This window comes from Mchenga conophoros, linkage group LG9 (assembly GCF_057382185.1).
Source record: "Mchenga conophoros isolate Kocher_MC1m ecotype Shallow Benthic linkage group LG9, M_conophoros_male_GT1.1, whole genome shotgun sequence".
Taxonomy (NCBI): Eukaryota; Metazoa; Chordata; class Actinopteri; order Cichliformes; family Cichlidae; genus Mchenga; species Mchenga conophoros.
In genome coordinates, this window is record NC_140534.1 from 11,176,656 (window position 1) to 11,241,632 (window position 64,977).

Consider the following 64,977-nt stretch of genomic DNA (forward strand, 5'->3'; position numbering starts at 1 on the left):
ACAACCATTTCCTTTTTCAGTATTTTTGTGTGGTGCATTTTTCTCTGTTTTAACAAAAGAGGAACAAAGAACATTTAAGTCAACCTAAGACGATTTGTTTTAATTTTTACATGGTCTTACTGAGGTGATGCAAAGTGGAACATGCAAACTGTTTTTTTGGTAATGTGCTGGAAAAGCTTGATAATGGACCTTGAAAGTGCTTAAAGTGCTTAAATTTGACCCTGAACAATGAGTTTGAACCCTGCAGTTTACAGTTTCATTTTTCATTATCTCAGCTTTGCCTGTCTTTTATAAATCGTAGTAGACTGAGTGTGTCTGTGTTGACTGAAACCATCACTGTTTCTAATTCTCAACCCTTTCAGGCCCTTCAGCCTCTCAGACTGCTGACATGTTAGGAGACAAACCTCCAGCTGCATCCTCACCAAATGTCATCAAAGGTTCTACTGATGGAGATGAAACTGTAGAAGATCCTGACCTCGAGCCTTCCAACAACACCTCCACGCAACAAACCAGCCCGCTTCCCCCCAAAGACTCTGAGCCCGCTGAGGCTGAGACCGGCCTCAGCCCTGAGCAACAGCTCAGCAACGACTGTGTAGAGGGGGATTAAAGTTCACGTGCAGCAGTTTCTGCTGAAAAGCTTTGGCAGTGAGCAGATTTAAAGGTTTCCCAATGTTCGTGCCTGCTCATTCGAGTAATGTTGTGCATTTCTGGTGGTTTATATCTTGAGCACATGTTCCTACTGTGACGTCAGCTTTGGGTTAGCAAAGACATTTATAATCAATGGAAATAAATGTTTTTCTTATTTTTAAAAGTCCAAATCCTAAACGTATTTACCATGTGTTGGTATCTGTTACAGAAAAATATTTGAACTGATCCACAGTTCCTGCTCTGATGCATCTTCTTTCTCCAGTTTCACTATTGGCAGAATTTTGGTTGCAAACATGTTTCTATAAAAGGCCTCTGTGTGTGTGTAGTATGTGAGCTGTCAACTGACCATCACCCTCTTCCAAGCATTAAGTGCTCGTTCAATTATGAACAGTTCTTTCTTAAGCTACTGCAGGGACATGAAACGCAACACGATGAAGTGGCTCCATCTGCGCTAATGAAAACACCATTTTTAATTACAGGCCACTGCACACATATTGAAATAGTTATGTACAGTTCATATTTCTGTTGGTAGTTCTAGAAAACAATCTTAAAATCCACAAACCAAAAAACGCTTCTGATTATTTACCAGTTCAAACAATAAAAATGTCCTTGGTGTTGGTGTCTTCTATACAGGCTCTTGATATACAAACTATAAGATAAATACATCCTAGTTTTATACATCACTTCCAACACAACCAACCTCAGGTGTGTTCATTACTCTACGGGTTTATTTTAAAGTCTGCTAATGAGTGACATGAAGTTTTATCAGTCCGGTGACCTGTCCAGGGCGTATCCTGCCTCTCACCCTATGACAGCTGGGACAGATTCCAGGACGTGCAGAAGAAAATGGACGAGTGGACGTTTTATCATCTCCAGAACAATACTCGTGCTGGGTTTTGTATGAAGTGGTCACAGGTAGTACAATATGTGTGAACTCACCAAAAATGGTTCTATAACACAAGACATTTAATTTACACAAGACATTGATCCCACCAGTGAGATATTGAGATCACTGGTGCTGAGAGAAAAGCCTTTTGTTACCAGACTTCTTTAACCTGCTGCAGTTGACTAGTTTCCTGCAGGATTGAACCACATTTGCAGTGAGTACTAGGTCTTGTCAAAGTAACTGCTGACACTTCACTGGCATTAACACGTTCCCTATCCTCCTTACAACTAAGTTTAACTTGATGTGATTTTAAAAACTAACTTTTACAAAACGTATCCACTGATTCGGTTTGACTCTGGTTTCTAAAAAGATGGCGGGACATGTTTTTACTTAATATTGTGTTTGCTTTCCTGTGACTTCACACACTCGTGTGGTTTGTCCACACACAATCTGGAGCTACAAGAATGACCTGGATGACTCAGCACGAGTGATCTTCAATGATCACCGTTCTGTTAGCGCACAGCGTGCAGTTCTCACAAGTGTCTGCTTGGGGGTAAAGCTGGGCTACAGCGTTTCTATGCTGTTGTTGCCGGGAGGCGTGAAGCCCTTTCCAGATCCATCAGAGCCAACTCTCTGATTTCTTCCAGAATAGAGTACAGACTGGGAGTTTTGCTCTGACGAAACTCTCTTTCCTCTTTGGAGAGTTTGGGGCGCCGGGCTGTCTTCTCCTGAGCCAGCGCCTCTTCATTCTGACGCACCACCTCTTTGACCAGCTGACTGCGGCCCTGAGGGCTGGGCTGCTGGGACTTGGCACTGTGGTGAGGCTTGTTGCTGATGACCTCGAGGTTTAGACGGTCAGCGTGGCAAGTTGAAGAGTGGACAGAAATACGAACCTGAAGAGAGCAGAGAACGTAAGTCACAGTATTCCTCAGTTCGATCACTACACAGTAATGGCACCTACTGAAAATAGTCTAATGGAATGCTATGCAAAGACAGGCCCACTTAAGGTTTGTGACGTAATATATAACAGCAGTCCTCTCAGCACTGTGCGCAGCGTCACAGCTAAGTAGACAGTGGTGTAGAGTGGAGAAGTTTCCGACTGTGCCACAATTTTGTTCATAAATAGGATAAATTGGATACGTATGTTACACACACGTATCCAATGTAACAAACGTTCATCCATCCGTACACGAACTTTCTTTACTGTGCTTTCTAACATTCACACGACGTGGAGACTGGAGCAGAGGGGGAGAAAAACATTCATTAACACTGTGACCTCGGTCAAGTGTCACAGTGAGGTTGTTGTTTTGTTGATTTGTTTGTTGAATATCATCATCATCTCTTTGTTTGATATGATCATAGCTTGACAGCAGTCAATGCTGTGGTGGACAACTTGTGTTTGGGCTAATGTTTCTTTCTATCTTGTTTTGGCCACATGTGTCATCCATCATCATCCATCAGTAAGCTATGTTGTTAGCATTGCCTTTGCCCTTTGACATTTATGACCCCAGGATAAGTCCATGAAAGAAAGAAAAGATGTTGATAACAGTGGAAGCAGCAGTACTCTGTCACTTTTTCATGTCTTAAAGCCAAAGATGTGAGAATAACACACCGTTACTTCAGTTTCTTTTTGTTAGCTAACCTTAGGGTAATGTTTCCTGCTCTTTTTGCTTAAATCACATGCACTTATTCCTCACAATCATCGTGTGTAACATGCCTGAACTTAATATAACTTGACGCCAGTGATGGGCAGCAACGCATAATTAGATTACTTTTTTCAAGTAACGAGTAAAGTAAGGGATTACTGTTGCAAAAAAGGTAATTAGATTACTGTTACTGTCCCGTAAACACGCTGCTCTACTGTGTTACTAAACCGTGAGTTTGTTTGCAAGAGTGTCTCATGACAATGACATAAGTGCATGCGACGTTTGTGGTAACAAACGTGTGCAGAGCAACAATGGATCATTTATCGAGTGCGAGAGAGAGAGTGCGACCGTGCAGCGTTTAAAGGCGTTTATGTGAAAACAATTACCGCCCACTGTCATTTTTTATCTCCCTTTACAAAAAGGTTTGTGTAGAAACGCCACAAACTGGAAGCATTACATTTCTTGTCTTGGAGGAGAGCCTCCCCCCCCCCACACTTATGTTTTTGTTTTCATATAATATTTAAAAACAATAAACTGAATAACTTTAAATGATTTATTTTCAGGAATCATTTTCGTCTCATTCATCTTACTGACGTTTTGTTACCTTGAGATTAGCTAACAAAGCAGCAACCACACAACACTTTATCACAACAAGATCATAAAACGTCTCTTAATGTTGGACCACAAAAGATCCAGTAGTCGTATGAACCTGTGATTCATATACACTCATGCATATATATTTGGAATCGTCGCCTTTAGGCGCTGCATTGCTGGAAACCTTCTAAAATGATTGATTAGCGTTTTCTGTGACTTACGGTGATGTGGTCAAACAATTTGAAGGTGGAGGTGCCACAGCTGGAGGTGGTGGTAATGCGGTCCGGGTATTTTCGCACAGTGCCACCCTGCCAATCACAGCTGCCGTCCTGTCCCGCTACCACCACCAGGCCCTCTTTGTTCTTCAGATACACAGGCCCCCTCACACCATACCTGTGAACAACATGGCTGTGGTCAGAGGCAGCCTTACTTACTCAGTGATATTACTCAACCTGCTTTGCGCCCTGTGATTTTAATCATTACATGGATTCTACAGCCTTCTCAAAATGACCACAGGTTACATTTTAATAAACTGTTAATATTGCATATCCCTGTAACACCACAAGCATGGAGAACACTGATGTTATTAAATTACACTTTCCTTGCAATAAACAAGCAGCAACCTCCAGAGGTTAGCTAAGCTAACGTAGAAGTGCCACAAACACAAGGCTGGCTCCAAAGCACCGTCCCTCCCCACAGACTCAACTTCAGCAATGCAATTAACTTATTTAAAGCCTGGTAGAGAAAAGATTCGGGGTTTTAGCCGATTTTCCCTGCTCACAATAAATGTTTAAGGAATTAGTTTAGTAAATTTATACAATTTAAAACTCATTTTGAGGTTTTTTAAGAGAAAATAAAACTAGCGTGTATACTGTTAAATATACATTGATTAGCGTGCAATTACATCTTCCAACAAATTCATTCATTGTCATAAACTTTGAATTCGTCTATTAAAAATACACGAGTGGTTGGCCGTCTGTGAGCTGCTGTACAGCTCCATTAAACAAAGGAAAAGAAGAAGACTGCAGAACAAAACACAGGACTGAAGGTTCTTACTCTGGGATAAACACCAAGACACCGTTGTCTCGAATGGAGTAGACAGCAGCGTCAGCCACACAGCACGGGTCTGTCTGAGGGTCTCGTTCTCTGAAAAACAGACACTGAAACAGTGCTGTGGATCGCATTTGGGCTGCCTGTGCTGCCTGCAAATGAAACACAGACGTCAGCACAGCTTCTGTTAATAGAGTAAGAGGTGAATCATTGAAAAACACAAACAATAAAACACCCCTGACCCTGTTCTTGCTGTTGACATGGTGAGCCATTTCCTCCACTTCTTTGTTACTGGCTGGTGCTTTACCAGATACAACGCCCCTCTGCATGTGCAGGGCTGCGGTAAGAAGGCGGTGCACGACAATGTCTGCGTACCGACGGATGGGTGAGGTAAAGTGTGTGTAGCGATCCAGAGCCAGACCTACGACAACGAAGCAAATATCAGCACGTTAGCCTTCTTTCTAGTTCTCAGTCGAATAATTCTTCACAAACAACAGACGTTGGACAAGTGTGTGCAGACGTGTGATGGATGGACTGACCCACAGTCACACTGAAACTCTAGTGCAGCCAATAAAAGCTGTGCAGCGGTATCGTACCATAATGGTAGTATTGGTCTTGAGGATGAGCACCAGTGGAGAAGTACAGAGCCTGTGACATAGCAGTGGTGGCCATCATTCTGAACAACCTGTTCACCAAGGGGTCCTGTGGGTCCACAGCTCGGTCCAGTGAGGCAGCTAAAGCCTTGTTGGACCTGAAGGAACAGAGCCAGAAACCAGGGATGAGTGAGGCCTCTCATCTCAGCAGTCAGTGACACAAAGCTACTTGCATCACCATGTCTCTTGTCCTGGGACCGGTTCTGCTGTTGGTTTAACCCCCCCCCCCCCCCCCCCCCCCCCCACAATCCTCCAACCGCACATTCATATTTTGTTTTCAAACTCCATTGCAGTTCATTCCACGCCTCAGATCCTCAGACCTTTTGTAAACAGTTAAACAAATAAAAGTTAACTGTAATAGATTACAGGTTGTAATTAAATAAATCACTGCCTCTTTTAAAAAACAGAAAAACAAACCATCTTTAATTATTTGAGTTGTTTGTTTTGTTCCCGTGTGAGAATATTCAACACTGCTCTCTGTGCAAAACGGGTTTAAAAGCATAAACAGCTGTGGGATCCTGTTTGTCCGGGATTTGAACCGGGGAACAAACTGCGGCAGGATCAGCGTTGTGCCGAGGTCGGCATCGCCGACAGCATGTGTTCCCCCTGCGTGGCGAGCGTTCGCTGGGCACGGAGTGTGGATCCAGGTTACGCCGCCTCCATTACAAACAGTCAGACGTGGAAGTAGTGATGTTTTAGTTTTGTAAAAAAGTGAAACCTGAGTGTCGTTACATTACCATTCAGTTTAAGGGTTACAACAGAAAATGAAATATTTATTGTCCTCTCGTGGTATCAGACGGGATTATTTTAACAAACGAAGGACATTTTGCCTGATAATTATATTTATCCTGTAACTTTACTGTGTAAAGAGCTAAAACCTCCAAAGTTTCAGGAGTAGTTAGTCGTTATAAGAAGTGTTTGTGAACTGAAAATCAAGAATGTGGGATCCTGTTTGTCCGTGATTTGGACAGCCCAGCGTGTGCTCCCGACGCAGGGGAAACTAATTCTGTCGGGGAGACCGACCTTGCCACGACAGCTGTTGTGAAGCTGAAGCCAAAGGCAAGATATGCTTCATCATATGTTGTAGTCTTTGGTTTGGAAGCATATTTGGCTTCAACCTCAACCTGAGCTGAAGGAACATGTCTTCTTCTTGTCTGACTGCTCATGTGACACCTGAGTGTGTCCCCGTGTTATCAAACATTTCAGGTTCACACACTTGTGTGTCTGAACATGATGTGCGTTGGACTACAATATGCATTTCCTCAGTTTCTATACTGAACAGTCAAAAACATTACCTGGTGTCAATGGTGAAACCTTTGGCCTTTGCAGTGTCCACCAGCTGGTTGAATAGCTCCTGTTGTGGTGGTGGGTGACACCTTAGAAGGGCCTGGTTGGGGAAAGCTTCCTGGATCTTGCGGGCCACCCAGTGGTTGGCGTAAATCATGCACTCTGCCACGGTCTCATGGACCTCCAGGGGCTGACGAGGGACCAGGGCCGTAATGTTCCTCTCCTCATCCAGCTGGGCACCCACCTGAAAAGGGAAAATGCTTCTAACGTGACTTCAATGAAAAAGAATATGAAAATGCATCAGTGGGCCACATTTTACTACAGTTTACTTTAACTCAGTTGAACATGCACCATTCCACCGGAACAAATGCTGCACGGAGAACCAAATGTGAATGAATCTCAACCTGAAAACAGTCTACTGTCTTTCCTACGTTCAGCTCTCTATCATACCAGTAAGAACACATATCCCTAACAGGCACACAGCTCTGCTCATGGGCACAGAAACTCCACCGATCTGCTGTTCATGCTTTTTGTTTATAGTGGACAGCCAATCAGAGTTTAAGTTAGCTCAAAGGAAATGTGCCTTAAAGAGAGAACAAAACTTTTCTCAGACTAAGGATGAACTGAGGGGACCCAAAGCACTTCAGCAGGAACCAAAAGAAGCCAGAAAGTTTGGATTTGAACACAGTTTTGGCCGTTTTATATAATAGATCAAGATGAAACATCTGTTGTCCTTATCCTTCAGGACAACAGATGTTTCACCAGCGGTCAATAATCCAGCTTTGTCAAGATAAGAACTTGATTTTTGGGTGGCAGCTCAATCATTAAACACACTTTTAGAAATATATTGGTTTTTCCACTATCCCAGAAGCAACCCGAGAGAATCATTTTTACTTCATATCAATATTCTGTGTGCGTACAGCCATAACAGGAATGCAATAACTGAATAATAAATAAATCCAAGACATCCTATTAGAGAGCATCTTATAGAACAACAGGAATTGTCCATATGAGGTTTTAACAGATGGCCGACCAGCCGCTGTAGATAAATGGCTGTGATCTAATGTGAAAACTGTCAGTGGTTTCACAGTGGAGTGCTTGGTTTCTTTATTCCAATATTCTCACTGAAATGACTTTCTGATAAAATGTTTTCTGCTGAGGAACGTGTTCTGCTTAGACGCCTGATTTTAAAAATAACGTCTCTATTAGACCGTACTATAATTTATTATCGATGAAAAGAAATATATGGTATCCATCTGTAATTCTGTAAATAACACAGCAAAAAACCAAACTAAACATAAAGACCTGGAAGACTCCTGCGTCTAAATTCATTCAGTTATTGTACTGAGTCCTGAACATGTTAGAAATATGGTATCTAAGCAGATTCTTACTCTGGATGGCATTACCTTGGCCTCCAGTAACGCTGTGAGGAACCTTGGAGTCATGTTTGACCAGGACATGTCCTTCAATGCACATATTAAACAAATATGTAAGACTGCGTTCTTCCATTTGTGCAACATCTCTAAAGTTAGAAATATCCTGTCTCAGAGTGACGCTGAAAAACTAGTTCATGCATTTATTACTTCCAGGCTGGACGACTGTAATTCATTATTATCAGGATGTCCAAAAAACTCGCTGAAAAGCCTTCAGCTGATCCAAAATGCTGCAGCAAGAGTCCTGACAGGGACTAGAAAGAGAGAGCAGATTCCCTTCATTGGCTTCCTGTTAAATCCAGAATTCAAAATCCTGCTCCTCACATACAAGGTCTTAAATAATCAGGCCCCATCTTATCTTAATGACCTTGTAGTACCATATCACCCTATTAGAGCACTTCGCTCTCGCTCTGCAGGCCTACTTGTTGTTCCTAGAGTATTTAAAAGTAGAATGGGAGGCAGAGCCTTCAGTTTTCAGGCCCCTCTTCTGTGGAACCAGCTTCCAGTTTGGATTCAGGAGACAGACACTATCTCTACTTTTAAGATTAGGCTTCAAACTTTCCTTTTTGCTAAAGCATATAGTTAGGGCTGGACCAGGTGACCCTGAATCCTCCCTTAGTTATGCTGCAATAGACCGTGGCAGCTGGGGGATTCTCATGATGACGCCGAACATCATCATCACCTCTTTGTCATCATTATCACTGACTACATGTTTATAGACCAATCTCCATTTAATCATTAGTTATCATTAATCCCTGGCCCTTTTCCACAGGTGTCTTTTGACCTGATTTCCTCCCCTCGGCTGTATGAAGTGTTTCGGGGTGACTGATACTGAATTTTCTAACCATGATGTCATCTGACAAAATGACCAAACACAGAGGTTAAGTCAAACTTTCACTTAGACAGAAGCTTAGAAGGGAGAATCTTCTGCAGCTGAAATGTGCGAGAAAGATAGTGGTTCCAGTTTTTAATGTGCAGAATGGATTTCTCTCCACTGAAGCTATGTGCACGGTTTACTTTGTTTGATTCACTTCAGATTCATTGAATCATTTTGTGTCGTATGTTAGACGTCAGTAATGACGATGTGTTAGGGTTAGACACTCAGCTATAACATGCTTACGCTTTCAATTAAGAACATGAACCTTAAATGTTTGCAGTCTTTATTTATATAGTCTTACTGTTAAGTACACACATTACCAAAACACACAAAATACTCTATGAAGATACAAGAAACCAATCATACCTCCACTCCTTCCAGCTCCAGCGCTCCTCCTCTGTCCCTCTTTGCCCGAAGATGTCTGGCTACATGTGTGAGCATCTCAAGTGCCTCAGTGAGTTGAGCTAGCTTAGAACCCTTTTCCTGAGGACCCAGGTTGGCCAGTTCCGCTACCTCAACCTGTTCTCCGTTGAGGAGCGCCTGAGCCAGCTCGTAGTGGAGCTGATAGGAGGAGCGGATGAGTGTACGACCATACCAGACCTCTTGGACTTCAAGGGATTCTGCGTCAAGCTCCCAAAGCACGCTCATTGCATACCTGAATTTGAAAGTGTCAGTTACACAACTAGCATGCATTTTAAGCATATGAAAATGAAACGTGTGATGGGAAGTCTACTAACCTGTCAGCACCTCCCAGCAGTGAGCAAAGGTCTGCGCTGAGAATAGCAGGCAGCATGTCGTACCTGCGGTCTGCCAGGTAGTAGGTTGTAGCCCTTAAGAAGTGACATAATAAATATAAAAAGGCAATGAGATCAAAGCAGCAGCTTTATCATCTTCTTTCTAATCAAAAGTGAGACATAATTTGAAAATAAGTACTAAATATTCAGAGTTTGTTCCACCTTTGTCATTTTCATCCTTCTGTTTATTAATAAGTCAGGAAGGATGAAATAAATAAGCAAAATGTTTTTCTTATGATTTAATAAATATTCCCCATTTTCTGAAATAGAATTTAAGGCTTCAAACCACAATCATGAGATTTTAATTTACTTCTTTAAAGTGTGGAGGCGAGCTGGACAGGTGGGTGATCTGCACGCTGCTTTGTGGACAGCTATGAAATGTAAAATGGAATTTTAGAGTAAGTCAGAGAGAAAGCAGAGGACCAAAACTACATTAAAAATCACAACATAAAAAATATATAGTAAGATTTCAGTATTATTTTATAAGTGCACGTTGTTAACAGTCTACACGGAGTTTCTCTCCTCACTCGGCTCTCAATCATCTTCTGTACATGCTGCTGCTGCTGCTGCTGCTGCCTTTAAAAAACGACATGCACTTCATGGACCTTCTTACTAATTTATCTGCAGACTACACTTTATCAGATACATTTTATTAGCACTGGGTTAGACACTTCTGCCTTCTGAACACTCCTTTCTTCACTTCCAAGACTCAACAAGGTGCTGAAAGAATTCCGTAGAGATTTTGGATTATAGCGAGATTACACCGAGATGACAGCAGAATGCATTTGCTGCAGATTTGTCGGCCGTTCAGCTGTGACACAAATTTTTTTGGGCTGCTTCCCTGTCACATGGTGTCATCGCTGCATGTTCCCAGGAAGGAAAATTTGTGGAGATCAAGTGCAAGCATTACTTTTGCAGCCCCGACCTTCACTTCATTTACTGCAGATATTTTAAACTCAGTTTTATTCATTTGTACAATACAGCACAAAATAAATAAATAAATCAGAACATGTGCATATATCTGGACATAAACACAGATGAATATCTTCTTGTTCTATTACTGTGGTTCAACTGTCTTGTATCATCATCCTCTTTATTAATAAGATGCACTGAAAGCCAATTATAGACAAACCATTAACATCAGGTACTCAAGGTCACATGCCATCATGTGACCTCCGGTGTTTTCCTGACACCCGTAACTGTACAAAGGGGATCTGAAAACAAATGATGTGTGACACACTGTTCTTTACTTCTACCACTCAGTAGAATAAAACTAATTTAGTTGGAAGCGGACTCATTTTTCCTTTTTTTGCTGCATGACCTTCTGGTTGAATGTTGTGTACAAGTATGGCTGCCATGTCCCGTAGTAATATATGTTTATGAAGGCCACAGTGAAAATCACTCAGGCTTTCCCACAGCGGAAACATTCCCCTGTCCTGTTAATGGCATCGTACTCAAAATGAGCACAAGTTCTTCGTAACAACATGGACCACTGTGTTCTGTGTGTAGCAGTTCTCTACTGTGAGAACCCCAACCACCTTTTAGCACGACCAGCATTCGTCCATTCGCACACATATTCATACAGCGCGTTAGTCTATACCTTTAAGCATTTTCTCTCACATGCACACTCACACTAACGGATGCATCCAGGGAAATTTGGGGGTTAAGTATTTTGTGCAAGGTGACTTTAACATGAAGCCCGAAGGCACCAGGGATTGAACCAACAACGTGCTGACCATTGGTTCAATTCCTGGTGCCAGTGATACTTTCAAAGCCATCATGGACCCTGTGAAGTCCTTCTACATGTGATTAAATGATAGACATTTAAGGCTTAATGCTTCACATCAGACACGAGCCTTATTTAAGGTGGCCCTCTGTGTTATTTATAATTGCGCTACAAGGCATGCTGCTGATGCAACATTAATTCAGGCAACAACTTTCTTGCCTCTTTGTACTTCTGAAAGTTCCTCTGAACACTTATGCAAGATGCTGTAATTTTCTTTTATCCTTTTATATCCCACCTACTCTACCCAACCACTCCAACCAGTTCCTCACCTTGAACGTGCCTCCAAGTCTGTGAGCGAACCCTCTTTGACAAAGTGAGTGACATCAGCAATGTGAACTCCCAGCTCCAGCCTTCTGTTGGGGAGCTTGTGTACAGACAGCGTGTCGTCTACATCTTCACAGCCGCGTGGATCGATGCTGAACACCAGGCGACTGTCCCTAAGATCCCGCCGCTCTGCCACCTCAGAGGGGTCTACCGTCCACGGCTTCTCCAGAGAGTTGACCGGCATCTCTCTCAGCTGATGGCAGACGGACAGGCACAGCTAAACAGCCGCATAGTCTTTTGAACTTTTCACATTTTGTTATGATTCTATACAAAACATTAATAATAATAATAATAATAATAATACATTTTATTAAGCGCCTTTCAAAACACTCAAGGACACTTTACACAAAGACAAAGCAAAACAGTGTTTCACTTTCAGTTGCTCCCTTGTCACAAGGGGTCACCACACCTGATAGCTCAGCATCTTTTGATACGGCAGAGTTTTATACCAGATGCCCTTCCAGGCACAACCCTGATTTGTATCTCCGGTTGCAATCGAACCAGTGACATTTTGCCTGCAAGCCAGTGTGTAAACCACTGATGAAAAAAGGAAAGAATGAACTATTCCACATATTTAATGATTCTTTAATATTTTGTTGATTTGATAATAATAATAATAATAATAATAATGGATTGGATTTATATAGCGCTTTCCAAGGCACCCAAAGCGCTTTACAATGCCACTATTCATTCACTCTCACATTCACACACTGGTGGAGGCAGCTACAGTTGTAGCCACAGCTGCCCTGGGGCAGACTGACAGAAGCGAGGCTGCCATATCGCACCATCGGCCCCTCTGGACAACAATAGCTATATTGCAATCTTTAAAACCTTTGGTTACTATGGTAACTCTCTGATAACCAAGCACTCTCTGATGTGACCAATCACAGAAGCTCTACTGCCACCCCCTTTATAACATAAAAAGTTATGAATGATGTTCCAGTCTATGATAGTGGACTCATCTGTGCTTGTCCTTTGTTACAGCCCATTGCAACCCTTACACTCCTTACAGTGGAAATGCAGTTGTCTTCAGGTGTTGCCTAGGTTTAACTGCCGATTGTCTACACCTGGTGAGGTGTGGCTAAAGGCGTTCCTGAAGTGGTCTAGTCCAATCACCTTCTCCAGGCCAATCAGCATTCATGCTGTGTCCTCGGTTATTCTTCCTTGTACACGCCTCATCTCATCACTCATGCTCCATTCAACCATTCCACCACCAGCTTCCAGGCTCTCGGGGCTCCTGCTCTAATCCTTTTCACAGACGGGGTTCTGTTCCGCTGAGATAGGCCATCTGAGTCTAATGGCAAATCACCTGTTTAAATTCTGTTCATCAGTAAATCAATTTCATTCTTTCAAATAACCTCTCCTTATTAAAATATCTGTACTGTATTTAGTGATGAACAATTGTTAAACTCTGGTGTTTGCTCCCATAATTTCCCTTTTATTTTGACGCTCTCTGCTCTTTCCTCTTTCACCTGATCTCTGACTGCGATTGTTTGGAGGTGAAAACCAAACATCACCTGGGTTTCAGAAAACCAGAGTTACCCTGGTAAGCAACCATTCTCTGTATCTCACTATGGGAGATATAATCTACTTCCAGGTTGTAAGTTCTTTATCCTTAACAAGGTATGGAGCAGGGTAAGCCCACACTAAGGACTGAGTGTGCCAGTGAGGATGCAATAATATCAAAAACGCATAACCTAACAAATGTAATAGATGGTCCTCTGGTGAACTGTGAAGGTCACACTCTCAGTAGCCTTCAACAGCCACACAGACAGATACACTCAACAAAACAGGAACACACAGATGCTTCAATCTATGCAAAGGAGTGCAAGACACAGAAAAGCGCTATATATGGCTACATTTTCAGCAATTTACCGTTTAAAAGTGGGCCCTGCATAAACAGGATGTGGACCAATTGGTGCATTCCCAAAGTAAATGTGATACGAAAGAGTAGCTAAATGCAGTTTAATAAATGGAAAATAATCCTCTCTTATTTAGCTAATCCTGAAGGAAACATAACACATGTGGAACAGAGTTAGGAATGGGTACCGGCAATGTTCCCTCGAAGCTGTGTGTGTGCACAATTGCGCACTGCTGGCACGGTCTCTGCGCACAGAAAATCTGCGTTGCGCACAAAAAAAAAAATCTAATCTGAATTGAAATTAAAATCAATACTTTAACAAGTCTGTTTTGCAGTGTTAGTCAGTGACTGGCTGCTCCCGTATGGGATCCAGCCAGTAATGCGATTCACATTCGTATATACGCAGCTAATCAATGTCGTTGACAGGCTCTGACAGCGTCCTTATGTGCCGACACCGGTGTTTTAGCGAGCAAAGCGGCGTGGCGACGTTTAGTGTGTGTCAGAACAATGAGGCGACTGCTGAGTGTTACAGGTGTTACAGCAGTGACACATCTGCTGCTGTCAGGCCTGCAGGTATCAGGCTGTTGTTTTCCTTCATCTCATAGTTGACAGAAATTATTTTTGGAGTGGCACAAATAATTTGTGTGGCATCAGATTTGATGCAATTTGATGATTGTTCTCTAAATAATTTAAAATGTTTATTTAAAAAAACGCCTTGGCTGCATTTTTAGGTAAACAGCTGCAAAAAACTTTGTTGTTTGCATAACTCAGTTACTTTTTTGAAGAAGTAACTATATAATTAATTACCCAACATTGGTCATTATTTACTGTATTTTGCAGACAGAGTTACAGACTCTCTCCCAGACCACAGACTCATAATACAAGTCAGAGCTTTATGAAAAAAAAACAAAAGAAACTTGTGTTTTCAAAATTGGAGTTCAAGTTATTTTTACTTCCAATAGTGTTAACATGCTACACAGGTCATGAACAAGATTTTTTTGTTTTGTTTTTTTAAATTTTCATTGTAAGTGGGCTAAAATAGTTAATTAAAAGTAGTCTAACATAAATGTAAATGCTGTAATTTTATTATTTTAATAAACCATGTAACTTGCATGGATTCAATGCTGGCGTCACCACAGTGCACACGTCTGCTGTTGCTCACAGTGGTCCAAGGGATCGCTCAGGGAGTTTCTGTGTTCGCTCAGACACATGAAAAATTAGAGGGAACATTGGGTGCGGGTATACCGGATACGGGTGGCTTTTTTTTTTCTTGAGATGTCATACACTTTGGATTCTAGCCAATCATTTTACGTTTCCGAGGATAGTAGGCGGGTCCAGGTACGTATGTTCTTTGAGAGCAGAGCTACAGATTAAATGTCCAAGGCAAAGCGGTCAAAAGTCTGGCTGTACTTCACAGCAAAATATGCAAACTCAGCAGCAACAAGTGCTTTAAGGTGATACTGTGATACTGTGCAAAGGAAGTAACACCTCGAATCCAATGAAACACCTGGCAACGCAATAGCGTTTTTTTAAAAGCAGAGAAATGCGCCGTATTTGATAGCTTGCTGCGAGACTTCACACCGAGCACATCTGCTGCGGGTGGGTTGCCTGTTATTGGACCTGGAGTTAGCAACATCCCCCAAAAACCCGAAGAGGAGAGTCCTGGCCCCTAGCCCTGCCAGTGTAGCAGACGGATGATGATGCAGCAGCAACCGTTCTTCTCTGCGTGAGGAGCTTAATGTTGTTCGTGTGTAATTTACGTTGAGTAGGCTAACCACGTTATTACATTAATGCATGTAAGGTGAACTAGCAAACACCGTCGTAGTTACATGCGACTGTCTTCTTGTTTGATAGAGTGATACCATACATGCCCTGTAGCTGCAGAAAAAGCTAACACCGTTATCTTTTTACAAAAAAAACAAACAGCTAAACATGTTTTCCATTATTCACCGGTTCCAAACAAAGTAGGTATGTTGTATCAAAAGAAAAGGCTAACTTGGTTATCATTTTGCAGAAAAAAGAGACTGCTAAAAATAAAAACATAAGAGGTTTTTGGACAAAGTTTGTGTTCTCCATTCTTTAAGCAATTCAATTCAATTCAATTTTATTTATATAGCACCAAATCACAACAAAAGTCGCCTCAAGGCGCTTCATAGATACAGAGAAAAACCCAACAATCATATGACCCCCTATGAGCAGCACTTTGGCAACAGTGGGAAGGAAAAACTCCTGTTTAACAGGAAGAAACCTCCAGCAGAACCAGGCTCAGGGAGGGGCGGGGCCATCTGCTGCGACCGGTTGGGGTGAGAGAAGGAAGCAACGGTTAGAGCACCATTTAAGCACCCGCACAGTTTCAAAAGTACCGGTATCGGATAAAACCTAAACGATACCCATCCCTAAACAGAGTATAGATAAGGAATCTCTCAAATACTTCATAAAATGAGCATGTAGAAAGTGATCTAGCATTCTGAATGTTCACAATGACTCTCAGAGAGAGACCTGCTTCATTTTAAATCAGCCACTCGTGTGCCACGCCCAGAGTGCTGACCATTTGGGATGTGGAAGAAAAAAATCACGCCAAGTCAATGTTCAAAGGCAATGGTCATGGCCAGTAGTGGAACAGAAAAGCTAGTTCTGCCATCAATGGCCTGATGGGCCAGTATGGGATCTATAAAAATGAGAGACAGCTACTCCTCCCTCACCCCACTCAGTATCACTGGTATGAGGTTGAGAAGGGGAAAATGCATACAGGTGCCCTTATCAAGCAGGTGGCCAATGTCCTGAAAGAGCTTAGCCAAGTAAGCTGACAGTAGGGTGACCACATTAAGGGTTATTATGGACCGAGCTGTCAACTTGCAAACCTTTTGGTCATATAAGTCTGTGAAGGTTCTCAGTCATCCAGGTCATCGTAGTCTAAGGAGCTTGGAAAGAAAAGCGTCCAAACTTCTATAAGTTCCTTGAAGACGTTTCACCTGTCAGAAGCTTCTTCAGGTCTAGGAGTAACTGGTGGAAAGAAAGGCTGTTGGCTCTTTTAAAGGGACAGTACCTAACCACTGGTACAGATATGTTGATGACACATGGGTCAAAATCAAAACCCAGGAAGTAGAATCCTTCACTGTTTACATCAACGCTATGGATAAAAACAAAGTTCACCAGGGAAGACACAAAGGATAACAGTATGCCATTCCTGGACTTTGCCGTGCGCATTAAAGAGAACGGAAACCTCAACATGAAGTTTACTGGAAGCCCACACACACGGACCAGTACCTCCTGTTTGACTCCCATCACCCTCTGGAACACAAACTTTGAGTAATCAGGACCCTACACCACCGGGCAGAACATGTTCCCTCTAAGCCTGAAGGAAAAAAGAGGGAACACACACATGTAAAGGAAGCTCTTAAAATGAGACAAGACTCAGCTGTCAGAAGACATAGTTTGAAAGAGAAGTAAAAGAGGCATCTATGTCCACTGTGAGCGACCATCTTTGAACAGAGGCAGCGGCTTACGACACCAACTGTCTGCCATCTATAATCCAGTTTTGAGATCCCTTCCCAGACGCTTCCACTCACATCCTGGGCCATCTGACCTCAGGAAATCACATGATAGGCTGGGGCTAGGATTCACAGTGGGTTCACCCGAATACTTGGCTGATTGTGACCCACACCCATTTTCACACCTTGGCTCGTGTGATTAGGTAGAGGATCATTAGGGGGTCCATCTCTCCTGGGGGACACTCCCATAGGGCTTAAAATCTGGGACTCTGCACCAGTTTCTCCTAGAACTGAAGAAACCTCTCAGATGAGAGGTGAAACATCTTCAAGAAAAAGTCCAGACTCTTTTTTTCCCCAAGCTTTTGGTATATGGAGCTGCTAGGGTTCTTTCACTGCTTGGTGATTTGGTAATAATGTTTTAATAATGTCCAGCTGTTTTTGGACAATTCTGAAGCTTATTAATCCTTAACAATCAAAAACCTACATCCAAAGTACAACCAGAGCTGGGAATTAGTAACAAAAACATATTTTCTGAAATTACTTAACTTACTAGAATCCTGCAAGTTTTATCACACAGGATGAAGCAAATTACTCACCAAAGTATTTCCAAACTGTGTAGATGGGTATTTGCCACCATTTGCGTCAATTATGGTTGAATTTAACTGTTTAATTGCAATTTATAGACATCAAAAAAAATCACATTTTATCATAATATTTATATTCACAATAATTGCTGATGGGTTCACAACAGCTAAATACGAAAGGTGAAACATACTATATAGGCTTGTGGAATTTGCCTTTTAGAGATGTAAAAACTTGAATTTATCTCTAACGTAGGTGCTCTCACCTGTGCGTCTGAGAAAGGAAGAATATGGATGCAGTTCTCTAGGAGGATGGTCTGGACCTCAGTCTCAAGCTCTCCAGCTCGACCCAAAACCCGTACACTATGGCCGTTGGGATAGAATGACGTGCTTTCCCATGAATCAATGCGCACCACAACTCTGTGGTCCTAGGTGAGGATGAGAAGACAGGGATAGAAATGAGACAGCACTTAGTAAACACTGGTCACACTATGAGACAAAAGCATAATGCTATAGTAACACTAGAGACTGGAGCGCAAACAAGATCGGTGTTGCTATGTGCAATGAATTTGCAATATTGTTGGCTTTGAAATGCTTCTTTGGAAGACGGGGACTAATTCTGCAACTACTCTCAGTCAGTTACTTTTATTTAAAGGGTGCAAAACACCAATCAAATGGTGATAAGATGGTCTGGAGATAGAGTCCTGCTTTTCAAGGCAATCACCTTGAAAGCGTTCATCCAGAGGTTGACAGTGTTGTATTCTCAACCTTTGATCGACCAGTTGGTTGCCGTAACTACTTGTAATTGAACGCTGAATGCAAAATATTCACTGCAATCACTGGAAAAGCAGCGTTTTTTCTTTGTTACAAGGCAGGTGCCGTCCTATTTTTACTCATGTGACTAAGCCATAATGTACATCATGAAAATAAAATCAACCTATAGATGTAAGTCAAGTCAGACCTGCAGAGCTTCAGCCTGTTGAGTACTGATGCGGATTTTAGGAATACGCTGGTCCCAAGGTATGGTCAGTATCCGCTGGGAATTCCTGCTCTGGGACTGAATCCCATCCCTAGTGGGGAAAGTTACCACGTAGTCTCTCCAGTTCCTCTGCAGGATCCCTACAATACGACCTGTGGGGTTAAATGTCAGACATCAGTACAGAGAGACATTTATGGAGTAAGTGAGGATGGACTCGATGATTGCGGTGTAGAATTGCATCATCGTCCGTGTTGGCAGGTTGAATTTCTTCAGCTGCCTCAGGAAGCACATCCTCTGCTGAGCCTTCTTTATGACGGAGGTGACGGAGGCTCCCACTTCAGGTCCTGGGTGATGGTGGTACCCAGGAAGCGGAATGAGTCCACAGAGGTGATGGGGGTGTCAGTCAGGATGATGGGGGGGAGTGGGGCTGTGTGCTTCCTGAAGCCCACAATAATCTCCACTGTCTTCTGGGCATTCAGCACCAGGTTGTTGTGGCTGCACCAGGACACCAGACGTTCAACCTCCCTCCTGTAGGCAGACTCGTCCCCGTCCGAGATGAGTCCAATAGCGGTGGTGTCATCTGCAAACTTGATTAGCTTGACAGACTGGTGGGTGGAGGTGCAGCAGTTGGTGTACAGGGAGAAGAGCAGAGGAGAAAGAACGCAGCACTGGGGGGGAGCCGGTATATACATATGTACTACATAATTACATATGTGTTCATTCATAGTTTTGATGCCTTCAGTGAGAATCTACTATGTAGAAGTACCAGGCCATGACAGAAAAACCACTAAAAAAAAGGCGTGTCCACACTTTTGACTGGTAGGGGCTTCAGGTGTGCTTAGTGAATACCTCAGGCACCAGAAACCCAAGAAAGAGGAGCAAGAAGAGGAACCATCATGGAAGGACAGGATCCTGCACAGTACCACCAACAGATAAAAGAACTAGCTCACATCCAGAAATCCTACCAGTGGCTGGACTGGACTGAAATAGAGCACAGAGGCACTAATAATGGCAGCACATGAAGCCATAAGTACAAGATCCATAGAGGCTGGGGTCTACCAGACCAGTCAGTCAAGACCCCAGATACAAGCGTAAAGATGCCCCTGAGACAATCCAGCACATAACAACAGGGTGCAAGATGCTAGCAGACATACATGGAACGCCATAACCAAGTGGCCGGCATAGTATAAAGGGAATATCTGTGCCGAGTATGGCCTGGAAGTCCCGAGGTCAAAACGGGAGACGCCCCTTAGTGTGATGGAGAATGACCGAGCTAAGATGCTTCGGGGCTTCCAGATACAGACGGACAAAATGGTGATGGCTAATCGGACATAGTGGTGGTGAACAAGCAGAGGAAGACGGCTGTAGTGACAGATTTAGCAATCATCAGGAACATCAGGACGAAGGAACATGAGAAGCTAGAGTACCAAGGGCTCAGAGAAGAGCTTGAGAAGATGTGGAGGTGACGGTAACAGTGGTCCCCGTGGTAACCTGAGCACTCGGTGCGGTGACTCCCAAGCTAGGCGAGTGGTTCCAGCAGATCCCGGGAACAACATCTGAGATCTCTGTCCAGAAGAGCGCAGTCCTGGGAACAGCAGAGATGCTGCGCAGGACCCTCAAGCTCCCAGGCCTCTGGTAGAGGACCTGAGCTTGAAGGATTGACCGCCCGCAGGGGGGGGAAGTTTTTTGTCCTTAGGACCTCGTGTGTAAAAATAATAACAATAAGAAGGGTTAACAATGGTCAATTGCCTCCAGTTAGATTAAAATGTATTTTATGTGTTGCATATTTTTTATGTAAAAACACAGGGTGTTCCCATTAGCCAAATTAAAAGTGTGACAAGCTAAAACAGTATTTTTGCACCTGAACTATCCCTCCCTGTTCTAGGTCTGCCACAGCTGAAAAGATTATTGATTATTTGTGCGAGTCCACGTGTATAGTTGCAGGAGTGTTCCTCGCCTTTTGAATACTGGGCCCTGAGTTGTGTGCTTAATTAGTGTTTTTCTTTCTTTCTCTCTTTTGTCATTTGCGAGGTTACACTGGCAAACTTACGGGGCCCCGTCTGTCTCTGTTCTGTTGTGTTTGGTAAAGGGAACTGTATGTTAGTGGAAGCTCAGGATGCGTTCCCTGCCATTTGTGTCTCCTAGACTTAAAACTTTCTTTTGTATTGGACGAAAGAAAAGGTGTCAGACGTAAAAAAAATTCTACAGAAGATGAACAATATCTGCCATGTCATTAAAAAGCAGGAAAAACCAGCAAAGACGTGACACAGAACCTGAGAGATGCATTTGGCCCTTGAGTTGTTCGACGAAACTTCATCGTTATTTGAATCTCTGGAAATGTGGCTGTCAAGAAGCTATTCCCTGACGAATGGAACCATGGAGAAGAGGTTCAGTTGTGCCAAATTACACCAGAACTGTAATAAAAATCAGTAGCAACTTTAAAAAAAGTTTAATTGTGAATGCCTGTCCAGAAAATAGCTTCCAAATGTTATTTCACCCAAATATGTTCTTATAATGTTGCTTCATGCAGGTGATATAAACAAGAATGGTGAATGGACTAATTCTTATACAGCTCTTTTCTACTCTCACCCAATCACCCCATTCACACAAGCACTTCCTTCTATGCGTTTAAGTGCTTACTAAGCAACATTCACACTCACTATACTCCAATGGATGCATCGGAGAGCAACTTGGGGTTAGTATCTTTCCCAAAGATACTCGGCTTGCAGACTCGGGGAGCCACGGATCGAACCATTCATGTGGTTCGATCAAGATGCTTCATTGTTTTCATTACTTATTTGTGAGATATCCTGAACATATTTTAGGCAAATCAGACAGAAAATATAATACACAAAATATCATTAAATACAAAAATAAATCAAATGTGAATGAATGGAGTACAAACATTCCCACCTGTTGGCAGAGGTGTACTCTCATTGTCCTCTCCAGTTTTTTCATCCCCATCAGTCAGGGCTGTGTCCCTCCCTCTCCACTCGTTCTTGGGCAACAACTCCACCACAACCTCGTCCCCATGCACCGCTCTGTTTCGATTTTTTCGACCATACACAAGCACATCCCAAGTCAGATCTAAGATGGATAGGGGGGGTCAAAGTCGGGAGAAGAGATCAGAAACGTCTAGCAAATATAAGTTTAATGTGTCTGTTCCACCTGTTTTGAAAATGTAAGGCGTTTTCACCTGTGCTCTTGGTTGAGAAGTTCTTCGGCCTGACGAAAGCCTCGTTCTGTGCCCGATGCTTGTTAACATTCAGTGTACCCTAGTAAAAAGGAATGAAACAAGACATTTACTCTTCTGCCACTGAGGTTGTGTTAAACAATCTGGTGAAAAACTCCACTGCCTTCTCTTTGTGACATCTCCATACCTGCTCAGGTACAGTTGGGGAAATAATTATCACTGCTGAATTTGTAGGTTTCCTCAGTTACAAAGAAAGAACAATTATTCATGTTATTTCTTTAATGTTAGTTTCATTTAATGGAGAGCGATAGAATATCAACCAAAAACTGTCTGTGAAGGTTCTCAGTCATCCAGGTCATCGTAGTCAAAGGAGCTTGCAAAGAAAAGCGTCTGGACTTCTTTAAGTTGCTTGAAGACGTTTCACCTCTCATCCGAGAAGCTTCTTCAGTTCTAAGGTCAAATGGTGGAGAGTCCCAGATATAAACCTAGAGGGAGTATCCCCCCACAGAGGGACAAAAGGACCCCCTGATGATCCTCTAATCGCCTGAGCCAAGGTGTGAAACTGGGTGTGGGTCCCAATCAGCCAGAGTTTCGGGTGTGTTCATTGTGAAACCTGGCCCCACCTTATCATGCGAATTCCTGAGGTCAGATGGCCCAGGATGTGAGTGGGCGTTAAGGCGTCTGGGAAGGATCTCAAAACTGGATTATAGATGGCAGAGAGTTGGTGTCGTAAGCCCCGCCTCTGTTCAAAGATGGTCGCTCACAGTGGACATAGATGGCTTCTTTCACTCCTCTTTCAAACCATCTGTCCTCTCTGTCCAAAATGTGAACATTGGCATCCTCGAAAGAGTGACCTTTGACCTTTAGACGCAGATGTCCATCTGCCTCAGGAAACTCTTTCTCCCCATCGTCACCCTCTGACTACTCCACTTGATACCAAGAAAAGTCTTACCACTGGCAACAAAGGTCTCTACCCCAAATACTAAGCCATGTTTTGCTTGGGGACTCACTGAAAGTAACTTGCCAATCCCTTTATGACTTTTTAAAATAATAATAATAATAATAATAATGATGTGTTTTTTCTGTCTCTCTCCTTTAAAATTAAACTGCAAGAAAACTTAGAGACAGTTCATATCTTCTTCATTCAATAACAGTCCTGCTCTTCATCTCATTTTCTTTATTCGTCAGCCCCTCAAATACTCCTACCTCCTCAGCACACTCCCTACACTCATCAGTGTATTTCGTTAGTATAGATTAGTATATGTATTAAAGGTACCTGCAGTTTCTCTGAAAAATGAACAGGCTTAAAGCTACTAAAATATTTAAACGTTGTTCCTGCAGTTGTTTTAAACTCGTGTTTTAAAGAGAGATCCGGTATACTTAAAACAGGAGTTAGAGAATTGTGGATCAATATGTTTGTCATTGCACAAGATGATCAGATCTTTAGCATGAATGCTCACCTCTGTTTTCTACACACACACATCACTGATCACATCACATGCTCACAGAGACACATTCACATACACACACATCACATGTTCACTCTTGCAGAGACACACGTTCACATGTGCGTGTCTTATCTGTCGCATCATTAATGTTGATGTTTGTGTGACCACTGAAGTTAATAAAAGGGCTTTGAGGGAAGGCTGGAGTTGGGCTAAGATCAGATGAAGACCTTCTCCCCTTGCAGCAAGTAAAAGAAAGCGCTGAGTCAGCGGGGTTTGAGCGTTAGACCCAACAACAGGTTGGTACATTTTTACCTGAATGTAACGTTCAGACTTTATACCAGCCTCCAGGACTTCAGCGGGAAGATGTTCGGGAAACTCTTTCTCCCCATCGTCGCCCTCTGTCTCTTGTTGTGCCTGAGAAATGGAGCTAAACAGTTCATGGGCTGCCTGCAGATCTGACCAGAAGCTTTGCAAATAATCCTGGCAAAGGAAAAACACACAGGTCAAGAAATAAATTACTTCAGTTGGCCTTCTTAGCTCCAGTAACATCCCTTCAAGGGCCTAAGTTTTGGATCCTCTTCCACTTAACCTTATCAGGTTCGAGAAAGAGAAATAGAGTAAAATCTTTCAAATTCACCTCAAATCAACAGCCAGATGCTTAAACCTTTTGATACAGTTAGACGTCCTCAGTATTAGTATTACAATAATAGTTAAATAGATATAAGAACTGGTTTCAGAATAAATAAAGCGAGTTTTTGGAATGGGCTTCCCAAAGCAACAACCTCAACCCTGTTGTTAATTGTTGGACCGTGCTTAAACGCCACGACCGTTTTAGGAAACCAACCAATTTAAATGAATTCTACCAATTCTGGTTGAAAATCTCTGTTTTCAGTGACCGAAAACGCCGTTTACGTGTGGACGAAAGGCGCAAACACATAGAAAAATCTGCGTTTTCAAAAATACCCGGGTACGTATGTTTGGATAAAAATATACAAATCTGGCAGCAATGTATCAAAAATGTATCACAATAGAAAGCGATGTAATATTAATTTCACGGCTACTAGCATGTACTGCTCTTTTTCCTTTAAATAAACATCAGACTTGATATCAGTCCTTATTGAGCAATGAGTTTACTCTCTGACCGACTCGTGTTTGCGGCGTTCCAAACACGTTGCCAAGAGGGAAGATGCAGAGTACCTGTGAAGCCAAACATATAATATCAATACCCATAACATGGCTAAAGGCTGTTTCTAACCTCTCTTCTTTACTTTAACTGTCATTTATTGACCATTTTAAATGGCGATACCAGTGTATCGACAAATAGGTAAAAAGTGTAACTGTTTTTTTCTGACAGAGCTCGGATCAATCAGTGCAATTACAAACAAGGCTGTGACCTTCACCTTTAGCGAAATTCTCATTTACATACTAGTTTAATAGTTTTCTGACTCATTGTCACTGTGTTTTATACAACCACAGCATGCTTGCTAGGCTGACATGAATTGAAAAACGAAGTGCAGCTCTCCGTATGTAAACAGACTAAATGCCACATATATTTACATTTTGTCACTTAACCAAGAAATCATGTGTAATGACCGAAAGTTTGACAACAACCACCAATTTCACTTCTAAGTGAGACTGTTCTAATACTGCTGCCAAAAATGTAAGTGTTTCAAAAACCCATGCCTGCTACATGCTACAATAGTCCCACTGAAGATTAGTGAAATAATACAGACCAACCAACTGTTCCATCATATAGGCTCCAACACAACGACTTTAACACAAAGAGCTGACTTTCAGTTTTAGGTGTTCAAACCACGTGTTTCTCTAAATGCATGATGATAAATCCCTGTAAGGTGGCTACATATAAGAAGCCGATATAGAGTAGATGGTATTATAAAGGTATTTCATATACCTGGACGGAGATGACGTACACTCCAGACGTCAGGCTGCTGAACTGAGCTACGGCCTCAGGATCCTCAGTGATCATCACTATATTCATCATTCCTGCCAGGTGGTTGTAGTACCACACTGCAGCTGAGTACACACACACACACACACACACATTAAATGAACTCACAAGTTTAGCATAAGATGCATGAAAGCAAATTGCCCGCTAAAGCAATAATCTTTAACATATCCCACTAAGTTTTTGCTGTTTTGTAGGTGGAAGTTATGATTTCACACTACTTGTAATTCAAATGGTGCTTCCACAGAAAGAATATAAAAAATAAATAATTGAGTGCCTTATCTATATAATAAACACATTTCATGAGAACACACTGCACTTCTAGCTTCATTTGTTGGCACAACATAAAAGTTTGTCAGATCGTGATTAACATTACAACCAAGTCTCTATTATTAAAAACACTCATTAAATCCTTTTGGTGCTTTTCTCTATTAAACTGGTATAAATATTAATCACTTTTAAGCTGCCATTCACAAGTCCTCCTGACTTCTTTGTTCCTGCACTTGTTTTCTACCTGAAGTGGAGGAAAAACATTTTTGAAAATGTTAAAATGACCCCTTTACCCATTGAACCCCTATTGGGACAAAACACTATGAATGCTCGATTGACATCTTAGCCAGTACGTGTGCTCTAAGTGCCATATGCATCTGCACCGCTGGCCTGTTGCACAATTTGAAAGAAAGTTCAAATGTAATGTTTACATTTTTAAATCTCCCAGATGAATTTTGCACACGTGTGAACTATACATTTATGTCACTTTCACAAAATATTTTTTAAACCCAGAGACTTAACATTTTTAGAAACACAATTTCCTTTCAAGAGTTGCTGAGCAGAAGTAGTCAGCAGGTGCAGTCAAAGACATTTTGTGTGATTGGATGATTATCAGGATGTCCTAAAAGCATCATTTGAAAAACCTTCAGTTAATCCAGTCCAAGAACAAAAGAACATATTTCTCCCATACTGGCTTCCCTGTTAAATCCAGAATTTAATTTAAAATCTTCTTACACAGAAAAGTCTTGAATAATCAAACCCCTTTTACACACCCACTTTACTCTCAGGCTGCGGGCTTATTTGTGGGGTTTACAAAAGTAGAATGGGAGGCAGAGCATCAGCCTTCATGCCCTTTTTTGTAGAACCAGCTTCCTATTTGCACACGGGAGACTGACGCCCTCTCACTATTAAGATTAGGATTAAAACTTTCCTTTTTGATTTATAGTTAGGGCTGGATTGAGTGACCCTGAATCCTCCCTTAGTTACGCTGCAATAGGCAAGATTGGGGACTTCCCATGGTGCAAGTATTTCATCTTTACTGAAGAACTGAATATGTTTTATTAGCATAATCTCCATTATAATTAATGAGATTTACAAATTTCACCTAGTGAAACATGTAACGTCACACTTTGACCCAGAAAAACAAAATGAAGTCAAAGAAGTATAAGTAGAAGAAAAAACATGACAAAGAGGAAAAAATGAGAAAGGAAAAGACTCTATAGACTCTATTTCTATGCTACATGTGCTGCAGCAACTTGACTGTACACTTCAGTGAGTGTGGTAAATAATGAGCACTGACCTGGTCTGCCATTTTTCCTGGCTCTCGCCCTTCTCTCGTGGACAGTAAGAGTACTTCTGAAATTCATTGGCAAACAGCACGCAGTCGTGTCGAGGGTCTTTGACAAGGGTTTGCAGCCGCTTGTAATATCTGCACAAACGCACATTACAAAAACAAGTACATTCAATAAAATCATAAATTACACTCAAGAAAGCCTCTCATTAGTTTGGGAGAATGGTGGGGATGTTAGGAGAACGTTAACCCTGAAGCACGAGGGAGAAAAAATAGACCAACGTATGTTGACTTTTCCTAACATAATTTATGTTCCTTTGTTCATTTTGGCTCATTTTTTAAATTCACTCTTGTTTGTAAAAATCAAAATAAAACAAAGACTTGTCTGTCAGATAATATGCATTAGACCTAAACATAAGATCCTGATCTGAAATTATTGAAAGAGGATGACACCTGGCTTTGTTATCCTTTGAGTTTCACAATAAAAGCCCAGTTGGTGAACTAAAGCAGCAGATTGCTTTTTTCTGAAACATGTTGACTATGTGTGAACACTATACTGCACTAACTTTAACGTGGCACATTTCAGAGTACATGTAGTAGCTGTTTCACACTAAAAATGAACACTTGTACTGATCAAACAGATGAAATAAGAAATAAAGGCCTACAAATGCCCCGATCACTAGTTGAGTTAATATAGATGATGTATAGAAAATTCAGCGATTCTGCAAAGTGAAACTGCAAAGAGAGTCCACGATGAAGCTTTTTTCTCTTTGCTGTGTACGTTAAATTCAATGGAAAACAGTAAGTAGTGATTCAGTATGACAACTCTGTATGTTTCACCAGATGTCCACCTAACGCTATCAAAGTGAAGCCTCATCACATTAATGATGCAACACTCTAAAATGGCTGTGTGAGCACAAATCAGGAATAAACTGGACTGAAACCCGAGTTCACGTGGGACTTCTTATTTACAGTGCTCATCAAGTTTGTCCAAAGCGCTCCTGCATGTTTATGCTGGACACATATTTCAAGTCACAGGCTGCGTCTCTTTCAGCTTTGTCAGCAGAGCTCTGATATAATGAGGCTGACCCCTGGTCAATGTCTACAGACATGTGTAGCTAGGTTAAGCTGGGCACACAGCTAACAGCTTGATTATGAATGCAACTCAACATTTCAAACAGAGCATCAGAATGGGGAGGAAAGTCGTTTAAAAGACTTTGAGCACGGCTGGTTACTGGTTGCAGATGAGCTACTCTGAGCATTTCAGGAAGCAGGTGCCGTGTTTGGGGATAGTTAACAACGCAGACAAGTTGCATTCATTTTAATGACATCACCACTAACTGCATTTTAAGACATGCAGTTAGTGGTGACAGGTTAATTGGAAACACTAAATTGCCCATAGGTGTGAATGCAGAAATGCGAGTGTGAATGGTTGTGTTAGTCCTGTAAGACTGGCTGACACATACCCAGGTACTTATATTCAGGTGAAGAGCAAAATGAACATTTAGGGTACAGCAGAGAGTAATTTGTGTGACAGCTGTAGTAAAACCCAATTTGTGTTTGTCTGTTTAGGTGACTTCCAAGCAAGATACGTGGAGGAGCACCGGCTTGGAGAAGGAGGCTGTGGAGCAGTGTTTGCTGGCTACCGCATAAAGGATCATTTACCAGTAAGTGTTCAGATGGTGGTAGTAAGACAGGCAGTAATGCAGATAAGGGATAATATCGTAAGCTGAGATGTATGCTGTTTTACACCTTTAATGATGTCATACTGAGGAAATGCTCATCAATGCCCTGTGTCTTTTAGGTGGCCATCAAACACATCCCAAAGGGGAAAGTGTACTGCAAAGTGAAGGTAAATGTGCAAGACTTGAATTGTTTTTACATTAGTGGATTGCATGCAGCGTTCACCTGTGGAACGTCTGTGCCTCATCATCCACTTTGTTGAAATATTTCAGGATGATAACGGGAAGAATGTGTCAGTGGAAGTTGCCATCATGCTGAAGCTTGCAGCTGAAGCAGATGGATCAGTGGAAACATCAGCCCCAGTGTCTCTGTTGGAGTGGTTTGACTTTGGCAGAGAGCTGATCCTGGTGATGGAGAGACCTGTCCCCGCTGTGGACCTGGATAAATACATAGAAGAAAATGGAGGATTTTTGCCAGAGGACAAGGCCAAGGCAAGTTGACTTGCCTTAGAAGAGTCTTAGACTGTACATCATTCAATCAAAGCACAGAGTATTAGAGAAACATTAACCCATTGATTGATTATTGTCTTTTTCATCGTTTCCAGGTAGGGCTGGGCTATATCATACCATTCACGGTAATACCGGTGTAATTTTGGGCAACGATAGGAAAATGAAATATCGCGCTAGAATAGGTAAAACGCGCATGCGCAGTGCCTATGTTTACATACGCAGATGGCGGTGACGCAGAAAGAGAAGAGCAAAAGTGGATCGTTGAATGAAACGGATGAACCAGAACTGGTTTGTAAAAATGCTGCAACTTTAGTGGTGTGGAACTGGTTTAGCTTTCGTCCGTCAGATACACAACAAAGCACGATTTTTGGTAGCGCATGCTAGCGGGCCGCCGTTATTACCGTGTTGTTTGGAAAATACGGCACACTTAAAATCAATCCTTTGATTTTTCTGAAACTCGACAGTGCCCCTTATAATCCCGTGTGCCTTATGTATGAATTCTGGTTGTGTTTACTGACCTCAAAACGATTTTATGTACACGGCGACTTTGCTAAGCTACAAAGCCGCACCGCTCGATGGATTGTCGGAGCATTACGGCTATCGTAGGCAGGCGCCTCGCGGAGTGATACGTACTGCACCTCAACGTGATATTACCGTATTGTGTGTGTATAACCTCTTTTTAAGCTTTGTGGATATTTTACATGGTTATGCTGAGGATATGTCGGCCAATTTCCACTGGAAATGCCTTTTGGTTAAACTGTCAGCGAGGAATTTGCATTTGCACTGTTACATTTTTATATAACTTTAATGCACATAAAAAAACAGCTGCTTGTTTAAGTGAAAATACATTTATGGGGTTTTTTGCACTAATAAAGTTGTGGCGTTGTAAAGTATTTTGTCTAGTGTCAGTTATATCGTCAGTTATATCGTTATCACAACTTTTCAAATGTATATCGTGATAAATATTTTTGGTCATATCGCCCTGCTCTATTTCCAGGTCATTCTGAAGCAGCTGGTTGATGCTGCGAAGCACCTGGAGGATAAACACATCTTTCACCGGGACATCAAGAGTGAGAACATTCTAATTGAGACCGGCTCAGATGTACCGCGTGTTCGTATCATCGACTTTGGACTGAGCTGCTTTGTTAAGGAGCAGTCGCAGTACCGCGTCTTCTATGGTAACATATTCTGCTCTTGCTCTTCACAGATGTCACAATTTTCGCCTTTTGTTTTAGAAGAAATTGCAATTGTGTCTGTTTATTAGGTACAGAAATTTACTCCCCTCCCGAGTGGTACGGGCGCAGTTGCTACAGGTGTGGACCCACCACGGTATGGCAAATGGGAGTGGTTCTGTACGAAGCGCTTCATGCCGGGGACTTTAACACCACGAGCTTCCTCAAAAAGCGCCTGAAATTCAAAAGACATCTGTCCAAAAGTAAGAAAACGTCACACTTCAAGACTGACTGATGGCTTGGACCACTGGAACTATCATCTTCATGTTTTTTCTCTTTCCTTTCTTTCCAGACTGCCGGGATTTCTTGGACGCGTGTTTAACCAAAGTCCCGGAGACGCGGCCGACGCTGGAGGAGCTACAGCATCACACTTGGCTGAGATAAGCCTATCTCACACACACACAAACACACACAATTCAGACGTTATCATTTATGTGTGATGTATGAATTACCTTTCTTTTTTTCAGGAAATAATTTTTTTTAATTGGCCCACTTTAAATTTCAGTGTTTTGGAATTCCTGTAACCCCCCCCAGCCATCCCAGGAAAGGGGATCTCTCTTTGAATGGGCTTTCCCGAGGTTTCTTCCCGTCAGTCTGGCCCCCCCAGGGGAGTTTTTCCTCGTCTTCATAGAGAGCTTGGGCTGGCTCAGGAGCTCCATCAAAACTGTCTTTATTTAATTACTCTAATGTAATCATATACTTTAAAGTAATCAAATAAAAGACAGTAAAAATCTGAAGACTTGAAGTAAACTTCCATTAAAATAAAACTTGTTTAAACATGAAGCTCTCTCTGAGCAGCGCCGAGACAAGCTCCTGCAGGTGGTAGATGAGCTCAAAGGACGGCAGTCTGAGAGAGATACTGTGCAGAAAGAACAAGAGAAGAACTCTGCACTCCAGAGGAGCTACGACTCCATTGTCTCCCAGGAGCACGCTAAAACACAAAAACTGAATCGACTGACCTCCGAAAATCAGGACCTGTCTTCTGAAAACCAGACCCTGCGAGACGAAGTTGAGTTTCTCAAAAATGAGAGGGAGCTTATGCAAAACGATCTCGATGAAGAGAAAGCGGCTCGCAGAGAACTTGAGGAAGCTGTTAAGAAAGAGAAATCTCGGTTTTCTAAAGAATATAAAAAGTTAGAAATGAAAGTGGAGAGCACTTCTAAATTCAAAAAGGAGTAAATTGGTTTGTCTTTTTGTCTGTTTTGTAAACTGAAGTTTCTCATTTTGGGGGCAGTTAGTAGGTGGACTCTATTCCCCACAGTAGGTCCCACTTACACAGGCCTGGAGACGTATCAGCAACCATGTGACATTCAGTGCAGTTTAAGATGCCTTACAAACAAGATTGTTGTATGTAAGGGAGGGTGGGGCATGAGAACGAGAACAGCTTGTAGAAATCGGGGGTGATACATAGATAAGAACTGGAAGGGTCAAGTTTGGAGGCGTGGCCCAGCTCCTGAAATTCTGATATTTTATCTCCGAATGTTACTTGGGAGCACGAATATGTGGCTCTAAACACTCAGCATGAGGACTGAGTAAACAGGACAATGTTTGGAGTGGTAAGAAAAGCTACATGTTGGACTCAAACTTAAAATAATCAATGCGTTGACAACAATAGCACAAGTTTAAGGATTGTTTTTAAGGGGGGGCAAAACGAATAGTACTGTAGTTTTATTTATTTTTAACCTTATTTTCTAGATTTTTCTCTAGTATGTAGGATTTAACATGGAAACGAAATCCTCTACAGTATATTCTGCATGCTTACTGGGTCATTTTAATAGTGTAATACATATAAATTCATTAACTTGGTAAAAGCATGCTATCTCAGCGATGCATGGCCTTTTCAAAATAGTAAAAGTCAGCTCCACATTCAGATGATGTTCAGGACAAGGTGAGACAAGCTTCTTTTGCCATGAAAACACAGTAAACAGCTCTGCAGTCTGTCCACTGCCTGTCAAAGCACAGAAATCTCACTCAGGAAGGCAGACGGACAGAAAGCTGTAATTTCTTGTGTTATCAAGCAGATGCAGACTGACAGAGCAGCTATTGGATACGCTGCCCCTGGCGAGGCATTTTGAGCTGCGCAGCAGGTGCCTGGAGGCACAACAGCAGAAGTTATGTCAAATATGTAAACAATTGGCAGGCAGAGTTAGAAGAGTCAGAGCGATGCTGGTCTTTGCAGCCTACAACTGAGGCCACAAAAACTCTCCTCCAGACTCAGAGAAAATCAATGTGAGACGGTCATCTCCACCCCTAGCACAACACGAATACCCTGAACTCATCTCCAACTGTTTTGTATGCAGGGAGCTTGTTTATTGCAAAATATTGGAAAACTCCCACACGGAGTCCAATAAATTAGAGTAAAAGAATAAACCTACACAAAAACAATGGCTAATAGGAGGAAGGTGAAGGAGAAAAGCAACGAGAAGGTCAAACGTTCAATCTTGTTACCAAAGATAAAAGTAGCCCAAAACTTTATACACGAATAAATTTACCTAATTTCAACAGTTGGATACTTTGAACAGAAACTTATGTTTCTGAAGTTCTTTCATAAACGGGAAAGCTTTTAAGACCCCGGCAATAATCAGAAACTGCAGGCACCACATTGTTCTTTTTAATCTACACAAGCAGATTTTTGAGCTTTTTGAAAAGGGTCAGCTTGCACAACACTGGCTCCTCCTATTCAGAAGTCTGTAGTAATCCTGAGTTCGGACTTTCTCTGCCCTGGGTCCACGTTGACTAGTTTCTGCGTTTAAAAAAAACAAACTATAAGCTAGTAAATGCTAGTAAAGCAACATGATTGGCCCATATGTTTCAGAATTTAGCTGTTGATTGGCTCTTTGGAGTCTATTAGATTTACCGCCATGGTTCTCTCTTGCAAAAGTCATCACCCAACATCACCCACTTTTCCCACTGCGTCTCAGTGTGAAGAACTCATCAATACCTGGTCCCAGAATAAAGCAGACAGACTGAAATCAGAAGAGTGCACCCGTGTGGTGTAAGGGGAAAAGTTAATAGGCTGGTCTGAGTTTATAATCATATAAATTACATCTGTGGGCAACCCCCGGCTGCCTGCACAGAGGAACAAAACCACTCCTCATCTGCCGATGCCTCTAGCCAAACACGACAACTTTAAACATTAAAATAACTCTCAAGCAAAGATATGAGTAACCAGCAGCCGGGTTTAAAGAATATAAAGCAGAAGCACACCTCAGAGCGAAGCGCTGGATGTTAGCCAATACCCAGCAGAACCACAAGAGCAAAGCTCATCATAAACTTCTTTTAAACTTTTTTTTTAGAACAGCCTAACCTTCAATTGGCAGCACAGCAGGAGACAGCAGCTCATCTTTGCTAGTGACCCTGCATCGCGCTCTTTCATCGCCATTATCAAACACAAAGCCAGGATCTTCTATGCATTATTGATGAGACACATCTTCTTAGCTACTTCTCAAACAACAGAGGATGCGCAGCAACTCCTACCGATAATACCTCGTACCGCCTATCCTCGAATACACACACACAGGTAAGAGCTTCAAACGTCAGTCACACCAACCTGCTCAAGTCTCCAGTGAATAATGCACGAGCTAAGACCCATTAAGCCATATAAACACAACAGATTCTGTGAACAGTAGGGACGGAGATTTAAAGCGGTGCTAGGCAAGAGGTAGGAGAGTACAAAAGGAGTTGGTGTACCTACCGCATGCAGCGCTCCTTCATAGATACAAGCTCCTGGGGTGACATAGAAGGAAGAGAGGGAGAGATACAGAAAAAAAACACACCATTAGTATCAGAGTTCAGTCTGAATCATACCTGTGAGAGGATCCTGCAGATGGTTAAACAGCAAACGAGCTGTATGAAGGATAATCAATCAGTTCCCCTGTTAAGATGCAGGTTTATAAAGTTCTTAGTGCGATGACAAGCTCTGAAAGAGATCAGGACATGTCTGCAACACAGAGACTCGAGCCCAGTGGGATAATAATACAAAAACAAGCTTATAAATATTAAAGTTTCATGTTTGTAATTGACTAACATACAGTTTTGACCAAACAGTTACACAGCAATGCACCACTTTGCTGTAGTTATGCTTCTAAAAAGGTTTGGAAATATGTAAACAGAGCTGGGATTTATTGAACTCCTAATAACTATGATACACTGCAGAAATGAGAGGGGGTAGCTGAGGCTGACAGGTTGGGTTCCTATTACACTGTAATCAGGTAATCAATGTTATTCACCTGCCCTGTGAGTGGTTTGATACTTATGGCTAATCAGCATGTTTAAAGACATAATCTCATGTGTGGATCGCCAAGCAGCCGTATCAGTAGAGACCACACTCGAGTTTTTATTCATCGCATTAACGTTCTAGATTTTAAAAAAATCTATTTCACTGATTATTATGAACAGAACAATGAAATGACTGTTATAATGACTGTTATTGTCATATTTTATACATCTATTATGTTATTAGACCAGCTGAGTCACTTAAAATTTCCCACCAAAAATGGAAAATTTTATAATTCCCTAAAGCAGGGGTGTAAAACTCTTTTTATTTCATGGGCCACATGCAGCTCAATTTAATCTTGAATGGGCCAGACTAGTGAAACGCTCCTTTCTGTCACTGTAAAGAAGTAAAACTACACATTTAAAATTAATGAGATGTCTTAATATAAGAAAAAGAAGTTTCAGTTTTTCTACATGTTGAAGAAATGTTGTAGTAAATAAAAAAGAGGAAATAGTTGTTGTCTTTTTCAATCTGGACCCAAGACAGGAACTTTTCTGTCATTTAATTATTTATCTGTCACTTAATTACTTTTGTGAACGGCAGCAGAAAAAGTCTTAATCAGGAGAAAAAGCTGTAAAACTTATTAAAACATAGTTAAAAATCCCAAATCTATCCCGTCCACATATTCCAAAGCTATCGAATGGGCCAGATTAGTCTTTGCCAAAGCATTTCTGGGCCCCAGGCCTTATGTTTGACAACCCTGCCTTAAAGCAACCAAAAGTGGCCTTTGGCCTTCTTCATATCTAAGACCAGAATACAGACAGACTTAAAAAATAAACCGTAAAATCTTTGCACTAATAAAATCAGGGTGAAAAGGCCATCGTCTGACTGATGAATAATGTGTCGAATGTTTTTAAATTGGCAGCAGGTATGTGTAAGTTTAATATTTCTGGTCGAGGTTGGTCTGTGAGTAAGCGAGAGAAATGTGAGAAATGCCCAGTCTATGACAGAAAACAATCCTTGAGACTAAAAAAGCCTGGAAAGACTAGAAATTGCTTGCGAGGTTGAAAACTGGAACCTGAATAGAGGAACCAGGGGAGTATTTACACTGGGGAGAGTGATTAACTGATTGGACACGGGTCCAGAACTATGACATTATGTGAAAACAGCCGAGTATCTAAAGAACCTCTATTCATCCACACTGCTTTTATCTGCAGTACCTTTACACCAGCTATAACCTTTCTCACTTCGATTGTGCTGCAAGCCAATCAGAATCCAGTAATGCATCTTCTTTGCTTTTTTCTGTCTCATTAATCTTACCTTTGAATTGGGAAGTTTGACTGTCTTGAGACAACCTGTGAAGTGCAGAGCAAAAGAAAAACAAAAAAATAATTATAAAATAGAAAATATCTTCACATTGAGAAATCTTTCATACAGATCTTTGGGGATTTCTTACGGATTCTCTCTGGACGCAGTTGCTCTTGTATCCGCTCCCAAAATGTTGGGTGGGTAACAGCGACCGGATGATCCTTTTTGAGTTTTTATGTTCTTCTGAGTTTTTACGTGTTTTGGAGTTTTTACGTGTTTTGGAGTTTGTACATGTTTTTACATGTTTTGGAGTTTGTACGTGTTTTGGAGTTTGTACGTGTTTTTACGTGTTTTGGAGTTTGTACGTGTTTTTACGTGTTTTGGAGTTTGTACATGCTTCAGAGTTAGTACGTGATTTGAAGTTTGTATGTGCTTTGTCTCTAGGGGCCACTGTAAATATACTTTTATTTATTCACTCCACATAAAATGTAATAAATAAATCATATAATACAAAAATCAACTATTCACATTTCAACTTTTAACTATTTAAATTTTCAGCTTTTTCCTTTTACAAATTTAAAGTGAAACAACACAAAACACTGCAAACCACAACACAATTAAATATAAATTAAAATATTAAACCCTGGAGATCAGGCTCCACAGAGTTCAGGTCGGCTCTCCTTAAAGATCTAATGAGGCTATGAATCAAACTGTTCCTGTAGTTCAATGTTAATCTTTATAAATTGTTCTTCTGTAGTGTTTGTGTTCAGTGGTTACCTTTTTTTTCAGTGGTTGGATTAAAAATCAGTTTTCTGTTGTTCAAGTTTTCATTGAATGTATTTTGTTAAATAAAGTTAAAATATTGTTAAATAAAGAATTGTTTGAACGACAAAGATTTTGAGCCATGATGTCATTTTCTGTATTTCAGAGTAAAGACTGAAGTAACAAATGGAAACATGTTTACAGTCATGGAATAAACACTGATGGGTCATCTGTAGGAAGTTCTATTGCTGACCTGACAGACTCGACCTTGTTTACAAAGAAAGAAAGGAACTGATGACATGTGTCAGCAGAGGCTTTCAGGGTTGTTTAGAGTAGAGCTGATAGTCTTAAAGAACACGGGGATTTTGACAATTTAACACAATGATCTGAGAAAAATATCTGTTTCTCTCATTTTCACCGTATTCTGATCAAATTTCCAACATTCTTTTAACATTTCAAAAGAAATTGTCTTTCTTCCACTTTCACACTTGGCCCTAAAAACACCAACATCCGTGCATCACCCTTGTGTCAGTCTAATGAACCTAACATGTGAGTGATACATAACACACATCCACACTGGCTGCATATATCAGTCCGGGGGGGCAGAGCAGAACTCTGTATGAATCAGACGCGCTCACATATTCAGGCTTTCCAGAGGCGTTTACCATCAGAAGAAGCAGAACAATGAATCATCAGCACCCTGCAGAAGAACACAGCAAGCAACAACTCTAACAATAAAGACGTGCTGGAGCCAAAAGATGCAGATAGCGAGTTTTAAACGATAACGCACAGGACCAAAGGGGGAGAGGGTAAAAACCCACTGCCTCCTGAGATAAAGATCAGCAAGTCAAGCTGGTACTCGCAAACTATAAAAATTTGATTATACTTAAAAATATGCAAAAACTAATTTAGTGGAATTTTTACCTGCTCAAGAATGCATTAAACATGCACTATTTAATTGAAAAGAACAAAATTTGTGTACTTTTAGAAAGGATTATTAAATATTTGGGGATACTAGCCATAAAGAGGGTCTCGTACATTTACGGGCATCTACCGTAATTTCCTGGATTTAATGGTTTAAAAGTTTAATAGGTCTTTGAAGTTGATAATAAAATTGAGTCCATTACTAGTAAAAAAGAATATAAAAAAGAGCAAAAAAATGCTTCATATATAATAATTGTTTTAAACTTAAGCTTTGTAATTGTAGCAGATTTCATTATGTCTGTAATTTTTTATTTAGCCCCACAGTAGTAAAAGCCATAAATGGGAGTTACATTTATTAGTATTTTACACAGCATTCAGCTATAGTAACATGTTCTGCATTTTCCTACTTCACCATCTGATCTGAACAGCTGCACTCTCTTAATTAATTAATGGAACAGCACAGTATCTAAGAGATCAGACAGTGTTTGAGCTAAAGACGCTGTGTGTTTCTTTTGGGGGCTTTTTGCACACTGATCCACCACCGTTTTCCTATAGTACAATGCATATCTGGTAACATTACCATAAACGTGACCAGTAGGTTCACGTTCAGATCAGAAAACCGTTTCAGCTGCAGGCATCTACTCCTGTAATTTAAACAATCACCTCATACGCCTCATGTTTTACACCCCTATAAGGTGAGCTTGCTACACTGCACATGAATATTTCGTAACATGGTATGACTAGCTCATGTTCAGACATTTAAGATACCGTTCAGCCATTTTGTTTACTGGGTAGTGCATAATGGCCGAGTTAGCTGAGCAGGAATCCACTAAAGCCAAAAAAATAATATAAATTTTTTTAATTACAAAAACCTTATAGGAAAACCTAAGAAACAGTTGCAGAAGCACAGAAAAAAAAACTGCCGTGAACGTTATAGTGTGTAAATTCAAAAACTGTAAAAAATAATACTGCTGTGAACTCAGTTTTCTAACACCAGGTGTGAACATCTACAGTCTTTAAGCACTGGTAAAGATCTAAAAATAAAAGCAGTCAATAACGTAACATTAAACACTAAATTAGTTTGATGGTGTTGACTGCAGCAGCTCAATGTTAATCAGCTGATGGTGATGGAAGCAGATGAGCGTTTTTCATCATGGTTGTTAGTGATGTGTTGGTCAAAACGAAATGGCTCTTAGCTCCGACAATTTTGAAGTGAATGACACAAACGTGGGTTGTTTTTTTTCTCACCCTCTCTCTCTCTCGCACTTTTTTTCGGCTTCACTCCGCAGGCGAGCCTTGTGCTTTGCACTGGGAAGAGGGAGAGGGGCGGTAGTTACACTCGCAGTAGCACAGGAACAGATCAGGAGGGAGAGAGAGAGAAAGAGAGCCAGGGACAACAATGTCACATTAGAAAGGTATAGTAATCATCCACAACTATTTTTTTTGTTTTCATATTTTACTTTATATTTGTGTTGTGGTTTGCAGTGTTTTGTGTTGTTTCACTTTAAATTTGTTTAAAAGGAAAAATCTGAAAATTTAAATAGTTAAAAGTTGAAATGTAAATAGTTGTTTTTTGTATTATATGATTTATTTATTACATTTTATGTGGAGTGAATAAATAAAAGTATATTTATGGTGCCCGCTAGAGACAAAGCACGTAGAAACCCCAAAACACGTAAAAACTCCATAGCACGTACAAACTCCAAAGCACGTACAAAACACAACAGAAGTGCTCCAGGATGCTAGGCACAGTGCTGAGCTTTTGTTACCTAGTGACTACACAAGCCAGGAAGTACCAACGACCGGATTTGGTGTGGTAATAACAGGTAAATGAACAATTTTTGGAATTTTTTATGAATATATATGAGTGCTTGTGTATAAATACACAAACAATACACATATGATTTCAATTGTGTAAATTAAGTGATCTAGATAGCTCTGTTTTGGAAGTTCAGTTAATGCTAGAAATGGGTTTTGGAGTTTGTACATGCTTTGTCTCTAGGGGCCACCATATATATTTATATACAAACATATATAAATAAAACCACGTTTCTTTTTTTACATTAGTAATTCCTTTTGTGCATAATTTTATATTGTTGTTAATAATAAATTAATTAAAGCAACAAAACAAGCTGAAGAGCCGGTTGGGAGCCGAAAGAGCCGGCTTTCTAAAAAGAGACGAAAATCCCATCACTAGTTGTGTAATATGCTGATCAAAAATGAACTGAGTTGTTTCGTATTCTATAGAAATTGTACATCTAATTAATAACAAGGTTTTCTGCTGATGTTATTAATTAAAAATTTATTGTTTTATTTTTAAGCAACAACTTTTTAGCATGCAATCAGTCCATGCTGTACAGGACAGATTTGTAAACTGTGCATACAAAAATAGACTATTTTACAAAATTGCTCTTTCAACAGATTTTTTTTGTTGTAGGTGCACTGTCACAACTAGAAATGTGGGGGGAAGTCCTCAAAATTGAAGGCAGAACAGGAAAATACATGGAAATAACAATTTTCCTTTAAGCATATCAGTAAAGGTCGATCCGGATACTTGATAACTGTTGGTATAGGTATGACATGAATTTGAATCTCCATTATCACAGGTTTTAATTGGGAGGCAACATGCAGATATACAGGAGGACTATAAACAGCAATTCCTATTGCATACAACTGTTTTAGAAAATATCAACAACACTGTTAATTTATCACTTGCTGGTCTATAGACTTTACAGTGTGGATGGATGGAAAATCCATCTGGCTACACTCTGGCTGAATTGGTGCTGCAAACAACTCTGCACTCGGCTTTCCAGGCTGTGTGTGGATTTATACTTACACATCCAAATTTTGACCCTATTTTTCTTCCTTTCAGCTGATTGGTCAATTTCATGTCAATCACCAATTAAACAATCCAATCAGAGAACATCTCCAGAAGCTGATTCTGTTCATCTGGACGTAGCATTTTCAGTGGGAGAAAATGCTGCAGATGAACAGAATCAACTTTTGGAGATTTACTTACCTGGATGATTGAGCATGCATCAAGACAATCAGAGATAGGTTTGGCTGTTGGAGGGCTGCATTACGGAGCTTCAGGTCCTGGAAGAATAAATTCCCTTTTATATACCAGACCAACCAGCATTTTTCTTCATTAGCACGAAGGAAAACAGTCTGTGCGTGTCAGAGTTCAGTGGTTTTTGTGTCACAGGGCTTATAATATGTGTAAAAATCTGGCCAGGGACCATCACATCACACTGCTATCATATTTTTCTGTTGCTATCATGTTTCTGTTCTGAGATGTTATTACTTTTATGACAGATGTAACGAGAAATCTTCCAGAAAGTTAAATTTTTTATTCTAATCAAATATTTGATTCTGATAACAGATAAAGATTTTTTTTTACTTTTGTTCTGCTATTTCATAGTTTATACAAATTTTGGCCAATTCCTATTTATTTTAACCCTTTAGCCCCCAAAAAGTCGCCAGCGACAGGTTTTTCCAAACCTGAGCTCTGCCAGGGGCCCAACACGCCTGGACTTTTAGAAGAAAAGAGATGTCCGAAAATAAACCACAGGGTCAAATACTTGATTTTGTTCAGTGTTTTAGAGTTATTAATTTGAATTGACTAATTTAAAAATTTTATTCATGTACATTTTGATTGCCTTTAGTAAAAATGGCAAAATTTCAATTTCTTTTTTTTTTCTGTTATTAATCCTTGATTACATTCATATAGTATACAGTAGAGGAAAAAACCTACCAGACCTACCAGTTATACTGGGTAAAATTATTGGGGATAAAGGGTTAAGGAACCGCAATTAATTTTTTTAGTTTAGCTTGTGTTTACTACCATTTTTTTTTTTTTTTATCGCCACACAGTAAACATTAAGTAATATGTAAAGCGTCCATTTATCCTCCATTCCGGTCCATTATCTTAAGCTTAGGCTGCTGCCCCTCGACCCAATCCGGTACTAAGTAGAGAGGCCCAGACTTCGCTCTTTCCAGGCACTTGGCCCAGCTCTTCCGGGGGAATCCCAAGGCATTCCCAGGCCAGCCAAAAAACATAGTCCCTCCAGCATGTCCTGGGTGTTCTGGGTCTCTTCCTGGTGGGACGTGCCCAAAACACCTCACCAGGGAGGCATCCTAACCAGATGCCAGTATCTAATCTGTCCTTTTTGTATGTTCCCCTCAGGTTCCCATGGTAGCAGATACAGGGGAAACAAGTGTAGACGATGCCACAAGAAGGATGATGAAATTCCTCATATCACCTGAGCTGGCTGTGGAGTACAACATGCTTGGCCGACATGGGGAAAAAAAGTTCAGAGATTTGCGTCTTTTTAATGTTGTGTATGGTAAGTTAGTTTCACTTGAGACATTTGAACTTTAGAAAACTAAACTTTTTTAATAAAGTGTTTGAAAGTGTAACTGAGATTGGTTATCATGCAATTTGTATATATTTTTTGAGGCAATAAAGTGAAATAAACATTGTTCTTTGCAAGTCATCACCAAATGAAGTAAGCTAAGATTAACTTTACTTTGGCTTGCCCATTTTTCTTCTTCTTCATTTGCAGAGGCACTGAAGAATTATTTAACATCAAAAGTCAACTTGCAAGAAGCAGAGAAGGCTCTGTCCAAGTGGTTCACTGGAGCTAAAGACAGAGGAGGACCGGGGGCTGCAAGGGTACAAAATAGACTTACGGCTCTGTAAAAAACCAAAAAAAGAAACCCTGCTGATTCAAGATAAGCTTTTGAGTTTTCCATCTGACTTTTTCCCCATGTTGCTACAGTTCCAAATATCTAAGGAATTTTTCTGTAGTTTGACATTTCTAGTTTTTAAACGTTTACGCACTTTGGAATACAGTGTTGTTGGACAAAATAAATGTGAAAAATGTTGTTTTGTGTACCTTCGTGATTTTTGAAGTGGTTTTATTTACAAACTAGATTTTGTTTGCGGTCAGCTTGAATATATTTGGTGTCTTTGTGTCACAGAACCCGTATTAGCCGTCTGAAAAACTGATTTTGTGACTGTTTTACTACATGGGGCCCACTCAGTGCCAGAACTTAGTCAATTCAAACTAGAAGTAAGATGCAAATACAGAACCTCCTGCTAATGCCATTCCAACTTTTTAGCTCATGTTTTCCTCATGTTGTACCCACTAAGAACTTGAAAAATGGGGCCTAGGTGGGTTTCAATGTACTTTGCCCAGTTGGGGTCCATTTAGTTCCCAGATTTTACCAATATAACACCAAAATGGGCTTATAAAACGGGGCCATTATGGAACCCGTGGACAATCCCACTTAAAACCCACTTTGTAGCCTATATGGTAACCACATGGTACCCACAAGAAACTTGAAAGATGGGGCCTAGGTTGGTTTCTGTGTACTTTGCCCAGTTGGGATCCATTTAGTTCCCAGATTTTACCAATATAACACCGAGATGGGCTTATAAAATGGGGCCATTATGGAACCCGCGGACAATCCCACTTAAAACCCACTTTGTAGCCTATGTGGTACCCACATGGTACCCACAAAAACTTGAAAGATGGGGCCCGGGTGGGTTTCTCTGTACTTTTCCCAGTTGGGGCGTTTTAGTTCCCAGATTTTCCTAACATAACACCTATATGTGCATTTAATATGGGGCCATTACGGAACCCGCGGACAATCCTATATGGGGCCCATTTTTCAGCCCATTTCCAAATCATATGGGCCCCACATATAAATGTTGGCTGGGTACTGCCTTTAAAGCAGCAGCTGATGACTAAATTGTCATCAGTGGAAATATGTCTATACATAAGTCTATTTGTCTTTCTCTGCATTACGTTAAAGTGAATAGTTTTGGGATCCTCAACTTTATATTAATGTTGACAGAGCAGTTACAGTTCTTAAAGTTACAGCAAGAACACAAAGTCGCATGACTGCTATTTCTTTTCTCGTTTTCAGGCTTGTTTTCAGGCACTATCAGGCTCTGAAACACAATGGTTTGTTCTCCCACGTCGCAGTCATCTGTGTTGGAACTCTGCATGCAGCACAGAAAGGAGCAAAAAAAGTCAACCTACAAATGAGAAAAATCGACTTATGCAACATGGTGTCTTGGATAGTTTGGCTGCTTCCTCTATGAAAACTTGAGCGATCATTTGGTCTACAATTGGCTGATTTAAGTCCAAGGCTTGCAGAACTGATTCTGCATCTTCAAACTCTTTGCAGAAGGCTTTGAAAATCATCTTGTGGCATTTTTGGATGTTTTTTAAGGGAATTTCCTCACATTTATCCTTGACTTTAGCCCAGATTCTATTGGTAAGTTTCTTGTAGATGGTTTCAATTTTTTCCCCACTGATGATTTCGCCTGATTTTCTTACCACTCACTTAACCAGTTTTTCCATACAGATTTCGAACCAAATTCTGTGTACATTTCTGTTTTCTTCCTCATCTATTAGGATTCCCGGATCACTCCTACCTGCTTGATTGGTCATTGTTTTTCAATATGCGTCTCTTTGCTCTGTCTTAGTTAAAGATAGCTTTGAAAATTGTTTAGTGATACAGAGAGAGGGGGTATATTTAAGAACTCTGTCCTTGTCAACGACTTAGTTTTGCTACAATTACTTTGGAAATCCGTTTTCAGAAAGCTTTCAGGGTCCCGCTGTTTCACCCTTATTTATGGACTCGAGTGGAGGTCACGTGCTGCAAGATCAAAGGCACGTACTGTGACATCAAAGCAGAAAGGAACTGAGCTGTGTGACGTCATGCCGCGAGCGTTCACCTACATGCACGTGCACACAAGTGAGCGATCACTAATAAATCACAGACGCATCAACAGTGTTTTAGCTTCAGCGCCGGCGTTGGAAGTCGGTGTTGTCAAACTTTCAATCGTACCTGCAGCCAGTTCTTTGAAGCTCTCAAATGGGTTGAATGGCGGCTGTTTTCCACCATCATCGCAGAGCATTCCTCCAGCAGGTCCAACGCCTGATTCAACAAAACCCGCGACTCCGACAGCTGTGCTCCGAAGCAGTTTGCTAATGTGATGCTAACTAGCTAATGTGATGGCTAACTAGCTAATGTGATGCTAACTAGCTAATGTGATGGCTAACTAGCTAAAGAATCCTAACAATATGAGGTACTTAAAAAACAAAGGGGACGAAGAAGGAGGAGAAGTGGAGACAGCGATCTGACTGATTGGTTCATCTGAGGCTCTCAGTGGTTCCCTGTCTCAGCGAGATTCACAACACTTCTTGCAACAAACTCCCGTAACCATGGTTACAGGAGGACGCTGTTTGTGGCAGTCATTATCATAGTATAACGTCACAAAGAGACGTTAATAAATATTAATTCATGCAATTTACACACATTTTTTATTTTACTATTGAGGTGTATAATGGTTTAATATGGCACGACACTGTTGGGTCTGTGTTTCCACAAACCCCGCTAATTCTAGAGACTTATTCATCATGAAGAAAACAAGACAGTCGATCGATCCATTACTTGCGCAAGGGAGGCCTCGTCTGTGTCCAGCACGACAATGACCCCGATGATGGCCTCCTCTCGCTGCCTTTTATTGACAAACTTCAAACAATAGTTTACAAAACACCTCCCCTTGCAACCCCCTTTGGTTACAAAGACAAGGCACTGTATGTAAATGTATATGTGTGAACTTCTGTAAGAGTGTGTGTGTGTGTGTGTGTGTGTGTGTGTGTGTGTGTGTGTGTGTGTGTGTGTGAGACCTGCTGACCAAAGGGTCATAAACCCAGGAAGCTTACATCAAAAGAAACAGATCTTTCAGATAGGATGTATCTACAATAAAACCTCCCCCAGCACAGAGTGGCTGGAGAGGTGATCAGGATCAAAGGGATAGCTTTGATCCTACTGCTTAAACTAAGACTATACAAATTTAAGAAACACAATGGCAACATTCAACAATTAGACTTAACAGACACCCTCGCTGATGTTGATGCCTAGGAATCTGAAGCAGCTGACTCTGTCCACCTCTGCTACTGCTGCTCTCCTGTAACCCACGATGAGCTCCTTGGTTTTGCTGATGTTAAGCACCAGGTTGTTGTCACGGCACCGTGATGTCACGCCTCTCACCTCTGTCCTGCATGACGTCTCATCTCCATCAGAAATGCAGTCAATGAGGAGATTAGACTTTACTGATCGACGGCAGGAAAATTTGTGCGTTACCTCAGCTCAGGTAGAGATAGCAGAAGAAAATCCAAAAATAGAAATAAAATATAAACAACTACAAAATAAATAAGATAATACACTATAAACAACAGTAGCATACACAGTATGTGACTATGGACAGAGTGTTGTGGAAATGCAAGTCTCAGATCAACACAGCCCTGCCCTCCAGCACTATCCACAGCAACCCCTCAACAGCAACATTGTACCCATCAGGTAAAACATCGGCTGTATGTACAACAGTAGCATACACAAAATGTTGAAGAACGTTGAATTCACTGAAGGTTTTAAAAATAATGCTGTAATCAGTTTAGTTACAGTTGCAGTGTTGTCTTCTGCCACAGCAGCAGACGACAACACTGGTTGAGTAAGTGGGAGTGGGTGTTTTCAGACACAGAAGAACAATTTCAGATTAATCAAATGAAAATTTATACAATCAGCTTTCCAAATGTGAATATGTTTCAGTTGTCTGTGAGTAGGAACTCAACTCTAATAAACTATAAGTTTAGTTAACTATAAAAATAGTATGCTTGTTTGCAAAACTTGATGTGTTTCTGCATCTTGACAGAGTTTCTCTTAGTTTGTGGTCGAGAGTCCCCCAAATGTAAGCATCAAACCAGGGGCCCATTCTTCGTATGTCACTTACTACATCCAAGATCAAATGACACATCCAAGACCAAACCATCGCGCTAACCGTGAGCTCGCTAATCCGGTTCCCCGAACACACCTGCTGTTGACGATCAGTACAGCTGGATGAAGTAATGTGAGATCACTGGGTGTCGTAAAAGGGGCTATGCATCGATAGTAGAAACATTGATCGGCAACCCTCTGATTGGTCAGCGAAAATGTCGAAGGAGCGCGCTCGGTATTTTTCGGCAGCAGAGCAAGAACTCCTGAGTGAGGGATTTCAGGAGTTTCAGAGTTTAATCAGAACGCAAGGGAACACTGCAAAGGCTGCAAAAGCAAGGAGAGAGGGCTGGCAGAAAGTTGCTGACAAATTAAACTCGTAAGTAATTTAATAATAACAATAATAATGGATTGGATTTATATAGCGCTTTTCAAGGCACCCAAAGCGCTTTACAATGCCACTATTCAGTCACTCTCACATTCACACACTGGTGGAGGCAGCTACGGTTGTAGCCACAGCTGCCCTGGGGCAGACTGACAGAAGCCAGGCTGCCATATCGCGCCATCGGCCCCTCTGGCCAACACCAGTAGGCGGTAGGGTAAATTTATTATATTACACTATATTATCCAATATTATATTACATTATATTATATTATGTTATATTATATCCCCTTTCACATTAGAGCCACAACAGGACCCACTAGAACATGGGAACAAGTAAAAGTGAAATATAAGAATATTCTACAGAATGGTAATATTTATCACGTATATTGCTTTTCGTCTCTTGGAAAGAGACCCTGAAATAATCTGTTTGTTTGTTCATAACAGCAACCAAGAAAAGGGCAGAGCACAAAAAGACAGGTGGTGGTCCTGCACCCCCTCGTCAACAAGTTGGTTAGGTGAATAATACCCTCACGGGAAAATCGATATCTCTCTATGAGCACACTGTCGCGCTGAGCTAAAGGATCCTGTCTATCCCACAATATACGCTGGATTCTGAGGACTCTCCTTATCAATCTTGCACCTTCCGCAATGGGCTGCTCGCGTAAACGGACAGGACATGGCTGCGACAGACTTCCCAAATCCACCTTCGCTTTTATAGCCGTGGTCTCCCATCTTGATTACACGAAGTAATTTACAATTACTACTCTGAAATATGAATTACATCTGTAATAATCACATACATGTAATAGAATGATTAATGGTACATTTCCCTTTTTTAGGAAATGACCTGTATGTATCTGTGTGAAATCAATAAATGGATCAAGTGCTGCATTATCTTTAGTTACATTGGTGTTATTTATTTATGCTGAAACAGTGGTGGAATATCGCTGTTGCTTTCGTATACATGAAGCGGACATACCTGCGTGGCCGCGATCTAATCCTGTTTACATAAAGTAAACCTGCTCCCGAAATCGCCAACAATCTAATCCAGCTAACTTACTTAGCGAGGTACGAAGAACAGGCCCCAGAGCTAGAATTTGGCTGCTTAATAATAATAATAATAATAATAATGGATTGGATTTATATAGCGCTTTTCAAGGCACCCAAAGCGCTTTACAATACCACTATTCATTCACTCTCACACACTGGTGGAGGCAGCTACAGTTGTAGCCACAGCTGCCCTGGGGCAGACTGACAGAGGCGAGGCTGCCATATCGCGCCATCCGGCCCCTCTGGCCAACACCAGTAGGCAAGTAGGGTAAAGTGTCTTGCCCAAGGACACAACGACCAGGACAGAGAGCCCAGGGATCGAACTGGCGACCTTCCGGTTAGCAGATGCGATTTCCAACCCCCTGAGCCACGGTCGCCCCCAGCTTAATCTTTATTTCACTTCCTGGATGCTGTTTCTGTTTTTCATCAGGGTCGTTCTCATGCTTTCTATTCTGATGTAAAGTAACTGGAGGAAAGCAGCTCCCCAGAACAACGATTTGTCTCCAGACATTGGCCACCTCCACCATAGCAGATAACCAGGAGTGCTCCAAGGATCAGGAAACACTGGGGACTTGAAAAAAATGCTAAAATTATTTCAGAGTAAAGTTCATATAAAATGACAAACACTGTGTGCTTCCTAGTCAGTGAGGTTTAAATTTGATCCCTCTTTGTTTATTGTATGTTGTATGTTTATTATTAAACATACTTGACCAATGTACGGTGCAGTTAAATGACATATCAGACAAAAAAACATTGAATCAACACGAATCACTTATTTATATTGGTTATTATCAGTAATAATGGAAAAATAAAGGTGTGTTTGGTGTCACAGGTGATTGGCAGTCAGAGATGAGTCTGACAAAGAAGCAGAAAAACATTTCAATGAGCCATGAATAAAATCCGTTCTTTAAAAAGGATTTTAAAAAAAGCATCTTTGAAAGTGTATTTAAACTGTTCCTTCCACTAGACGTGCATGTAACTACAGATGCATGTAACTAGAGTAACATGTAACTAGAGGTGCATGTAACTAGAGGTGCATGTAACTACAGATGCATGTATATCAAATCTTACATTGTAATGTTAAAACCAAAACCTTTTCCTAACACAGAATGTATTTTAAGTGGTAGTGCTAGTCTTTTAAGCAGAAGCATATTAAAAGCAGTCATACCAAATACTGACTTTCAAGCTTTTTAAAATTGTATAAGCTTGGTTTTTAGTCTTTATACTATATTGCATGCATGTTCCCATGTTATAATAAATTAATCTTAGGTTCCTCTTGTTCCGTAACTCACGGCTTTTGTCACTACAGGAGCAAAGGGGTGTAACCCAGCTGATACCTCGGTGCTCTGATGACACCAACAGAAGTCACTCAGCCCCCGTAAACAGAGAAACCACACAGTTTATCCCTGTGGAAAGAAAATTACCACCATGAAGCAGCCAAAAAGACGACAACAAAGTTACAGTGGGGACAGACCCTTTAGCTGTGATCAGTGTGGGAAGTCTTTTAATCAAATTAGTCACTTAAAAACACATCAGCTCATCCATGCTGGAGTTAGACCACTCAGCTGTGGCGAGTGTGGAAAGTCTCAGACTGTGACAAGCGAATCCCCTACACGACCACATAGTTCGCTCTTTCTAACAGTTCTTTATCCGGTTGCTCGTTCGTACAATACTCGGTTGCTTTTCAGCTGCAACCCCACACGCAACAACAACCTCAGGTCCCGACAAGTCCAAGTGCAGAATGATAAAGTTCATGAGATTAAAAAGCAAATTAATTCCACTGTCCTTCATAAACTGAAGACCTGATTGCGCTTTTCTTCCCTAGTGCTCTTTTGAAATCTCTCTGTGATGATTTGTAATTTGAGATCAGATAACTCAGGCTTTCTGCTCCCTACTCCTCAGGCTGACTCTCTTCTAGGCTCTCCTGACTGTTCCCTTTACATGCTGATGATGTGTCTTGTAAATCTGGATCCCTTTCCAGCAGGACGCTCCTCTTTTTCAGACAGTACCTCAGCTGCTCTCTCTCCTGACAGTCAGCTGTCCACCTCTGCATGGCCAGTCGAGCCAGCGCCGGCATTTGAGGCAGAGCTCGGAGCAGAGCGGGCAGCCAGGCTGAGCACGGAGCAGAGGTTGAAGGTCGCAAACTGACATCCACGTCTTCCAGAGAGCCCAGACCTCCTGCTGCAAACAGACTGCACCAACCGTTGTCTCCCACCAAGCTGTTGTAGGACAGATCCAGTGCACGGAGTGAGGAGAGACAGCCCCGTCTGCACACGGCAGCTGCACAGAGGAAGAGGACCCATTGATAACTGATCACTTCACTTTACTGTTTTGTTCACAATGTTTCTGATGGAGACAAAAATAACACCGAATAGTTTCATTGTTTTGTTTTATACGACAGCTACAGATGCTGGCAGCATGAAATAAATGAAAGAAATATCAATTTCCTTCAGGCTTTACTTGTCTTAATATACATTTATGCAGCCTAATGATCCACTACAGACCAAAAAAGAAAAAGTATAATGTCATTGTGTGTTAGTTACCCAGATGTTGCATGTCATCAGTGGTGAGCTCGCAGCTGCAAAGACGGAGCTCGCTGACGACTGATGGCTGCAGAGCATCCAGCAGGAGCGCCAAGTGACCGCCAACCACTTTACACCAGGAAATATCCACCGTGCGCAGATAGGACACCGCCAGGGCTGATGCATAAACACAAAGTTTTCACCATTTCAGGCTAGAGGGTGGAAGAGGTATTCGGGGAGAATGACTTGAAGGAAAACTTCTATAAATAAACAAGTGTGTGTGTGTGTGTGTGTGTGTGTGTGTTACCCAGAGCAGTGAAGGACTCGTTGCTCATGTAGCAGCTGTTGAATGGCAGCCGCCTCATTTGTGTCACAGGGAGGGCGGAGACCAGCAGGTGGACCACACCTCCCACTTCCTTATTGGATGACACATCAAGCTCGGTCAGTGCAGTGAGAGAGGGCAGCACCTGGACTGAAAAACAACGAGTCACATGACTGCTGCAGCGAGCATGCGATTAGTGTCCGGCGTGTGAGATTGGTAGCAACTGACTCAGAGCCTCTAGATCATCTCGCGTGAGGCAACACAGGTGGAGGTCGAGTCTCTCCAGGTGTGTGACGTGAGCCAGGTGAAAGGTGAGGCGGCTCAGTCCACCAGCTAGAAGTTTGTTACAGGACAGGTGCAGCTCTCCCACAGAGGGGAGGCAACGGAGTGAACCACCTGCAGGACAACCAGAGGTGTGGGTGTTTTTTAATTTACCCCTCCGAGACTCTTATAGGACATAAAACAAAAGTAGCAATAAAAAGGAAAAATCCAGAGATCTTTGTACCGAGAGCATCAAGGCTGTCAGGCGTTAGACCGCAGGCCTGCAGTCGAAGCGTGGTGAGGGAGGTGGCGTGAGAGAGAGAGCTGACCAATTCCCTGAAGCCACCAGTGTCCACTTCCTGTGTGAGCTGAGCATTACAAGAGACGTCCAGCACACAGAGTCTGGGCAGTGTAGCCACCATTCCCCCTGAGAGATTTATGAACAGAAAAACCTCATCCATACACATGTATCAACGAAGAGACAGCAAAAAAACAGATAAGAACATAATAAAACACCAACTGACAGCCCTGTTAAAATGGATCCAAACTGCTGCTCCTTATGTTCTCTTCTATAATATAACTATACTATACATCTAACTAATAATGAGGTCGGTGTAGGCAAACTAATCTTCAGCCCGCTTTAGACACTCAGATTCAGTCTTTTTACCCTTGAGCCTTTATCATCTCACAGAGAGAGGATATTCCTTATATGGTCATCGTTGCCTCATAAAGTAAACAGAGTTCAGATAAATTAGCTAAAGCTATCCTCTCAAGACAGAATTTTTTTCTGTGAGTTAGTTTGAAATTTCTCTGTGAGCCAGTAAATCAAAATGAATGATCAAAGCTGTAAAACTGAGGGCTTATGCGCAGTGGATGAACCAATCCACCCATCAACTCGTTCCAGGAGATTTCCATCTCTTCCACCTGGGGGAGGAACTGCAGCAACGTTGCTGAGAAGAAACGGCAAGAAAAACATCTGTCTGCCTTTCTGCCAGCTGACGTCTTACAACGAAGTCACATTACTTTATTCAGACTTAATTTTAGATGCTCCGCCTCTTGAAATGAAGCTGCATCAACTAACTGTCTGCTGGGCTCCGTTGTGTTTGTGCCTTTGGGAGTATTTTTAATGCAGTTATCTGACAGATACCATGTCTGTCTTGTGTGACAGGTATGTGCGTTTTTGTACCAAGCTCCAGCAGCTCTGTAGCCGTCAGATCACAGTGAGCCAAACTGAGGCTCTTGCTGTCGGCTTTCTTCCCGAGTCTCTTCAGGAAAACACACACTCGACCCCAGCCGACGTCCCGCTCACTCTCTGCTGACGCTGCAAAGCCTGAAACACACGATACACACCCACAGGGCTTAGCGTGTCACTGTAAACTGATTTTCCACAGTAACCTCTATTTTCTTGAGCTCTGTATTTTGTTTCTGAACCTCTGATTTTACGCACCTTTTTAAAAAAATAAATAAAGCTTCTAGTCCTCTCATCAGATGTTGTTACAGTCTGGCCCCAGATCTAAGAATAATGAAGTCAACACAGCAGTGTTAAAAACTGCTGGTTTGGGGACTCCAGTGAACCACAGTGGAAGAGTTGGGAGAGACATGAATCTTCCCAGCAGTGGCCAGACTACTGAAATTACTCCAAGAGCACATCAAGGACTCATCTAGGATGTCACAAAAGAACTGCAGGCATCACTTAAGGTCAGAGTTCACGATTCAACAATAAGAAAGTGACTGCTGACCAATAAAACATCTGGATGATCCCCAGACTGACCAGATGTAACAGGTTTAAGTCCAGTTACATCAGGTTTAAAACGAATACAACATTTTTCAATCAAACATGGAGGTAGTGTGATGGGTTGGGGCTGCGTTGCTGCTTCAGGTCCTGGACGACTTGATGTAAATGAACCATGAATTCTGATCTGTACCAGAAAATCCTGAAGGAGAATGTCCGACCATCAGTTCATACACTGAAGCTCAAGATCACTTGGGTTATACAGCTGGATGATGAGCCCACCTGAGAATTTCTCAAAAAACAGAATGAAAGTTTTGGACTGGCTTTGGAGTCCAGACTAAAGTCCAATGGAGATGCTGTTTATGCTGAAAAACCCTCCAATGTGACAGAATTCACACAATTCTGCGAAAAGGAGTGGGGCCAAAATTCCTCCCCAGTGATGTGTAACATTTGTTTTTATTTATTATTGATGCATGAACCTTCCCCCCCAAGGTTGGCACAACCAGTTTTGAGGCTTAAGGGGCGATGACTTTCACACAGGGCCAGGTCGGTTTGGGTAGCTTTTTCTCTTTATCAATGAAACCATCATTTGAAAACTGTGTTTTGTATTTTCTTGGATTAACTTTGACAAATATTAGAATTTGTTTGTTGATTTGAAACATGTGCATGTGGGAAATACTGAAACAAAATGCAAACTTGAATGAAAACGTGCTAACATTTTTTACACAATTCAAAGCATCTTGAATCAAGCAGAGCATCGGCACGTTCTGGTTGTTCGCGCTCACCTCGTATTCGTTCTTGTTGCGCATGTGTTTGATGATGTAGTTCGCTCCGTCCACAGCTGGCTTCATTTCAGAGTACAGCTGATCCGTCACACCTCCATCATCCTGGGATTTCACCACTACACACACACAAACACACGCCTCGATTTAAACATCCTCTCTGCAGGTTTTACTGCAGAGTCCACTGATCACGTATACGACCAAACAGCTGGCCCCAGCAGCATCAGACTCCAACACAAAGATGCAAAACTACGTGTAATACTGATGTGCTAAAGCCTGGTGACGAAGGCCACATCACTACATCTGATTCTGATTTCCTGTCACAATAACGCAGCATCTTATAAACACACTCAGGTGACGGTGCGTACATGCTGCATGGGTGACTCGAGTGGTGAAGCCGTGTCTCTCCGATTGTTTCTCAAACATCAGCTCGCTGCGAGACTTGACGGTGTAGTACTCGTCCGCTTTGGCGATGTAACCCACTGAACTCGATCGTCGCGGCAACGCTCCATCCCACGCTGGCTCTGCCTCCGCAGGGTGGGACATGAACAAGAGCCGAGGCAACCGTTCGAGGAAAAACTGGACGTGGATAGAAACGTGTTTATTTAAATAAAACTCAGAAAGTTTTATATTTAATACATTACTATTGCTGTATGGCACTATTACAGTACTACACTGCAGTGTGTCTGAAAGCTGACACTTCAAGTTGGCATATATTGGACAAACAAAAGTAAATCAAATATAAACAAGTGAATTTTAATGCCATAAATATTCTAAAAAAATGTAGTCATTGAATTAATGCTCAAATACACATAAATACATATATGTAGTATTTAATTCTGTAGTTATGTACCTTGATATTGATTCTCCTATTTTTGCTTTTGAATTAATTTTACTTTATTATTTTATTTTCAGCTGTGCTGCCTCAGCACTGTCAGTGTGAATCAGTGAATACACATCAATAAGCAGCAATGCATTAAAATAAGCTGGGAAAATATTGTGAGAGAAAGATGCAAAGCAAATAAAAAATTCTGCAGCTCAGGTCACAACTCGCACTCCGTTAAGAACTCATATTACCCCAGTTCTTCAGCAGCTTCACTGGTTGCCCATAGAGGCCAGAATAAATGTTAAAATCTTACTTCTTACATACAGGTTTATCCATAAATCTGCTCCTTCATATTTGTGTGACCTGCTCCATATCACCTTCTCAGATCATCATCTGCTATTCATCTTACTGCTCCATCCTCACACCTTAGTACTCTGGGGAACAGAGCTTTCAGTCGCTCTGCTCCTCAGCTCTGGAAGTCTCTTCCTCCTCCTTCCTCCTATTGACTCCCTCTCCGTATTTAAGTCACGGCTCAAAACACATCTGTTTAAACTGGCTTATTCGCTTTAATGCTGATTTTATCTGTTGTCAAGCTCTGTTTTGTAATTTTAACTTATTTTATGTATTTTATGACTACTGTTCCTTTTATAAATTTTTGGTTTTTGTAAGGTGACCTTGGGTTTCTGAAAGGCGCCCTCAAATAAAATGCATTATTATTATTATAAATAAGTTCTAAATAAATAAATCAGTAAGTAAATAAATAAGTTTTTAAAACGTGCAACAGATATTTAAAATAAATGCACAGAAATATTCTTTGGCTGCTGCTTAAAATGTGTAATATGTTTGTGCATTGAATGGTATATTTTATAAATTCATTTCACCTGGACAGGATGTACATCACATGTTGTAGGCTTCATGTGTGTGTGTGTGTGTGTGTGTGTGTGTGTGTGTGTGTGTGTGTGCAGGTTGAGGACGACCACACAGTTTAAAACGACCACAGTAACCAGTACGACTGTATTTATTTTTCCCTCTTTGATCTATTATTTCTTTCTTTTTTAAATTAAATATACACATTATTTTCTCAATTTTCATTTCTTGTTATTTGTCAGCGAGTGTTTACAGACTGGGAATTTTAAAAAACAGCAGTCCATATTTGGAGAGTCTTCACCCCAAACAGGAAAACTGTAATTCTGGGCATCAGACTGGCTCCAAAGCAAACAGCTGTGCTACACTTTACTGAACAAATGATGCGCTTCCAGTATGCAGACTCTTTCTCCAAGTTCTCATTATTACTTCAGTCCCGTTTGAAGGCTTCTGTCCTGCAGTCCATTCCTCTCATGACTCTCTCCTTTGAGGCTACAATTCCCAACTGTTGGACGTCACAAGAGAGATACTCCCATACGGTTTATGACAAAATTTGATCCGATTTGATTGATGGCCCTAATCATGACCTTTTGACCTCCCCCCTCCCCCCCGGAAGTGTGTAATTTGATCCCCTAAGCGTGACGAATTGCATCCGGAGAAGGGAGGGGCAAACCCCCGGAAGCGCGGCACCTGTTGTTGGGAAAAAAAAGAAAAAAGTTTTTAGAGGGAGGGAGGGTCTGCGGCATGGGAGGAGAATAAAAGCAGAGAGGAGGAGTCCGTCACAATTTCTAAGGCACAGACACAAGATGGATCCTTTCATTCTGCAGCCCAGCAGCGCCCCTGTGTACTTGGACGCGAAGAAATCTGCTCCCCCCTAAAGAAGGCTTTGAATATGACATATTCAAATACAGCATATTTACTATGGAAGGCCTCGATCCGGACCTTATGACCCTACCGGAAATACTCCGGAAGTGTCTAGTCATTTTCAGACCTGATGCATCATGTTCCCTAAGCATGAGGGGAGGGGTATGGTTGCTGGGGGGAGATCAGAGAGGGTTCCTGAAGCACAGCGGTGATGCAGCAGTTGATTTTGTGCTGTATAGAGAGACAGAGCGGCGGTTAGTTTTCCGCAAACTCATAGTTTGAATTCTGTTTCGATATTATGACAATTTTCTCTGTATTTATTTATTTAATTTTATTTTTTTTACAATAGCGGATGTAATTTTACTTTCACAAGCTGCACCGGCGCTTGTAATGGGAAAAAAGAGTGACTTCCTATTGCCTGTAGAGAACCGTTTCTTTCAATAGTATTTTATTTTCCTATAATACAGACTCAGTAAAAAAAAAAACCTTTAAGATGATCAGCCTAGCAACAAATTGCATTTTTAGGCTACACCATAGCTTGTGATGAAAAGAAGAACTTTCTATCCGCTTGTAACCTACAGGCTGCCTACCCCGTATGTGTAAAAATGAATAAATACCCCTTAGTGAATACTACTTTTCCTTTTGAGAGTCCCTTTTACAAGGGACTGAAAAACAAACCATAATTGCCGTGACAGGCGATCTTGTTTCACACACCGCGGGTCAAGGAGGAGTGAGACAGCAGATATCAGTTTTTTCTCAATGCTTATAACGCGCCCCCCCCCAAAAAATATTATTATTATTAAAACATCTATATGAGGTAGGTTTTGCGCAGCCTGCTCCTTGTCAGACCAAAGTAGAGAGTTTTTTTCTTCATTACTTTTACAATGGGTTTTCTCAATAGACAGAAAATGAAAATGAGGAGTCAACAGCCGATATTATCATTGCTTGTAACCCAGTAAATAATTTCGTACATCTCCCCATAAAATAAGCCTTAGTGGAAAAAAGCTCATATTCGAATAAGATTATTAAAGCACCCCCCCTCTGTGGGAAAGAGTTTTTTTCTCAGAGTCGACCATGAGGCGAGTTTTGTCAACAGCAAGAACAAGGGCAACAACTGTTGCCCATAAAGTAAAACAAATATCCGCCTCTAAGTCGTATTTTACCGTTGCAGAATGTGGAAAACAGACAGCCCTCACAGGAGGCACCCAGGGGCCCACCTCACACACCATAGTTAAAATATTTAAATTTCAACTAAATTTGTAGTAATGATCGGATTTCCTCGCTTATCTACACCACACTCCTTGTCCTTGATTTCTTATCGTTTCTTATCGTTCCTCTATCCCTTAATAGAAACCACATATATAGAAACTATCCTCCCTTTCAGTTGTCTTTTGCACTTCCGTGTCGCAAAGCAGTTACTGTAGGTTATTTTCTGCTTATGCATTAATGTAATTAATTAACTTATTTATCCTTAAGTAAGGTAATGACTTGAGTTCTAATGCTTTTTGTCTCTTGAGTTAGCTGTCAATGTGGGATTTTTTTTCCCCCTTTTGTCCAGTTAAAGCTGCCTTTCATTCTTCAACACAGCTTAAACTCTAATAGGTAAGCTTTCTTGTAATTTCTTAGTTCTTCAGGCTTCTTGAAAGACATCCGAGACTCTTCTTTGGATGCTGGCTGCCTTTTGTTTTGTTTTCTGTCAAGATGATCCCACACTGCTTCGATTATCTTGAGGTTCGAACCCTGGAGAGATCAATCCATGACTGATGCGTTGTTTCATCCAGGCATACTTTGACTACATTGGCAGTATGTTTGCGATCATTGTCATACTGAAAAATGAAGTTGCTGCCAATCAGACACTACGTGGTATTACATGGTCGATCAAAATCTGGTGGAACTTTTCTACATTCATAATTTGATTAATTTGGATAAGAGCTCCAACAACACTGGCTGAAATCCAGCCTCAAAGCACGGTAGAGTATCCACGCTGTGTTAAAGACGGCTATAGACATTCACTGTTGTCTCTCTCTTCGGACCTCTTCCATGCATATTTCAAATTTGGATTCATTACTCCATAAGACATATTACAGCTGATTTCTTTTTCCAGTCAATTTCTTGTGTAATTTGGCACACCTCAGCCTTATTTTTCTCTGTTCTCCTTCCTTAAGAATGGCTTATTAACAGCCACCCTTCCAACTCAGATAACTTTTGATGAGGTTTCATGAAATGTTTACAGCACTTGAGTTACTCGCCACGGCCATCCTAAATGCTAAAAACACTAAACTTTAATTCTAAATTACGTAATTAACGTTAACCAGAAAAAACAAGCCAAAGTCGAAATGTTGCTGAGCTGACCTGTGGTATGCTATGTCTTCTAAAGCACGTATAATGTAAACAGAACTGGTCTTTGCACAGAAGCCTGTGGAGCTTCATAATTAACCTCAGTGTGTGAAGAGGACTCTCCATTTAATAATAGCTGTAATAAAATGTTATGGCCAACGGTGTTAAACGCTGCACTTGGGTCTAGCAGTGAAGATTTCAACTTTTCAATATGAATGAAGGCTGAAAACTGATTAGATTAATGTCTGATGATCTTTTCTGTGCTTCTTCAAGTTTGTAACACCAAACATATTAAAGGATGATGTAAGGTTCACAGGAAGAGTTTAATTAGACACACATTTACTATTTTCTTTATACTCTTTCTTTCTTGACATGTTTAATATGATTACTATCAGAGGAGAAAATGAACCTTGTGTAGTCTAAAAACTTTTTTATTTAATCAAACTGTAATGTTGTTGAACTCTGACGGACGTGTCTTTTAATCTTGTCAACAAATCCTTAATCATCTAAATCTGCCATTTATCATCTTGTAAAATGTTCCCTCTGCTTCTGTTGCACATCTCCCCGGACACTCTCTGCTTCACCAGCCCTGTGCAGCTGGTTCAACCCCTGCCTGCCTCCTTAAACTGGGGTGTTTAAATCTCTTTACCTCTGTTGTGAACTTCACACAAAGTTTGTGGTAACAAAATCAAACTGACGAGGATCTCGTTTGAAAAACACACACACTCACGAGACAAAATAAAAACAGACTGCTCAAAGCAAAAGCAGAGCCCTCACAGCTGGTAGTACAAAACACAGCGACAACATGCGTATTAGATACCCTCAGTGCCAAAAGCATAAATATGAAAAAATGTGATCACCAAGAATATCCTAAAAATGGCATTGAGGTGCGTGTTACAGTAAAAAAAAAAAAAGTAGCCAAATTTTCATCTGAAAATGTTGAATTTTAGTAAAAACAATGCTCTGTAGTTTGATACTGTCGTTACAGACAAAGCAAATGTTTAAAGCCTTTGGACGCTCATTTGAAACGCACACATTCTCCTTATCAGCTGGAAACATTAAAGCCGTAAAATGACTTTTTCAAACGGATAAAAACTATTGAACAGCAGCAATGATGAGCCTGTTCCAAAATTTGAATGTACATGTGTTGAAGGTGCGGGTCTTGTTGAATTATTAAACATACTTTCTTTAATTTTTCGAGCCACAAAAACAACAACTTTTAATTTTCTTCTACTTGAGTATCGGCCTCGGGTAGCTCTACTTATCATTGCTCAGTCAGTTGTCTGTTTGTGCTACTTTTTTTCAAGGAGCACTGGATTATTGGTAAGGGTGACTTTATGTGTTTAGTTACTTAAGTGGAAGTACTGCGGAAAGTTTTACCTTACATACATAGATCTACCAGTACAGCTTCTGAGGTATCTGTTTACAAAATGTTATAATCTATTCAAAGGTTCTTTGCAATTTTACATTGATAAACATTATCCTTAACACATTTGGCCCACATAAAGTACTATGGCCATCACACGGTCATTTAGAATTGTTTAAATAACTCGTGTCTTAAGTCCTTCCATCAAACAGAAAATAATAAAAAAAAAAAACATGGTTCACTTTTACATCACAAAATGTTAGAAATATAAGCCGTAAAAATCTACTGTGTGTGAGGCTGTGTAAGTAAAGCTTGCCCTTCACACCCACGTGTAATAAACCATTTGTTGGGGGTTGTGGATTTGACACCTCAGCATTGTGAAAGTGGGGAAACATGTTTCTGACTGTGCATAAGATTCCTCCTTACAACTTAGAATCTCAGTTCTAAATGAAATTCAGATGTTTTTTTAAGTATGGCTAATGTATTATTTGACTTCTAAGGCACACACACACACACACACACACACACACACACACACACACACACACACACACACACACACACACACACAAGAACAACACAGAGAAGAAGAAGAGGGGGTAGTTTTACTACACATAATAAAAACGCAATCATTCATCTTCCAACTGTATCTTTCTGTTCTGGCTTTAGAATCATAGGTTGTTTACTGAACCGTACTTTGAGAGTCATACTGTTGTGATACTGGGGAGAAAAGGGTAAGGTTTAAACCATTACACAGAAAACTTGAATAACCTAAAGAGTGTGTGAGACCGCTAGCTGTGTTGTTCAGCAATAAACTCATCTACAAATGTGTTAGTAAAGAGCGACTTGTACTTCTGTCCCATTAAGCAACGGTTTAACAAATTTCACTGCAAACTATAAAAGGAATCTGGATTTAAATAGAACATAGTAGTGATGGATTAAGTGCAGGAAACACTAGTATAAGGTGTCTATTGAACAAATCTCCTTCAGCGTTCAAAATGACCAAAGTGAGGACCACAGGCGTTTCTCTCGGTTGGTTGTGTTTAGGGAAAAAGCAGCTAAATACACTGAGACTGCTCCGCATTGTTAGTGAGTTAACTCTGGATATCTGTAGGTTTTGTCAAACTTGGAGTGAACAAAAGCAGAAAAACAGTAAAAGATGCAGACGGTGAAAGTCTGGTTTATTTCATGAACACAATGAAACATTTTACAGTCCACAGAGCAAAGTAGCATACATGATAAATAGATACACATAACATGAGAAGTAAAACTCGTCGTCTTACCACATGTTATATTCAGTAAACTTAAAATAACCACAGAAATTAGAGTTTAGTGTTTTAAGTCATCTATTAAAAAACACGAGTCAACATTACTGAAGTGACGCTTTAACGATGCGTCTTATCACCGTGTTTATGATGATAAAACATGTTCTCTCGTTAGTAGATGTCAGCGCTGTCACTTGTCATGAAAATGTCCAGAGCCAGGGTTCCTCTTTAATTACCATTGATCGTTAATAGGGTCACAAAAGATTTGTCACATTATCCCCATAAACAAAATGCTTTTATAGAAATCAATGTGATACAAATATTTAGATTCTTGATTCACAATGTGCACGAACTCAAAATCTTTAGAGGTTCATATTTATAAAGTATCGCAAATAATACATTTATACCATTGTATGAGCTACACTTCTTGTAAAAACTGATTGAAAAAAGCTCCTGTCGTGACCTTCCTTCTGTGAGGACACACACACACACACACACACAGAGAGAGGGGGAGATCATTAGGATTGGAGGCGTTTTTGGATTTTCACTTATTGTTGGCTTTACAGTCACATAAAATTCATTCCAATTTTTTTGCCTTTGCTTCAATTAAGGTGTTTCTTTAAATCTACAGCAGCTTCCTTTTCAAAAAGTTTACTGACATAGTAAGGAAGTAGCTAGGGAACTCAGTAAGTATGAGCAACAACAGCTTAGGGACTGTTTCTACAATAAAGAGGAATTCATCATCATCTGCAGTTCATCAAAAAAAAAAAAAAAAAAGTGCCATTAAAAACAATTCAGCAGATCCTCAAAGTATGGATACAATCTGTTTTCAGCTGTAGAGGTACGCTTCACGTACTTATCAACATGCAGTTTAGAGGCTTGCATTAGAGTGCTTTGGTACTTGGGCCTCTTTTATTTAGCACGGTTATACCATTGTGTATTTAGCTATATAAATATGCTCAAGAGTCTATTGTATGTTTGTCATGCAATTAAAAATTCAAAAATATAATTTTTAAATCAGTAACTTTGCAAATTTAGAGGAAATGTTTTTGGATAACAAATGTGTCACATTTTCAACAGGGTTTGAATAATCAGCGTTAACACAGAGACATTTATGCGCTGGGTATAACAGACGTCCTTACCTTGGAGCAGAGAAACACGGTGTATTGTTGCTTTTCTCTATTGTATAGCAGCGCCCGACTGTCAGAAACGCTCTGTGCGGGTAGCAAAGTCGGATCCAACGCACATCCAGGAATCCGTGTGAAAGAAAGGTCTCGCTGCAGCTAGGCTCTCAGGATAGTCAGGCTTTTATTTATATTTGCATTCTGGTGCGTTAAAGCAGCCTCTGTGTCCCGCTTGGATCCTCATTCCGAAAATTCAGATATTTAAATAAAATGGCGAATTGGTGAGAATTGATGAGGAGCCACTTAGATCCGTAAAATGAGGTTTGATTAAATTAAACTCTTATGAACAGCTATGAACTCTACCTCTCTGCTGATGTGTTCCAAACAAACGATGTTTTCTACACGTCCAAACTGTGTGCTAACTACCTCACACCACTGTGTCTGGGATCCGAAAAAATAAAAAGTTAAAACGCTATACCTTGCGGCAGTTGTGAAGTGCTGAGGAAACTACTGTGTGTCTGATGGGGTGTTTTTATATAGGTGGACTTGGTTTCAGTTGGCCTCTGACATGATAAGATAAAATAAAGGAAACTGTTTGTAATGGAACTACAGTGCTGGGATGCTCTTGATAAAGGGAGCCTCTTTTATTGTTTTATGACTTGTTTTGCTGACTGTTGGGGGCCTAACTGTAACCAACTCTGTCTAACTGTTGCAGAGTTAAGAATCTGTAGTTTTTAGAAGTAACACAAGAAAAGTTTATTTCTAAAGGAATACCTGTTGTTTGTGGTGCTCTATTTAAAACTATTAGTGTCATGAACCGAAGTTCAGCGCACAAGCTGGACCCAGAAGCAGAGCCAACACACACAGGAGTACGAGAAAATAAACTTTATTTTAACTGAAGGTGTCCCGGGAGGGTAGAAGGAAAACACGCGTGAAACTCGAGAAACGCCGAAAACGGGACTGTGGGAGGCTGCAACAGAAAAAGGACAAGAATTATTGGGGCGCGGGGAAATAGCAGCATACGTGGGGGAAGAGTATGAGTCTTACGGTGACAGCGGGGCCGTGGGAGCCGGAGGGAGGGGTCAGGGTCCGCGCTAAATTTGCAAAGTTACTGATTTAAAAATTATATTTTTGAATTTTTAATTGCATGACAAACATACAATAGACTCTTGAGCATATTTATATACACTCAACAAAAATATAAACGCAACACCTTTGTTACTGCTCCCATTCCCCATGGGATGGACGTAGAGACCTAAAATTCATTCCAGATACACAATATAACCATCCCTCCCAAACAGTGGTCACAAATCAGTCCAAATGTGTGGTAGTGGGCACATCTGCTATATTGAGATAATCCATCCCACCTCACAGGTGTGCCACATCAGGATGCTGATCTGACATCATGAGTAGTGCACAGGTGTACCTCAGACTGCCCAAAACAAAAGGCTGGGAGACACAGCACAAAACTGAAAACACTGACATAAGACACAGACTTTCAAAGTAAAACAGGAAACCCACAGACTGAACTCAGACACGGTACAGACAGAGAAAAGAGGGAACGCATGGGCAGACACTAAGCAGAGGGAGCACAGAACCAAAACCCTAAGAACTAAAAAGTCTAAACCCAAACATTTAATCAAAATAAACTGGAACACAAGATCACAATAATAATAAACACAAAACCCTGGGTCAAATGACCCAGAACCATGACAGAAAAGTACAATGGAAAATTACAATAAAATAATATGTTTCATTTATAAGCCAGTGGCACAACAACCCAGGTCCCTTGGCACGATTTACCCCAACCCCACCAAAAAAGGCATCATCCAGCAGTTTTGAGCTAACATCATGCTAGGTGTATAGACTCATAGTTTAGACACCAAAGCAAACATTTGTGAAATGTTTTTGAACGTAAATATGCTTAATTCTCATGCAATGAGGCTCTCCTCTTTGCAGGATGAATAAAATTCAGATCAATTCTATAAACTTCATTGATCCCGAAGGTTGGCCCCAAAGGAAATTGGGTTAAGGCTGCCTGCCTTATGCCAGCGCCATCTTACCCTTCTGACCATACATACATTACGCAAACATCACATGGGGAAGACAGGTCAGAGAGGTATAACAACGGAAAATGCACAACATGAGGAAAGACGAGGAGAGAAAAGAGCTCCCCCCAGAATAATACTCAATACGGGGGGGGGGGGGGGGGGGGGGGGGTTGTTTTGGTTAGTGCGAACAAACTGCATCCAATTTTACAGTTGGTCTAATGTCCGTCACTGGTCACCAGGACTCTCAATTTCCATTTCAGAGCCATGAGCTTCTCCAAGATCTTAGATCCATATTGCGTTAAATAAACACAGTCTGAGTACAGAATTTACAACTTCTTCTTGACGAGAAACCTGGGCTTGGGAGAGCCCGATTGTCCTGCTGAGATGTTTGCTGCCGGATACTCGATGGTGGGTTGCGTCGTGTGTCTGGCGACACTCTCGATGGAGGACATTGCATGACATTTACCAATTCGGAACCACGATAACAGAGTTCTGGCTGATTGGAGCTGGTTCAGACCTGGCTTATTGAAGAACAAGAAGCGGCTAAAGCTGTTCAAAATCCCATAAGGCTGGCCGACATGATAGACGATGGGTCTATCATCGGCTTCTCATCGTGAAGAAGTTGTCAATTTCGTTAAGGGACCAGTTGGTCAAATCCATAATTCTTCTTTAAATTTTTAGAGAACAAGTCTGGGAGACTCTCTGAGGGTTAGAGAGAGGCGAGACTATACAAAAGACATG

General features: G+C 41.1%; 2 protein-coding genes and 1 long non-coding RNA gene across 3 annotated transcripts; all 3 read right to left on the minus strand.

Moving 5' to 3' along the window:
• Positions 1 to 1,088: 1,088 nt before the first annotated feature.
• LOC146566835 (DIS3-like exonuclease 1) lies at positions 1,089 to 30,890 on the minus strand. Its single transcript, XM_085286448.1, has 17 exons — positions 28,967 to 30,890; positions 27,068 to 27,196; positions 25,444 to 25,565; positions 23,844 to 24,011; positions 22,087 to 22,165; positions 21,804 to 21,977; positions 18,873 to 19,042; positions 18,178 to 18,339; positions 11,924 to 12,171; positions 9,812 to 9,904; positions 9,441 to 9,729; positions 6,773 to 7,008; positions 5,421 to 5,575; positions 5,067 to 5,245; positions 4,831 to 4,976; positions 3,996 to 4,167; positions 1,089 to 2,427 (listed from the first exon to the last, which is right to left on the minus strand). The coding sequence occupies exons 1-17, from the start codon at positions 28,989 to 28,991 to the stop codon at positions 2,110 to 2,112; spliced, it is 2,865 nt and encodes a 954-aa protein (XP_085142574.1). The 5' UTR covers positions 28,992 to 30,890; the 3' UTR covers positions 1,089 to 2,109.
• Positions 30,891 to 49,811: 18,921 nt separating this feature from the next.
• On the minus strand, positions 49,812 to 51,492 carry LOC146566836 (leucine-rich repeat-containing protein 31-like). The gene is made up of 5 exons (XM_085285828.1): positions 51,270 to 51,492; positions 50,993 to 51,160; positions 50,750 to 50,914; positions 50,464 to 50,619; positions 49,812 to 50,200 (listed from the first exon to the last, which is right to left on the minus strand). Exons 1-5 carry the CDS (start codon positions 51,490 to 51,492, stop codon positions 49,812 to 49,814), a joined length of 1,101 nt encoding a protein of 366 aa, XP_085141954.1.
• A 9,467-nt stretch (positions 51,493 to 60,959) lies between these two features.
• Positions 60,960 to 62,675, minus strand: LOC146566837 (uncharacterized). Its single transcript, XR_014893748.1, has 2 exons — positions 62,204 to 62,675; positions 60,960 to 61,531 (listed from the first exon to the last, which is right to left on the minus strand). It is a non-coding gene; the product is annotated as an uncharacterized LOC146566837 (long non-coding RNA).
• Between the last annotated feature and the right edge of the window lie 2,302 nt (positions 62,676 to 64,977).

Coding starts and splice junctions, on each gene's coding strand:
- LOC146566835 (XM_085286448.1), bottom strand. CDS start 28,991: ATGATGAGGCACAGACGTTCCACAG. Junction 18,340..18,872: donor AACAGGCTGAAGCTCTGCAG/GTCTGACTTGAC, acceptor ATCCTCACCTAG/GACCACAGAGTTGTGGTGCG. Junction 4,977..5,066: donor ATGTCAACAGCAAGAACAGG/GTCAGGGGTGTT, acceptor TTTCATTTGCAG/GCAGCACAGGCAGCCCAAAT.
- LOC146566836 (XM_085285828.1), bottom strand. CDS start 51,492: ATGTGTATGGATGAGGTTTTTCTGTTCATAAATCTCTCAGGGGGAATG. Junction 50,620..50,749: donor CGAGTCCTTCACTGCTCTGG/GTAACACACACA, acceptor TTTATGCATCAG/CCCTGGCGGTGTCCTATCTG. Junction 50,201..50,463: donor TGATGACATGCAACATCTGG/GTAACTAACACA, acceptor TCCTCTGTGCAG/CTGCCGTGTGCAGACGGGGC.